Source organism: Brachyistius frenatus, unplaced genomic scaffold, assembly GCF_029030835.1.
Source record: "Brachyistius frenatus isolate BFR_SWC_R1_liver_20210118 unplaced genomic scaffold, ASM2903083v1 Contig_2, whole genome shotgun sequence".
Taxonomy (NCBI): domain Eukaryota; kingdom Metazoa; phylum Chordata; class Actinopteri; family Embiotocidae; genus Brachyistius; species Brachyistius frenatus.
The window spans coordinates 6,922,004-6,993,657 of record NW_027210601.1 but is presented as its reverse complement, the minus strand read 5'-3'; the positions used below and the strand labels follow the sequence as shown (position 1 = coordinate 6,993,657).

The following is a 71,654-nucleotide window of genomic DNA, read 5'->3' as shown; positions in this document are numbered from 1 at the left end:
ATTATGAAAAAAAAAAAAAAAAAGTCATACTATTGCAAAAAGTGACCCAAAACTAATTTTTGGGTCACTTTTTGGCCGCCACGCCACGGGCACACTGATCGACGAAAACAAATTCTTATGATAATTTTTTATTCCAAACATGTTAAGAGTGCACAGAATAAATTTCAAATCGATCCGACAAAATCTGTTGGAGTTCGTTAAAGTACAACGTGTGTGAATCACCAAAAATGGCAACTAAATTCAAAATGGCGGACTTCCTGTTGAGTTGACGTAATGCTGCAGTGTAACTTTTTTGTACACTCGGTGTGATACACGTCCACCGAATTTCATGCATGTAGGTAAATGGAGCCGCCGGGGCATCTGTTTTGGGGGGCGCTAGGGAGCCACTCGACTCGCGACTCCACCAAAATACAAAATCTTTCACCTGGAGAGACGCGTGTACCAACTTTCATGAGTTTTTGAGTATGATAAAGCCTCTAAAAATGCAGTTGTTTACGGAGAATAATAATAATCGCTCGAATAACAATGGGGCTTTCGGTGCTCGGGCCCTAATAAACCTAAATGAATAACTGGTAATGTACTTTTTTAACTGAGTACAGTGTGCACGATATCACGATGGCGTAGGGGCTGACATCCCATCATAATACTACAGCCATAAAAGTAAGCCAATACAATGGTGGCATCGTTGCTGACCAGTCATTAATGCTGCCACACCATAAAAACATCATTCAGTGTTCAGTTATTACACAGTTACATCCTGGAGAGAATTACCAGCCGTCTCCTGTTCCTATGTAATCATGAGATGAGTTGAATGAGCAGCTCAGCGGACATTTGTAATGTCAGCGATGATGGCAGCGGATAAGAAAAGGTCAAATCCTCAAAGGTGGGCGATTTCCTGCCATTTATTCCGTAGTTATGAAGGACGGCTGTCTTTGGAGTCGATATCTGAGCATCGGTCAAACACTCGTCCGTTGTGTGTTTCCTCCAGAACTCCATGAAGGTGATGTTCAAGTGCCTCTGGAAGAATTGTGGCAAAGTGCTGAGTACCGCTGCTGGCATTCAGAGACACATCCGCACCATTCACCTGGGGTAAGACACCAGCGCGCACACACACACACACACACACACACACACACACACACACACACACACACACCACAGTCGTTCTGCTCAGGGTGTGTGTGTGTGTGTGTGTGTGTGTGTGAGGGAGAGGAGGTGTGAAGGGAAAATGAGTGAGGCGGGGAACGATAATACTGGATGGATCGCACATTTATATTGACATTTAAGTGGAGACCGACATTAATGTTGGGGGGCGGTGGGGCCACGTGTGATCTGCAATTACAGGAAATCTTCTCTTCATTTTTTTTGTCCGCGTCTCCCCTCTGTCCGTCATCTCTCGCCGTCCGTGTCCTCTGCTCTGTGCTTCACCAGGCGCAACTGTGACTCGGACTGCAGCGACGGCGAGGAGGACTTCTACTACACGGAGATCAAGCTCAACACGGACTCGGTGGCCGACGGGCTGAGCAGCCTGTCCCCCGTCTCGCCCGCCGTCCACTCTCCCCCGCCTCCTCCGCCCCCCGCCCCGCTCCCGTGTCTCAACCAGCGGCCGGACTCCAGCAGACCCCCGCAGCCCTCCGACACCAAGGAGCCCCCCGCCGGCGGCATCACCCCGCTGAGCCGCTCCGCGCCCAGCGCTCTCTACCTCATCCACACGGACCACGCCTATCAGGTGAGTGTGCACCTGTGTGTACACACACACACACACACACACACACACACACACACACACACACACACACACGCGCGCTCACATTGTTTCTCACACACTACTATCAAGGTCCTCGTTGTGTTGATGATGCCTCGCTGTGTTTGTAAACAAATGAATGATGTCACAGCGACTTGTGGTCCCTCACTCCCGTTAGCAGCTGTGCTGACAGTTGTCTTTTATCAACACACACAGCTGCTTTGAATTATTAATTGTAGGTGAAGGAAAAATGACACAGTTCATCTACTTTCACAACATTTTTTAACAATATTTTATGAGAATTACTATTATTAATCATTACTTTACTATTAATATTAATGAGTGCATCTGACATTAATGTGGAGCCACATTTTATTAGCAACATACAGTATGTATTAATGTTGAATTGAAGAGACTGACTTGTTTCTTGTTTAGATAAAATGTGTTTGTAAAACACTATCCTGTTGCAAAGAGCAGTTTTTCTTTCTCGCTTCACCTGAAATAGATAACGAGGCAGTTTATTTGAAACAGAATTTACAATGAAAAAAATAGAGGAGTCAAAGAGAGCCCGACAGTGCAGCAGTTAAAAACACACAAAACGGCAAGGCTCGGGGAATTGAGAAAGATTCATAGAACTGCTAATATCAACTAACACCAGAACACAAAGTTGTTCCGCATACTTGGATAGAAGCAGGAAAAAAAAAAAAAAAAGATTGACCTTTGACCTCTGCCTTCAGGCCACGGCTCCGGTGTCCATCCCGTCCAGCAGCAGTAACTCGGCCAGCTCCGCCTCCACCAGCTTCACTCCCACCAACAGCTCCAGTTTCAGCATCTCCTGGCAGTCGCCGCCCGTCACCTTCACCGGGAGCACGGTGAGGCAACGCAGAGATCCCGGCATTTATTCACACACATCCCTCCTGGCTGGTTTCAATGACCAGACGCCTGTCCGTCTGTCCGTCTTCTCCAGGTGTCTCCCAGTAAAAGCCAGGGATTCGGTGAACAGCGTTCGCAGACCATCGCCGTGCTTTCGTCCCCCCCCAGGGCCACCACTGCCCTCAGGTACTGCACCTCACTGCTGCTGTCCGCGTCGCATCTCACATGTGCGTGTTGGCTTTCATGAAAGTCAGCGTCACCTCCTGTGGTGAAAGATGAAAAATGGAAAGCGTATTCTCACTAATGAGCTTAATGGTTGTTAATTAAGAGCAAGTCCTGATTAGTCGCCTCGGTTCAGCCTCTGATTTGCCTGATCCACTTCAATAAGGAGCCACGTGTGGTCTGTGCGTCGTCTCCCACATTAGGACACGAATGATCATTTTAGGAGCTGAAGTGATCTGTGAAGATGATGATCCATGAAGTGTTGTTGTTGTTGTTCTTGTCTGAAAATGATGCTTTAGCTTCAATCAGAAAAGGTTTTGTTCCTGTGGAGAAAAAAAAAAAACGAAGGCTGCGCTTGAGTGAATCGATTCAATATTTTGAGAAATATACTTGTTTACTTTTGTGAAGGAGTTCAGAATGATTTCTGTCGCTCTCATGTCTGTACAATACATAAACAACTACAGCCAGCGGCGAGTTCAGCATAATGACGGGGGATAAAGGGGGGGGAGGAAGCTTTGTTCAGAGGTATTGATCTGTTCATGTAGAAGAATTTCCCCAGATACGGAGCCGCTCCTCCAAACCAGGAATCTGCAGCGAGCAGCCTGCGGACCACATACGGACCTTTTCAAGTTTTCTATGGCCTACGAGAGGCTGCCTGCAAATCAGGCTGAACCCCAGACATATAAGGATGTAAGCAAGGAGGAGTTCTCGTCTTAAGTCGTAGATGATCTATGTCGGTAACCTGGCGGGTCACAGAGAAACTCACGTTAGCTAAGCTAACAACAAGCTTCAAAATGCCACTTGAAGCGGAAGACACATCGAGTTGATTGTCAAAAATTGTCAAATCCAGAACGAATGAAAAGGATTTTTTTTTTTTTTTTTTCATTTGCTCTACCGACAAGTTTCTTCAATGCCGGCGCTCTTCATATTGTTAATCGTCAAACTGGATCATAATTGCCATCTTAACCATCTGCCCCGTTGTTCTCCCGTCTCTCGTCTCCAGTCGGAAGGTGCGCGGCGAGGGGAAGAAGTGCCGCAAGGTGTACGGGATGGAGAACCGCGACATGTGGTGCACCGCCTGCCGCTGGAAAAAGGCCTGTCAGAGATTCACTGACTGATCGCACCCGCCGCTGCAACGACCCGCCACTCCCAACAGGCGCTGCAGCTTTTTCGCCAGAGGGAAAAGGGGAGGAGGGTTGAGGGGGAGGGGGACGTCATTTTGCATGCATTTGGTTTTCTTCAGCTCAAAATCGCAACTGTCCGTCAAGCTCTCTCTTCCCCCCCAACAACCCCTCTCCCCCACCACCACCACCACCACCACCACCACCCCTCCGTCCACCACTGAAGTTGCCGTCCAGGATTCCCAGTACTGCCTCGCCATTCCCTTCATTTCCCTGTTTTTGGGAAACCCTAGTGCAGCTAACCTGTGTAAGAAAAAAGAAAATTGATCTAAAGATTTCTGCAGTTTTTTTTTGTTTTTTTTTTTAAGTTGGGTTCAGTGTTGCATCTTTCTATGTTTTGTACAGTTCTGGTTTTTAAAAGGAAAGTCTAGTGAAAGAAAGGGTCCAGAAAAACAGGCCAAAAGCTTTTTTTTGTGTGTGGTTTCGTCAAAAGATTAAAAAGAAATCTTCACTTTTTTTTTTTTTTTTTTTTTTTTAATCCAAACGAAGAATTTGTTTCAGCCTCTTTGCTGAAGTGTTTGAAGAACGTTATGAAACAGCACGGAGGCAAAGCTCGCAGCTTTTCTTCTTCCTTCGACATTCATTTATTTTATTTCTGGACCTTTCGAGGAGATTTTCTTTTTAATCACCAGCATCAGAGCCTCTCCTGGTCCCTCACCGCACCTTGACAGCTCTGAGGGAATGTAGGGCCAAGCCAGGAAGGGCTGGAGGAAGTGAAACACCAAGGTGAATGATCGTTGCAAAAAAAAAAAAAAAAATGACAAAAACAAAAAAAGATAAAATGTATTGTCAGGGAAAGCAGATGGACCATAGCAGTGATTTAACACACAGAAACACAATCAAAGCAGATTATGTCACTTTTTTTTTTTTTTTTATCCGGCGGATTCATTTCCTTAGTTTTTATCAGGGATTTGTTTCTAAAGAAAGCAAAAACCAGCAGCTTCAACTTTTGGTTTTACTGTATGCAGCACTCTCTCAGCAGCTTCACTCTTTTATTACACCTGACAACTTTGCAACCAAAAACTCCTCCTATCTTCTCCATGTTTTTGGTTTTTGTTAAGGTGCCATGTTTAAGTGTTGTTAATGTAGGGTTGTTGTTTTTTTTTTCCTCTCTTTTTTTTGGAGGTTGGGGGGGTGAAACCAAGTGTGTTGAAAGACCTTCCTGACAGCACTGGAAGCGTGAAGTCAGCAGCATGCGACGCCATAAACAGATTACCATCACCGCATACAGAGAGACAAATGCCCTCCTCCTCCATCAACTTTTACACCTTCCCATTGGGAACAGAATAACTGTGTGTTTACGGACGCCACAAAGGCGCATCTTAATGATTTATTAACCAAAGGAGGAGGACTGAAAACTAAAAGTGAGGCACTTGCACTGTATGTGTGTAACGGAGCACTTGGTACATTTTTGCTTAGTTTTAGAAAGTTGAAAATGTTACTATCTTCCACAATTTCCTCTCCATTTTCAACTTAACTCGTTACTGTTGGAAGTAACTGAAATATATATATATAAATATATATAAATATTTGTCCACCCAGATGTAGCTTCTCCCTCTTTTTGAATCATTCTTTGCACCATATGTTTTGGGGAGAAGATTGTGAGCACTTAATTAGGTCATTCCTTTGTTGTTTAATGTGCACTGCACTATTCATTCACTCAGCAACATGCAAGCGAAGCTTTTGTAAGAGTCCTTTTGATCTGCATGCAACCTTGTTACTGATGAGCTGAGGAGAGGTTAAAGGTCCCATATTTGACACTTTTCCGCTGTTCAATTTTCAGTCCTGATATCTATGAGAAGATATTTCGGTGGTTTTCAAAACCAAAAACCACCTCGATGCAATTTTATATCTGCTTTGTAAAGCTGTTCTCTGGAGCTCTACAAAGAACAGGCTGTTTTGTGTCTCTTTAAGACACGTTGATATTAGTGGCCCTCTTTGATCAGAGTGACTTACACCCAAACCAAACCGCAGGTTCTTCAGTCTGGTAGCTTGCTGTCTCCAGAACTGAATGACTGCTCAGTGTTTTCCTCCAGATTAAAGGTTGGACTAGTGGGTTGGGCTAAGGGGCGGACATGAGTGTGAGTTTGTGACATCACAAACTCATGGAAGTCCAAACAGCTCATTCCTGAATACGGGCTGTGTATTTCTCATGGCACTGAGCATTTTGACACTTTCACAGTATTTTTATATAACCTACACCTTCTTAGTGATCAAAAAAAGCAACGGAAATCTGAATTTCTACAATATGGGGTCTTTAAAGAGTGTCAATGATGAAAATTTTGCGGTTACCCGATTTTTTCATTTGACTATGTTCATTTGAATTTCAGCCAGCTTGTTGGCTTAAAGGTAGAAAACAAAATGACAAGTTCAAATAGTTTACAAATGTGGTCTTTCTTTTCACCCGGGGAGTCCTGATTACAAAGTTCTGAAACTGTTGTCTAAGTTCAGACAAACTTGTCATTTTGTTACTGCATTTACTTTGAATCATGTGAACTCTGTTTGAATAGAAACTGAAGTCTTTGTTGGAATTTTTGTCACACACACACACACACACACACACACACACACACACACACACACACACACACACACACACACAGAGTATCATTCTACACAAGAATTCTTTAAAACCAACACCAGCTGATAAACTCACAAACTCGCCCGTGTCAACATACCGTACTTCCGCACATGAAAAGCGTAGCTCTGTTCTGTTTCTTTTAACTGTTTCTTTTATTTTGAACATGGGGATAAGCCTTAAAGTCACTCTTTGAAAAAGATCTTTGTGCTTCTTCTGTCCTTACAGTGATGTTTGAGTAAGAAATATTTAGATGATCTCCAAACTGATTTGCCATTGTACTCTGAACATATTGTGTTCAAGAAAAGGCAAATCTATCTACGTAAAGTAAAGACATTTAAATTCAAAGCAAAAAAAGATGTTAATTTAGCTGTTTTATTCTTTCTTTCTTTCTTTCATATATATATCTATATATATATAGATATATATATACATGAATATATATACTGTTTATGAATTTTGTTTTCATGTTCTGCTGAAGGAGGAAAGCTTGTTATGCAGTGTTCAGTGGGTGTGACCCGCGTGCCTCCGCCCGGAGCTCCTTCACGTCACGCTGCCGGCGCTGCTGAGAGGGGAGGGAGGGGGGAAAGGAGGGAGGGGGGGGGAGGAGGAGACCACCACAGTTGATTAAAACCTTTATATTATTTCCAATTCTCCTCTCCCCGTGTCACTCGGGCTCGCTCGCAATTAGTTTGATTGACGTCTCATGTGCGCTCGGCGGCTCTCGAGTGTAAACGTGAAGGAGCCCCCAGGGCGAAGCGTGCGGGCTGCTGCTGAAGCGTGGTTCCCACCCCTACCTCCCTCTCCACCCCCCCACCCCCAAAGCAGCACTATCGTCTCCTCGTGGAGTTACGCACCTTTTTTTTTTTTTTTTATCAAAAATGGCCCATGGCGGGTTTTTTTTCAGGTTGTGTGCCGGTCGAGTCCCCTCCGAGGCAAACAAACGCTCTCTGGGCTTCAAGGTTGTTGTGGTCGCCGTGGGCCCCAGCGGCTCCATTTGGCTCACGTTTGTGTGTTCGCGTTGTTGTCGGCCCGTCCTCCATCACTGCGGTGCTTTCATGTTTTTGCGAGGACCGTTCTCCTCCACCGGTGTTCGGAAAAAAAATCTGGCAGCCAATCCAGGAACAAGTCCCTGCAGTAGTCCAGATCATCCAGAGGTGCTGACACGACTGTATAATCGAACCGGCAGCATTTCCAGGCAGCTAATTTTACCAGAAGTTCTCTCTGGATGTTTATTCTAGTGTTGTGTCGATCGAACGAAAAGATTTGTCCAAAATGAGCTAACGTCACACCCTCATTTAGGGTTTCATCCAAATGACCTCAGCAGGTCTCAAACCTGTCCATCTCCTCGTAGATCAGTGAGGAACTGAGGGATTTGTTTGTGGACTGCGGCCCGGCCTGCGTCGTTTTACTGAGAACATCTCGGTCCCGTTCACCGACGGTGGACCCGGCCTGTCTTTGCATCCCGCACACTCTGGTGCTGAGGCCTGAGCGGCCCGGTCAGGGGAGAGAAATGGAGGTGCTATATTTACCCGTGCTGTTTCTCCCATGTGTCCTCTGGTCATATTAACTCCTTTTTGTACACATTGTCATGCTGTAGAACATGAAAATAAAAAAACACCCTGCCTCAAGTCTACCAAGTGTCCGGACACAAGTCAGTGAACGTGCCCCCCCCCCCTGAAACCGTCGTCTGCTTCATTGTCATGTTTGATGACTTTTATTTTGGTGACTTGTACTGATTACTGCTTCCTTCCTGCCGATCAGCTCTTTCGAATCAAACAAAACGCTTGAAATTGATACCTGCAGAATATTAAATCAGTTCAGTGTTCAGGGCAAATTTTGATGTACGATCGTGGAAGTATTTTCTGTCCACCCCAAACAACAAAAATATGTTGTACTTGAATTTGGAAATGACTAGTCTCAATTCAAGATCCATTTAACCTGCTCGTCCTGGAGCTGTCGAGGAGCATCGACTCCGTCTTCATCAGTAGATTGTGTTACCAGTCATCACTGAACTGTTGATGTTTAAACTGAGTACACTTATTCTGCTTAAGTGTTGGCATCAAAGTATACTTAAAGTGCTAAAAGTAAAACTACTGGTGGAGAATATGTCATTTAAAAATAATGTAGGCCTGCATTATTGGATCATGTTTACTGATTCATTCATATTTATCTCTAATGTTGTTGCCGGTAAACGCAGGACTAATAATACGACGTTACGTGCAGCCCGGACCGGTTTCACGCCGAATACTGTAATACACCTATCAGTCCACCAGAGGGAGACCATGTCAGTGTCACGTTTTGCTTCACCTCGGCGTGAAAAGAACACGCACGTATCAGCCCGGTCGAAGAAGGAGGTCATGTGACAAAAGCGACACAAGTAGACCAGGTTTGGAGTTCCTGAGAAACCAACGCGGACTTTTCCAAACCCAAAATTTTGTTTTCTTAAACCTAACCGCGTGGTTTTTCACGCCGAAGCGAGACAAAACGTCCCACAGTGTGCTGTAGTTGACTGACGAGTGTATTACAGGCTTCGGTGTGATACCTGGTGGCACAGCCAAGTGGTGTAATCTTTAATATTTAAGTGTGTTAATTATCTAAATATGCAAAGTGACTGAATTGACAGATAAATGTCAAATGAATGTCACGGAGCAGAAATTTAAAAAAAAGATGGATACAGTCAAAACGAGACTTCAGCAGAGCACTTGATTAAATGTATTCTCCACCGCTGCTGATGAAGACCGTGTAACAGAGTCGAAAGCTCTAAGGGCAGTGAGTAAAATGACAGTGAGTCGTGTTGTTGGTTGTTTTTTTCCTTATTGCCACCAAGTATTTAAATAGTTTGAAATTTTGTTTATCAAACATGACAAGAGATTTATTTACAGGTGACACAAATGCATCTGTAGATTAGTTTCTACACAAAATTTGGCACAAAGGACGGAAAAAGTCATTTTAGCCGATGTCTGCGTGTGTAGGAGGTCTGAGAGCTTCAATATTTACCCCGCGCACGTCGTCGAGATGTTCGGCATGATTGACTTTCCTTTGGGCAAAACTGGTGCTCGTCTTTTGGCGTCCCAAATTGACATCCTAATGATGCCAAACGTGCCATATGGCAGCATCCTCCTGATCTGATCATCTAACTTATTCATATTAAACTGATCTGGGTGGAGGAGGAGGGTGGTGGTGGTGGTGTGTGCAGCTAAACAGGAGCTCAGAGCCACCAACATGTGTTCGCACAGCAGAATTAAAACTGTAGCATCAAAGGCCCACAATAGGCGTTCTCGTTGCTCTGGGGATTGTGATATGAATACTTATGAGGACTGTTTTTTTTTTTTTTTGCTTATTTTTTTTATTTTCAGATGATCCGGCTTTTGTTCTCTGGTGTGTTAATGCCGCCGCTGCCTATTAAAGAGCTGAGCGTTCAGCAGAGATTTATACGCCGAGTAAAACAACAGAGCATTATTCTGCTTGTGTGTCATATAAAAATCAACCGGTGTGAGTTACGTCGTCGCCGTAGTTACTGAGCACCGATGGCTTTAACAGCAGTTCATGTGTTGACAGTTTTATAAGGATCCCTGGTTTAGGTACCTGATCCTCAGTGAGATCAATATTTCATACATGACAAGACTTGTTTTGTGACAAGAGGCTGACAATTCGTACACCTTATATCATCCACGTATAGGTCCGTATGTGCTACAATGTATACCGGCTGCAGTACAGTATATCTAAGCTACAGTATCAGTGTGTATCCGTGTGTTGGTGTGACGTCTCCAAATTTTAATACTCTCAAACTTCCTGCTTGTCTCCCCATTTCTTTTCATCCTGTCAGCAGGTTCAAGTGACGGGTTGTGCCTTTGGCCCCCCCCCTCGGCTCCGTGGCTCATGATTAGCCGGCCGCCCGCTTGTAGCGGGGCTGTTATCCGGTCTGCGTTTCCCTCCACGCGGACTCCTCCTGTGCTGACAGCAGGTGGCGCTCTGTGCGGTCACGCGTCGTGTGAAAATAGCTGGAAAAAAAAAATAAATAAAAAGACTGTCGAGTTCACCCGAGACGCCGCGGCGTTGCCTTGCGTGACCCCCTCGGTGGAAATCGAGCTTTCAGAGTGCCCGCATCCCGGCAGCCGTGTGGCCGGTTTCCGTGGCTACCGTGCTGAGTGGCGGGTTTATGCGTCTTTGCTCCCGTGGGCGTGCCGGTGCAGCGGCGGGGGCGGTGTTGCGGTCAATTAAAAGAGGAGGGGCGCTCCCTCGGTCCTTTACTCTGTCAGGAATGTGAATTAGGAGGAGGGTGGAGCAGCTTCTGCAAACACGGGCAGTTTCAGAGGGGTTTTTTGTTGTTGTTGTTTTTTTCTCTCTCTCTCTCTCTCTCTCTCTCTCTCTCTCTCTCTCTCTCTCTCTCTCTCTCTCTCTCTCGAGCATTAAAGACGGAAAGTCCTTTTTCTGTGTTTCCAGAATCTACTTCGTCCTCATTATCTTTCGAGGATAATATGAATGTGCCTTGATGAGCGTAGAGTTTCCGGAGCGAACGTTGAGCGTGGAAACTCTGGAGGTGTGTCGCTGTGATATGCGGACGACGATGGAATGTCTCTGGTGCTGGCGAGTCTGAGTTCTGCTTTCTGTATCTGTAATTCAAAAGATTTGCGATACAAAGAAAACGTCCCGTGAGTTGCGTTCAGAGGCCCCTTTTGCCCCCCCCCCCCCCTCTCTTGGTTCCAGGAAGATGTTGCGAGATCTAAGAGTGTCTTTTTCTAACTCTTTGCTGTAACTTGTAAACTTTATTTATTTATTTTTTTGATCCAACCTTATGATGATAACTGGTGTTTCGGTGTGTTTTCTTGTCCGATATCTGTCCTTCTCTTCGTTTCCCCCCCAAACACAGCTCCTCTCTCCCCCTTTGTGCAAGGGCTTGTAGATAAATGTATGTCGATGTGAAGAATCGCTGTTGTGGTGCCATTTAGAGATGTTTTGGGAAATCAAGGAAGCCTCGTTCGGCAAACGGCGTGTGAAACCGGCGGTGAGATGATCCATTTTTAGCGTGGAGCTGCTAAGTGGTTTCCACAGAAACTTGGAAAAAGCGTCACTCGCGCTCCGCGTGAAGGTGGGTGAATATTCATGTGTTTGTGACGGGCGGGTGGAAGAAAAAGCCGCTTTCCGATAGCCTCGATTCTATTACTGGATTTTGAAATCGCTCCGAATATTTATCGACGGAACATTCGATAGAGAGTCCGGTCACTATTTCAGGGGATCCGTGCCCCGGCTCCTTCAGCTTTTAAACTTCAATATGCAACAGAGAGCGCCGACTCGCCCTCTCTTCAAACTGGACCATCTCACCGGCTGTTTCGCATGATTACAATCATGTAGACCTCAAGAACTCAATGACTGTCGCACTGGATTTTTACACTCTTTTTTCAAAACGGTATAAATACATACTGCTCCGGTCTAACTGTATTTTTAATACTGCATGTGCATGCAAATAAGGAAATTATGGAATAGATGACTTTATATAAATGTGCTCTATTTGTGCGGGCGTGGAGAGCGGTCGGTGTTGTGTTTTTTTAAGGTGTTTTTTTTTTTTTTTTACAAAACTTAAGAGATTGATATAAGAGAAGAAATCCCTTTCTCTTGTTTTTAAATCAAGTGGTCTGAAAGTACCTGTGGTTTCCCTGCTGGCACACACCAATTTGTCACAGTCTGAGCGCGGGCCGCGGTTCTTGTGTGCATTAACAGCAGGTCCTGGGAGAGGCTGGTAGAAGACGGATCACTGGAGGGAGGCTGAGCACTAAAGCCTGCGTCTCAGAGTTGAGTGTTGCAGTGCCAGCTGGACGTTATGAGGTCTTCTTCGTCCCTCCTCCTCCTCCTCCTCGGCATCCACCACCCCTTCCGACAGCTCTCCCCCGAAAACACTCGGGAGAGCTTTAAATGGATGATGCTTTCCATCTGTGTGTGTGATCGGAGGAGGCCAAAAACCTCACGCGGTACTCGTCAACCTTTTTAAGAAACGTGTACGCACTGCTCACACACACCACATGCAACGCGACGCTGTTGACTTCAACCGGCTTCAGAGAAGCAACCCGCGAAGCCGCGGTGATTATTCATAACAACATTTCCCTAAATCGTTGAGCAGCTCTGGAGGGTTTGAAAGACGCGGCGGCGGCGGCGGCGGCGGCTGCTCTCCGCCCTGACGTGGTCGCCGCAGTATGTCGCGTTTTTATATCCTTCTGAAGCCTCTAACTGTAAATGTTTGATACGTGTTTCCAGACTGTAAACTAAACCGTAGATGCAACACGTTCTCCTTCTCCGGATCTGTTCAGCGCTTCGGGTGTTAACCACCTTATCTGACATTAACAGGGAGGATGGTTGGGGGGGGGGAGTTTGTCATTTCTGCGCTCGAGGGGCTCACGATGTCGTTTCAATGAACAGAGTCGGTTTCAGCTTCGGGTTCGGTGTCAAAGTGTTGAGGAAACTTGGATCTTTACACTTAATTGATTTACATGTTTTCACATGTAAATCTGCAGACCGGTGAATCTCTGTAGTTTTTTTTTTTTTTTTTTTTCCATCAGTTGAGCTAAAAAGCAGATGTTGTCCGGCGCCATGTTTTACACCTTACGCAGGCCAAGCAAAACCATCTGCGCTGCGCCCCTTTAAATTTGTCTCCTCCGATCAGCGTCGCTGACTTTCCCACAGCGCTGATCCTGGAACGGCAGCCCCACGCGCGGGAGCGTCGCATTTCGCCGAGGCTTGAGGAATCATTCCCAAAAACCACCGGAGCGAGCACCTCCGATATCTCAAACACGTGTCAGCTCTAACGGGAACACTTCTGCCTCCCGCAGCTTCTCCTTACAATTCTGCTGCTTTTATATTAACGTGGTGAAAATAAGTCTGGGGAAGTGTTTAAAGATACGAGTGTGGGTCCCGAAGGCCTGCTTCCTCTGGGTCACCGGGAGTAAAAAAAAAAATAATTAAAAATGGTTTCGTGATCCTGGTGTCTCATGGCGGAGGGATGATGATGATGATGATGTTAAGCACTTTGCACTGAAAAAAGATGAAGATGGGATTCAGCTGATTTAGTCAAATTAGGTCAGACAGTAACTGCAACATCTCAATGAGTCTGCATGATATATCAAGCGGGATTTATTAATCTAGAATACGCAACTAAACATCCAAGTTGTTGGCTGTTTTATTTTTAATGGATACCTTTTGGGTAGGACTTCTCCCGCTGCACAACCCTGGGCGCTTCACGTGCACACACACACACACACACACACGCACACACAGATCAGGAGTGAAAGAGGTGTGAAAGCCAACGGCGTTAGATCATGCCATCGGGGCAATATGTGCCCTCGCTGCTCAACATATGTCCCCGAGGCTTCAGGTGCCGTCCCGTGAGGACGTGAAGCGCTCGCTGACGGAGGCTGCTCATGTCTCACCAGGCCGCTGGTCCAAAAGCTCTGCTGTTAGCATCAGTGTGTGTGCGCGTGTGTGCGTGCGTGTGTGTGTGCGTGCGCGTGAGATGATGGAGTGTGTTTCCAATGACCGCCCGAGGTATGTCCCATCTGTTCAATGTGTAGCATTTACACCTCCTCCTGTTTGTCTGTGTGTTTGTGTTGAACACAAAAGCTCACTGCGAGTGTGTGTGTGTGCGTGCGCGCGTGTGTTTACCCCTCTACTCCCTACAAAGCCTGATCAAGCCGTTCCCGTGGCCATAAATGCACATTTCGATGTGCGAGCTGTCATGCCTCATGCGTTATCAACGAGCCCATTGACGTGGCACAATAAACGTCCCGCTGCTGCTTTTCACACATGCCAAACGCCTGTGATCCATCCTCACGAACACCGGCATCTGCAGGGCACCGCCCTCCATTCAGATGACCGAAATTAAATCTTAACTGAGGCGGATTTCACGTTTTATGAGGCTAAAACACAAGGTCGCGCCGCGTGTGCTTCGAGCATGGGGACATTTCGCATGACGCAGGGGCGTCGGTCCGGGCCGAGAGGAGGGCGCGTTCGGGCAGCAGGCGGAGTTGCAGCAGGGGAATCAAGGCCTGAGTGAGTGAAGCTGCGCAGAGGATGTGTTGTTGTTGTGTTTTTTTTTTTGCCGTGTTAGCGCTCGTACAGGGAGCACATGCGTGTCCAAGGCATTGAATAATTGATGAGGACGATGAGAAAGCGGCACATGTGCACGGGCTCCATCTGTGACCATCAGCTGATGAGAATCGCTGCTGTCCGTGACACCGGTAGCTTCTCTTTACTGTGAGGGCGCAGGAGGTTCAAAGAGTGGGAGGGGGGCTGGGGGGGGGAAGAGAGAGAGACACACGTGGATTCAGTTTTAGACCAGCAACACGGCCAAACCTGAAAACCTGAGACAGAGGAGGGTTTTCAGCGGGCGCAGCAGCAGAACCTGGCTTCGATGAAGCCAAAACCATTTCAAGGGGAAAATCGATTATACGTTTGCACCGCAACAGAAAGGTCTCTCTGTTTTTCACCTGTCAAGAGAGGGAAGAAGAAACCAGAACTGATCCCGGAGAAATGCACTTGTTGCGTGATCCTTCTTCTGTCTTCGCAGCAGAAGGAGACGGATAAAAAAAAAAAAAAAAAACCTGTCTGTTGCAGAGTTGAAACTTTTAACTGTTCAAAACTTTGGAAAACATGATTATTCAGATTCTTGCAAAGAGTTAGACGAGAAGAGTTGTACCCGGTATCAATCTCCTCATCCGACTCTCTGCAAGAAAGGTATTGAGTATTTCCCAAAATATCAGTCTTTATGGTTTCTGAGTTGTTGTCTTTTTTTGCCTGCTGGACCTTATATACACACACACACACACACACACACACACACACACACACACACACACACACACACACACACACACACACACACACACACACACACACACACACACACACACACACAACAAGCCATGTTTGAACTGAATGTTCTCGTTCTGCACATTTAAAACGGACTGCTTCTTCACACCACACACACAAACAGTAGTCGGTGTCACACTGAGCCTCGACGGGATTCTTTACCAACACAAACCACAACACAAAGCACCTGCAATATTTACCTGTCCTATCACACAATGTATACTCTCTATTGCACCAATGATGTTTTCTTATGCTCTTTTCCATGATATTATCAGATGAATTCTATCAATATATGAGGATGTTTTCTCAGATGAGAAGGATCAATGCACACTGACTGTTAACTCCTGTACCATTTGTTTTTCTTTTCTTTTCTTATCTGATCTCTGTGTAGAAACTGCCATCGTTCTTGTTGTAAATGGTGTTTTACTGACAAATTGCGTTCTGGTGCTGTTGTTGTTTGACTCGGTGTACAGTTTCGACCTCCTCCAGAGTGATCTGTGGGACTACAAGCAGGCACCTGGTCAGAACTGAATAAAGATTTTTTTTTTGGCAGCTGTTTGTTAGCTGCTGTCAGTGTGTCTTTTCTCATCTTTGCTGAGTCAAAGGTGGATATTAAACTTTGTACAGCGCTACATTTACTTGACGGCTATAGTCCAGCTATTATCTTACAGTGTTGACCACTGCACCATCATGTCACCTGTCAGTCAAAGGACAACGCATCACCAACAGCTGTCTGATAATATATAATGTATAAGAATAGAGGTCCTACTTATGCACACACTGATAATATACTTATATTTTTATATTGCTGCTTTTAACCGAGTATAAAATACAGATACCTTCCCCACTACTGCTTCCTCCCACTTCTGTGATGACGTCCAAAGTAGCGACAATACTTTATTAGCGATTACCTGATAGGGGAAAACAGCCTGAAAGCAAACAACAATAATCTAATAAATTTAAAAAAAAATCTTACCCCGATATTAGTGGAATTACTGTAGAACACGCTCAGTGATGGTGGGGAAATACTTCTAATAGATTACTTTTCATCCTTTACTGTGAACATGATACAGCTGTGTCTACATTACTAATACAGACCTTTCACTTTAAATCATACATAAACCATAATATTACAATGCACTCTATATTTGGAGTCTGGCTTTGCCACTACTTAAACACGTTGTTGTGATTGTGCAAGATATAAACAGTGTTTTAATGTATTTTTGATGACATAGATTGACATAATGAGCAACATTTGTTTAAACAAAAACAAAAAAACCCAGCTTAACAGTTGGTTTGGAGACAGAAGAAACAGCCTCGTTAACTAGATTTAAATACAGACTGGTGCACGCGAACACGAGAGATCTCATTTTCCCCAAAACTGGTTCATATTCAGCCAAAGACCGTATTTATGTAGGACCCTCCGTTGATTACACTGGGAAGCCGATTAAGAGCATCTGGGGACTCTTGTCTCCTCAGACTCCTCCTGGATCTGAGCTCGTTGAGCTCCACTAAATATAACAGCCACCAGTCCTGACTATCAGTCAGTTGAGCAGCAGCAGTCAGCCTTGGCTCCAGGCGGTCTGGTCTGGATTGAGAAAAATAAAGCACATCAGGTGGAGATTCTGTTCTTGGCTGCCCTCTTGTGCTCAAATGACGTACTGCAGCTGAATGAAGTCAACGTCTTCATCCAGTTTCGGTTTTAATCACAGGTTTACATTCATTAGTGTTCTTTGGTATTCCTTCTCACGCATTTTTTTGTTGTTGTTGTCATTATCTGACTTTAGATACACTCCCACGTTAAAAGTGACTTATCTTGTCACGTCGACTCGCGAATGACACACTGGTATGTTGCACCTGAGAAACTCCCCACTCCTCCCACATTAAGCCGGCACTCCCGTCACGTTACTTCAAAAGTGTTTCAATTTTTGAAATACGTTTCTTATCTCCACGATTTTATTAAAGAGTAGATAGGTTGTGTGGTGCTGAATATATATGACTTCAATTTCAATCCTGAGATAAGAGGCTCCTCTCGGTGACGTGGCTGGGAAGCAGCGTTTCACGTGGACATGAGACAGTGTACTAACGTTAAAGATAAGCATGAAACCAGATCTTTTAAGACCAGAAATGCTGCCGATCCACAGTCTGCACTGTTGCATCACTCAACAGTTGTGACCGTGGAGAGCGGACTCACTGTCATGTTTAAGCTGGTCGTCCACCAGCAGGGGACGACTTGCACCGCGTTTGGTCCTGAACGCAGCAGACGTGAAGTGGGTCCTTTAGTTTCGGTTCAGTTTGAGTATGAGGAAACTTTTGGCCGTGGTCGGACGAACTCTGTTTGCCCTCCAGGTTTTTATTTAATCTCCCATCAGTAGCTCTGTGCAGATAAATCAATTCTAGACCCGCTCGGTGGGAGTCATTTTCTTAGCAGTTTAATATATTTCCATCAGTATGAAGCAGCATGAGCTTGGAAAGCAAACTCAAAACTATGGTCCTCATTGAAGATGTAACGCTGACCTTACTTCCGTCATACCATTTGGCATTTAGAAAAAGGGGTTTGGTTGTTGTGAATGCAGCACTTTCAGGAAATACTGTATATAATCCTGCAGTTTGCCAAGACTCTACCAAAATAAGATGATTTTCATCATTATGTGCAACTTTCCCCAAACTTTTCCAAAAAAAAAAAGGAGTAAAAAGAAATGACACATTAAAGGCAAAACTGGGCTTCTTTATTACATTATTATCCTGTGACTGAAATACCCTCTTGCCTTTTCTTTTGTATTACACGTTGTATGGGGAGGCTAGGTGTTACCTCGCTCGCAGAAACAATGGACAAGTGTTTAAATATTGACTCTGGCTCTGGAGACACGTTTATTTCACTCCCACCTTGGGTCAAGGCTGAACCTTGACGCTGTGTTTGCTCTGTTCCGCTGATCTTGGCTGTTTCCCTGTGACCATCGAAGCGTAGAGATCATTTTCTAACAGGCGCTTCACAAAAAAACAAAAAAAAAAGAGGTGGGAGATTGGTTTTTATTCTGAAATGTGTTTGAAGTCAGGGGTTGTATTCATGGCACACTATGATTAAACCCACTGTACTGTTGAACCTATGTGACACAAAAAGGCATACATTCATTCTGTGAACAGTGTTAGACTTTATGACCACGTGGTGTCCTAAAATGAACATGATGAGGAAAACAGAAATCAGATTGGCCCCCAAAAGGTAACCTGCAGTAAACCGAGAACAGCCCCAAAAAGGAGGCAGAACAAGTGCTTATAATAACAACTCTGTGACATAATGTATGGCCATGCAGAAGCTATAAGCTGACAACTGCCTGGTTCCTAAATGTTTTGGTATCTGTGCATTATTATTATTATTATTATTATTTTTTTTACACTCAAATAAACATCAAAGTTCAAAATTTGTTGAAGAAAAACGGAACTGGAGAATGTTTGGCATCCGAGCTTTCCTGGTTAGACAAAGGCAAGAGAGATAAAGGAGTGCAGGGGGGGGGGGGAAGGAAAGAGACACAGCAGGGAGGATTTCTCCCACAGTGAGGCCCGAACAGACTCCGAAATATACGGCCTTGCACAAGACCACATGGCTGCGCCCGTCCCGTGCTTTCACTTTCCACGCCGGTTAACAAGTGAGCGCACGTGTCAGGAGAACCGACCAGACAATTAGATCACAAGGAAGCCTGGGGGAAGTCATTTGTTTCCAATAAAGGGAGACTGGCGCACAAGAGTTTAGGGGGGGGCGAGTGCTGAAGGTCCGCGGGGGTTAGAGGGTCAAGTGAGGAGGGGTGTGTGGGGGTGTCGGGAGGGAGTGTGTGGGGGGGGGGGGAGTTCGGGGGCCGGTCTCAGTCCATCGGCTCCTCGTGGAGGGGCGAGCCCTCTGACTCGGCGGCGGGAGGATCTTCGCGTTCCTCGTCCACAGGGTCACTGGTGGACGGGGTCATCTTAGTCTGAAGCGGAGAGGAGGAAGGCTAGTTTTATTATTTACCCCTGTAACCCACGTTTACGAAGGGACGCAGACGCGTGTGTGAAAAACAATCTTCAAATCTAAATCCAGGTTCACTGAGCAGCTTTATACACCAGTGAAACTGAAAATGCGTCAATGAAATGTTAAAAAAAAAATCATTTTGTCAATAAAAACTAAGAACAATTTAGCTCGTAATCAAATCAATTTAAAAGAGTGACGCAAGGTGATTAAATAAATCTTCAATCGTGCTGTTACAAATTAAAAGTTGAATTAAAAAAAGTAAACACGTATTAGCTCGCATATGTTAATTCTATATAAGTTTGTAGTCTAAAAATTACACCTTTGAAGTAAGTGACATGAAGATACAGGAGATATTCAATGTGGCGTTGTGATCACTGCTTGTGGCCCACAGTAGTTGATCTTCATCAAACCGTACATACTGTATGACCCTTTTTCCTCTGCTGCTACCGGCTCGACTATACTTCTTTTTTTTTTTTTTTTGGTTTCCCATTGGGTAAAAGTAGTAGGGAGTGCCCGGTTCCTGGTACTATTTTGGTTCCAGGTGAGCTGAGCCGATCCTAAAAGGTGACGCGACACTTCTGGACCACTGATTGGTCAGAGACAATTGTCACAATTGTGCGCGACACAGAACATTGTGCACTAACCTGCTAGTGGAAAAAGAGTTCATAACCTCTCTCTAAATGTTGATTTAAAAGCAACTGAAGGGTGAACTGTGAACTCTCTGTCGCCTCTGGGAATATTATGAGAACAAACAGGTTCTACTGATTGAAAGGCTGACGTGTACAATTCAGCCCACGTGAGCAGGTCAACAGACTTCACTTGAGTTACTGAAGGGTGAAGTCGGAGTGCAACACACAAAACACACGGGAAGGGAATGTCCTGCCGGGAATTAACGGAGGGTGTCTGCGTCGTCGTCGTCGTCGTCGTCGTACATTCAGGGCCGCAGACACATCGGTATGAACTATCCACTGCTTCGTCTACGCGCCTCAGAGGGTTGGCGGTCGTTACCTTCAGTGTCTCTACTTTGTCCTCAAATGACTTGAAAGTTGGTGCGTTCCTGTGAGAGGGGAAACAGCATTAAAAAAAAAGAAAAGAAACGGGTGACAAGATGCCAGAAAGACCGACGCGGACTGAACTTATCTGACTACGTCAAACGATGACACAGGTTTTGGAAAACAGACGTGCAGACGACGCGTCTTTTCTTTAAAGCGAAAACCGAAGCTGGTACGTAAAGCAAAACCTTTCGAGTCATGTTATCGGACACCCGATACAGACAATACAGGAATTTTCTGAAGTGACCCCGTCCTGCTCCGTTCCACGGGAAAGGTGCCGAGAGGCGTAGTTTTTCATGAGAACGAAATGGAGCAAATTCAGAAAGAAAAGGAGCCCGTTAGACGTGGATGTTTTCTAGTTCTCTCGGTCCTCGGTGACAGTAAATGATCACAACGTAAACAAGAAAGTCTGAATAAACCGGTTGATCCGCAGATTCCAAGAAAATAACTGTTCGTTGCAGCACGCTAATCACATCCAACCGCATCCCTGGCCTTGTCGAACCGCCTCAGCTGTTGCACAACCGAGCACAGAGTCTGGTTCCGAGCGAGCGCAGAGAGAGTCGTGTGCTGCTACGCTTGAAACCAGAAATGTGTTCAAGAAAGAACTTCTTTCAACTCGCAGAACGTGGATGTTTTATCTCAGGAGGTTGGGGGGGGTGGGTTCACCTCCATATGTTTCGACAAGATTTTCTTGCCACGTCCCTGCAGCGGCCCCGGATAAGGGCGGTCATTAAAGCTGCAGCCTCTCTGATAGACCGACATCTGTCGCGTTTAAGTTGACATCCGGGTGCCCCTTACCTCATGGCGGGCATGCTAGCCGAGTGTTGTAATGACTGCGTGCTGTCCCGACAGCGTGATGGGAGAAGAAAAGAGGGGGGGGGGGGGAGGGGGAGGGAGGGGGGTGTTAGTGCTCATAGCGTAGCGTACAGTTTGACACAGAAAAAGAACAAGATAACGACACGAGGAAAGAGACGAGGGCTCACGTATGCAAGCACAGCAGCACGGTACGAACCCTCATTTCTCCCGGGAAGTGCATAAATCCTATAAATCCCGCGTCATCCCGTTAAGATCGATCGTATTGACACGGAGGCCCTGTGCTAATCCTGCGTATAGTGGCCGAATATCTTGACATCAAAACAGACGTGCACAAAAAAAACGACCACGTACAAACACACACACACACACACACACACACACACACACACACACACACACACACACACACACACACACCCTTCCTCCCAACCCTCCGACCCCTGTCAGGTCACTCTCTACCCCCCCCCCCCCCCCAAAAAAAAAAAACCGCCTCTGAGTTTAGGCTCATCTTTGAGGCTGCATTTCTCAGCACACTGCGGCTTTGAAGGGGCTAATAATCTTGTTTGCAGCTCAGTAATCCAGAGAGAGGAAGGATGACAAGGGGGAAGACAAGATTAGGACTTGAGAGGGGGAGGGGGGCGGGAGGGGAGGGGAGGGGGATGGGGGGGGGGTGTCAACGACTAGATAGATCTCCACCGGAACAATCTGTTGTTGTTGTTTTGTTTTGTTTTTAAACCGTGTTTAATCAGGAAATATTAACAAGAAAAGTGTCGATGCCTCTGGCACGCTGACAGCGGCATTGGGGGACATCTTGTACGGAATATCAACACATTAGATCCACGGATACTGTAATTTATCCCTTTTGTAAAATTTTTTAAATTGTACGGGTTGTAAAATGGGTTAATAATTGAGGTACCCAATGACTTGACAGACGTGCAGCTGTGCACACAGACACACATTATTACCATGAAGTTTGTATACATGCATGCCTCTGATTTCAGTTTATTCGGCAAAATTTGAAAATGAACATGCGTGAAAATATAAAAGCTGTATTCATGCAAGATGAAACAGACGGTAGGGAAGAAATATTTAGGAGATGAAGAGACCACGGCAGCCACGCATTCAGACACATTTGGCAGAACAGCAAAAAGAAAGTCATGATCTTTGAATAGGAATTAAAAGTTCCTCAATACAGTTCAGACGTTTTTGGCAGTCTTACCCAAACATTTTAGAAATAGACCGCAACCTGTGAAAGCCAAGTGCCGATGTAAGTTACTGGCATTTGTGGTGAATGCAAATGCAAACCTGCCACTATCCCGAAGCGTGTAATACACCTGCCCCGTCCTCCGGAGGACGGCGTGTCAGTGTCACGGTTTTGCCTCAACTAGGCGTGGAAAAAAAAACGTGTGGTTAGGTTTAGGAAAATAAAAACGACGTTTAGGGCGAGGAAAAGATTGTTTGAAGAGGGAAAGTGTGGTGTTTTATTTATCCAACCACACCGACCTTCCTCCCCCGGTGGACTTCAGTTCTTTTGCGCCTCATCAAATGACCTCAGTCACAGGACCTTTGCCACGTGGTCCGAGTCATGTGACATGCGTCTAATTTTCACATCCAGACACACTGACTCGGTCCTCTAGTAGACTGAAGGGTGTATTACACATCTTGGTCTGATACTGAGCTGCTAAATGTACATTAAAATAATTGTTTGTTGGCTCTGTGGACCACAATTTATCATGCTATATCAAATTTGTTCAATAACGACAAAAAGAATGTGGACAGAATAGCCACATTATAGATTTAAAGGAGGTATGAAAGTCACTGCTCCAAATAAGGTACGTCAACCTGTAGGTTTCGTGGTGGATGGTGGGTGGATTTTGAACCGAAAGAGGCTAGCTGTTTCCTGTTGTTTCCAGCCTATATGTAAGCTAACTGTCTCATAATTCATATTTTAAATATGCAACCCTCTCTTGTGACTCTCAGAAAAACGCAAAAGTCTGTGTTTCCCAAAGTTTGGAACTAGTTTTTAACTTAAAAGTAGAGCATCCGAATCCTGTTCAAATATGTCTAAGCCGTTAGTAAATCAAAGAATTGTCGTCTCCAGTTGAAAATCTTACGAGCACATTTTTCTGTATTTCTTGTAAGAGGATGGGTAGAGACTGTGGGCATGAGATAAAAAGCCCAGGCCTCCTAAACACAACTTCAAGGTCCCAAGGAACACGGGTTTTTTTTTTTTTAAGGATGCATTTCATCAGGCTGCTCTACTAGAGCGGACACACAGTGAAACAATGTGCTTTTTCAAAGGTTTCACAAAACATCAATTCGCTTTCTAATCTTCTGGATGTGTGGTCACGCCGGTGTCTCCCTTCTGACTCACCTGACATCCTCCAGCTTCCGGCTGATGGCTGAGCCCATATTGGAGAAAGCTGCTGTGGCCTTCAGACTCGCCTGAGACAGAGTTTCAGATGTCCTCCGGTAGCTGAAGCAGACAAAAGGGAGACGCAGAGAGTGAGGGAGGAGTGGCGGGCAGCAGGAAAGAGAGGATATGAGATATGTGATGAAAAGAGACCGAAGGATCAAAGAAGGGAACAGAGGCATCAAGGTCAGAACTAAACGTCAAGTGTCTTTTTCATTTAAAAAAAAAAAAAAAAAAAGCCAGAAAGCATCAGAATGCTGCTCATTTCCTGTAATATAAAACCCATCAAACAATTTCAGACATCTTTTTTTTCCTCTTTCAGCAGGGACGGGAACCTTCTCAACAGAGCTCGCAGCTCAGACACGTTTTCAGTGCATTCGGTTGGAGAAAAAGTACGAAACTCTGACGCGCACGTTGAAGAATTAATAAAGATGTTCGTCACGAAGCTTCTTTTTAAAAGGATAAGATGCTACAAAAACGTTGTCGGGCCAAACATGTGCGAACTGTGGCGGGCGAGTACTTACGCAATGGAGGTGGTGACCTCCTGCCAGGTTTTGGTGATGTTCTGTTTCAGCTCATTGAGAGCTGTGACGCCGAGCTTCCTCTTAATGTCCGCCAGCTGCTTCTCCTTGGCGGCCAGCACCTGGGACAGAGTCTGGATCTCATCTTCAACCTGAGCACGTACACACACACACGCACGCACGCACACACACACACACACACACACACACACACACACACACACACACACACACACACACACACACACACACACACACAGTTACAAAGTTGCATATTTGATATATTAAAGTCTGGTGACATTCAATATTTTTCTTCTTATGAAAAGGCCAAAACCAAATATTGGTGAACCACATGGTTGCGCTGGGATACGCTTATTAACAATTTCTTTGGTGTCAATCCCACAAACGCTGCTGTCCTGTTGTCATAAATACCAAGTAGCACAATAAATCTGAGACCAACTGCAGTCCGTGACGAATGCCATATTTTTTTTTCCTTTCAGTGTTATTTGCTTCAAATACATCGTTTTAAATCAAACTATATATTCATGTCATTTTAGAGGTTAGAAAGTCGTGACGGGTGACCGGAGACATTGCAGGTCTTGTCATTTCATGGGAACTGTTAACAACTAGAAACATACAGACTAACAGCTGTTTTACATTTGAAAAACTCTGCCAAGTTTTGTTTCCATGTCAACGCGAACACAGCAAAAGAGCTGCTTAAAATATCAACTGGCATAGGAATTAAAAACTGAAAGTAAAACACGCAACATCTGTAACAACGCAAGTCTACTCTATGTGTGAACATAGTCTGGCTTTATTTAAAAAAAGGAAAGATGCTTCAAACATAATCAGCACCTATATGAAGTAGAGCAAGGCAGGAAAACGGTCATCTAAGTGGAATATTACATTTTCTATATCCCCTTCATCCTGAAAAAGCGGCAGCCTATGAAGTGGAATATACACACAACATATCTGTCCTCACCACTCTCCACTATCTGCAAGGACAGCAGTCTTTCATACAGCCAGTCACGTCCAACACCTTGATGTCACTGCCTGAACCTCAACCTCTTTCCTGATCCCTCCTGACCTTGTCCAGCTCCTCCTGCAGCTCCTGACGCTCTTCCTCGGTGATGGCGGGTGGCGGCGGGGGAGAGGGCCCCACAGACGTCACCGCATCTTCTCCCACCTCCGGGGCCGAGTCCAGACGCTCCTGGGAACCTGGGAGGTAAAAGAAGGAAAGGAAACACAAATGCATCATGACGCGTCATACATTTCTTCTGAGGGACGTCTCTCTAAAGACACGCAGCTGACCACGTTGTCCGTGCGGCGTCGGTGAACAGGTGGCGTGAGAGAGCCGCTGGGCGCTCTTGAATTACAGGCTGCAAACCACGAGGGGGAAGCTTTTCACGATGAGACACGCACGCTTTCATTCTTACTGTCCAGATGAACACAACGACCTCTCGCGCGCACACACACACACACACACACACACACACACACACACACACACACACACACACACACACACACACACACACACACACACACACACACACACACACACACACACACACACACTCCTGTTTCCCCTTCCACACATACGCTTCTCTTTGATGTCGTCTCTGACAGAGCTGCGCCCGGCCGGAGCAGCAGCGCATCAATAATACAAAGAACTTTCTAGATAGAGACATCCAGGGCTCTGCCAGTGTGAGTGAACACGACGGGGGTGTGGAGGAGGGCTGGGAGGGGGGTGGGGTGGGTTTGTTTGGATCTGTGAGTCAAAAGGACAACAGTAGATGAGGATGTTCTGGGCAAGAAATGAGCTGGAATAGAGAGACACAAATCTGTCTCTGAGGTCATTTTTCTTTGCTCCTGGTCCCTCCAATTATTTCAAAGGAAGTAAAACTACAAAGACAAAACTAGGGCAGTATTAAAAAAAAAAGAGGAAACCCAAGAGCTGAACAAAACAGCGTGAGGGGAAGAAGGCACAAAAGGAACCGCTGGGAGAATCAACCTCCCGTATTTAGTGTTTACCGAGCTGTTATGTTCACGTTATGAAAGGAGGCAGAACTTTGGTTATTTAACTTTTGAACCGACTGCCGTCGTGCTACTCGTAAGATCATTTGTCTCGGCTCTGTATATCCCAGAATCTAAATAACATTGTTTAATCAGCTTCGTATCCATAGACTGAACAAAACATATAGTGCGGCATTTGGTCGGCCATCGCTTGGGATCATTATTCAGAAAAACAAAACGGCGTGCAAATGCGGCTGTGGAACCAGCCAGCAGCCAATAAACAAAGGTTAGTGGCTCAAAAAAAAAACTAAAAACTAAAAACTGAGGTTACCTGGCAACCTAGGGAGACACTACCATCAAGCCAAAAAAAAAAAAAAGAAAGAAAAAGACTGTTGACAGAGAAGACGCGACACATTATAATTTCGAGAGCTTTCGGAGGTCCAGGTGGGCGGATTCTGCTGCAACAGAGCCATGCTAGCCGTTTCAAGTGCTTATGCTAAGCTAAACTAGCCATCTGCTGCCTGTGTTTCTGAAAATGTTCCTTACATGACACATTCAGATTAGGGAATGATTAGTACAATTGCTACTGCGTTGCCACAGGTACGCATCTTTCGCAGCACACAACTTGCAATCATACATTAAGTAACATTGTGGTTGTGATGGTCAGTATAATAACCAGACCCCACAGACTATTAATCTCCCTCCACAGTCCCTCATGACTGATTGCACCGAAGACGTTCTTTGCAGAGTGTTATTTTACATATTTCGCATTAGAGGATGTTTTAACACGTAATCCCACTAAAAGTAACGCCACCGCAAATCCATTTTCAAAACCAGCTTCCCCCTCCCACCTCGTCCCAGACCCCGAGCGCCCTTTTGTCTCCGTCAACTCTCACCCCGATATTTGAAACAACGGGCGGACGAATGCTTCACATGACAGAGAAACCGGAAAAAAAAAAAAAAATCACAAACATCTAGCAATACGTACTCCCACAAAGACGGTGGGATTTCCCCACAATTGTCTGGAGAGCTGTTAGTGAAATCATGTTCCTCGGCCTTCCAATCACATATTATTACCATAAGCAGAGAGCCGGCCTGCGCCATTGCTTATTTACATTTAATTAACATCGGGGGAATAAGAAGAGCTGATTGGACATCTCTCAAGTGTAAATATTTACATATCAAAACACACTAAAGAGCGAAAAGTGGAAATCAGTGACAAGACATTTTGCTGTGGAAACAGAAGCGGGAGTTCGAGTGATTAAGTGACAAGACATGCAGAGGAAATTCTCTTTTCCCCTCATCTCTCTCGTGTCTCTTATTTGCCGTCTCTCCCTGTTTCAGTTGTTCAGTTGTGACACAGCAGCGCCACACACGCACACGCGCACGCACGCACACACACACACACACACACACACACACACACACACACATATGCACCTGTTTAAAAAAATACAGTATTGTGTAATAGACACTACTTCCTCTCATAATAGCTGTACTTATGTCACTAATATGACAGGTCTTCTTCCATATCGGTACCATATGCCGCTCAGGAATTACATTTCTTCAAACACCTCGTCAGAGTTTTCCGTTATATCGAGTTTTTAAAAAAAAAAATACATTTCCTGCAGGCGGCCGTGCAAGATTTCTGTGTCTAAGTCTGGAGGCGGCTCTGCGTGATCGACTGTACGTACGCCTGGGAGGTGTGTTTCCATCAGTACCTGTGCAGAAAGCAAGAGACAAAAAAATGTAAAAAAAAAATAAATAATAATCACAACAGGAGTGGGAGCAATAGAGAAGTCTGCGTGTGAGTGGATGCAGAAGTTTAACTTGACACACCAGACGGCGTACCTTCCCACCTCCCACCATCCGGCCCAGGCCCTCTAGTTGAGCTCATTTCCTCTTACCAAGTTCTGCCCCGCGACCAACCACTTCCGTGTCGTATAACAACTCATTAAAAGAGCCGGGCTACAAACTGCAGTGTGCCTGAGCACATTGTAAAAGACCTACCGGATTACTTATGTCACTTTTGAGATTGAATCATCTCTTCTTCTACGAAAACAAATCAAAGGCTCAGCGGGGATTTTGTTAAAGTCCACTGAAATAATGTTGCCTAATTATTTGATGAGTGCGTTAGTGTGCAGGTCGTCCTTGTCATTAGGACGACGCCACGCAAAGGAATCTGGAAATGATTTGCTTGGTTTTGAAGCTGATCTAAGTTCTATCACGCACTCATACAGTGGAAATGTAAAATGACAAATCTGAACCAGTGAAGTGATAAAACTACAAATGAACATGTCCATGATCTGATGTTCGGCATTTTACCTCAAATCTACACCATAAAGACGGGATTTTTTTTTTTTTTGGTACAGCTCGCTCCTATTAAGACCACAAAGCACTCAACACAAACACAAAGGGACACCAGATTTGATAGGAGGATATTTACGCCTCTCAACAATCCAAACTCTTCTGATGATAATAAGGTAAAGCTGATCTGCTGCGCTAGACTTTCCGAAAGCTTATGGTAATAAATTCAATCATTATATGCTATGTCTCTGAAGCTACTGTATTTGTTATTTAACAGATCAGAGATTGATGTAAAGACGGTCGAAAGCAACATGAAGCGTTTCAAGAAGCTAAATCAAATTAAAGCATTATACCACAGAAATTAGGAGGTCAATTGTTTCTACAAAATGAATATTGAAAGACAACATTATCCATTTTGACACACAATTTTCTAGGTGGACTCTAAAAGATAGCAAAACTCGAACACGAGCTGGAACCTGCCTGATGAAAGCAAGATAGATCAAAGTAATTCGGGAAAAATGCAAAATGCACAGTTCTGTGTAATAGAATAATCATGACAACAACTACAACTAAAAGAACTAAAGTAAATAGAATTATTATGGTCAGAAAGTCTGAAAACTAAATTCAACTAAAATAAAAGTTGGCAAAGGGCTGCAGTCACAGCACCACCACCAATTATCACTTGTTTCCTCCCCCTTCCAGTTTCTGTTCCCCCAAATTCTTCCCGCTCAATGAACCAAACCCACGTTTTGTCTTTGTGTCCAAGCGCGCACACACACACACACACACACACACACACACACACACACACACACACACACACACACACACACACACACACACACACACACACACACACACACACACACACACACACACACACACAAAAACACAAACACAAACACACAAACACGCACACTCGGCCTTTCCCTTTCCTCCCGGTGTTTACCTCTGGTTTTGACAGCTGGCGAGCTGGGCGATGTGTCGCTGTAGGCTGGGGAGAGGTAGAGGTAGCTGGCGTTGACTCCTTGTTCAAAGTCAAACGGAGAGTGGTATTCCTCCAGCGGCTCCATGTTCTCAGTCAGCAGTGTGTTGTGTGTCAGAGCGACTACCACCTCCTCGCCACCTAAGCAAAACCGACCAAGTGCTGATTGCCTGCATGTGATCCGGCCGCGTGCTGGCCGTCTGCGTCTCCTTGTTTACAGCCCTGTGGACTCTATTAGTGTGCGTGATGGACAGACGCACTTAATGTCCGAGTGTGCGCATGTACAGAGGAGGAGGTTTGATAAAGGCCTTCAGCTAGTCAGAAGGTCAGTGAGTTCCTCATTCTCCATTTCGGCGGCGGGCCAGGGCGTTATTACCCCTCTGCTCCTTTCTTGCTGTTAATAAGTTACCTGTCCTCTCAAGCAGCTGTTGCCGTCGGCGCGCACACTTTGCACACACACACACACACACACTTCTTCGCCATTGTAATCTCAAAGGTCAATACTCAGTCCACCCTTTAAACATCCGTTTGCGCAATCAGCGCCGTTTTCAAATGCCAGCAACTGCTAGCCAATCTAGTGCAGCAGTGATATTGCATGACACTCCGGTTTCAATAATCTCAGGTCTCTCCGTCAATTCCCTTCCTCCCTCATTTTCCGTCATCCAGCCTGTCATCCAAGGAGGAAATATGAGAGGTCCCATTTGTGATGGCAGTTCACGTGATTAGTGTGTGTGTGTGTGTGTGTGTGCGTGCGCGCGCGCGTGCGTGCGCATGCGTGGAAGGGGGGTGGAGGGGATGCGCATTAGATGAAAAGCATAATCTGCAGTGTCCCAGATTACAGCGCTAATCCAGGGTGGCCGGTCCAGTTTGAAGCAGCATTAAGTGGTAGTCAGAAGGAGAAGAGAGGGTGCCGGAGGCTACGCAGCGTTTTTGTGTGTGTACCTGAGGGAAAGTGCTTTGTGTGGTAAAGAGAACAAGTGTGCACGAACCATCGTGCGTGATCATCGCCAGTATAAACATCACTGTTGGGTCATTGACACTTTTTTTTACTGAACCACGAGCTTCCCGTAGTGTAAAAGCGTCATCACACAAAAACATACGGCCTTCTCAAATTCTCAAAGGAGTCTTTACGTCGCGTTGTACTACGTGCTTAGGAGAGTAGCATGGCGGGGATTGGAGCCGCACACAGAGAGGAACTATGCAAGGATAACTCAACCCAACTGGTATTTAGTAGTAGCGATATAGAAGTCTGAAAAAAGGTAGTAGCGCTATAAATTTAAAAGGAAAGACGTGTTAATAAGCACATCAGAACAGAAATGTAAGGCATCGAGTTCCCTCGAGCCGTCCACAGCCGTCCCTCTTCTGTTGTAAGGAGCTCCACGAGCATGTTTGCGTGATCTTCTCCAGGAAATACCGTCCATTAAGAGAGAAGTGCAGCCACTCTGCTGGAAGCACTGAAGCACTGGGGAGGGGGGGGGGGGGGGGGCTCCATTGCACAACTCTCCTATTCAGGAAGGACGGCGCAGCAGTGAGACGCTTACAGTCTCTCTTCGTGTCGACGTGCTCACACGCCCTACGACAGTTCCACCGCAATGGCGGTGAATCCTTCCCCGTGTCTTTTCTCTCTTCTTCTCCAAGATGTCAGGTATTTTTTTTAATTCGTGATTGTTCAGAGTGACTTCCACCTTGGTCGACATTATTGTTATACGAAGGTAAACGGACAAGCACGAATCCTTTCCGTCCTACTCCATCTACACGACTCCCCCGTCACAGCGAGAGTATAAAAAGTATATAAAGTATTTTTTTTTTTTTTTTTTTTAGACCAGACTGAGACACAGGGGTGAAATGTTTATTAAGGGTAAGATAAATCCGAATAGTGTTCCAACATCTTTAGTTAAGACTCCCGACAAGATTAGCTCAACCTTACTTCCACCCTGCAGCCCTCCTGACCAGCGGAGCCCCTGACTCATGAGGCGCTGGGTTCATGTGACACCGGTTAAAAAAGAAAATGACCAGAATGCTTGAACTGGATAAATTATGAAATATAATGAAATCAAACTAACAAAACAGCCAATTTGACCGCACAATTTCAGCATGTTCTTTTATTCATCACTATTTGATTTATAAACCAAAGAAGATAAAAAAAAAAACACCACAAAAAAACCCAAGCCATAACACCCGTCATCTACACAGACTGTACCCAGGAACAAACAGTCATTTTAAAGTGCTTAATGAAGTACAGCATGAGCTCAGTTACCTCACTATTCGAGGCACAGCCTGTCACATGATTAGCCTAAAACAAGAATCATGAGACATGGGTGACTGCGGCGGCTTCGGCCGGGCCCACAAAGTTGCCATGAGATGTGCATCATGGGAAAACAGTAAGAAAAGTGTGGAGTGGCTACACCGCAGATGGAGCCCAGATAGTGGAAACGTGTATCCTATCTGTGCTCTTCGCTTGCGCTGCTGTGGACAAACATCTAGATAAAAACTGTTGAAAGGAATGGTTTGACATTCAGAAACGTTGTCCTCTTGTCAGGAGTCAGATAAGATAATTGGTGGCTACCTGCTTTAAGCCTGTAGTTAAATACAAAGCTACCGCAAGCAGAGGGTTGGCTTGTAGACCGTATGACTGGAAACAGCAGCCGAGCCCTTTCCACAACAAATTCGGCCTGCTTGCCACCACGAGAGCGCCCCCGATCAACACTTTCAATTCGGCTCAAAAACTGAACTGGGGAAAATTAACCAACGTGGTTTTACAGAACAAAATGTCTGATTATTTCTTGGCCTGCACTAAACTGGCTAGCTGCATACATAAGAGTGGCATTGATCTCCTCGTCTCGAGCTCACAAAGAAAGCAAAGGAAATGCTGAACTGTGCCTTCAGGTTAGCACAGGGGTGTCAAACTCATTTTAGTTAAGGGCCACATACTGCCCACTTTGATCTCAAGTGGGCCAGACCAGTAAAATCATAGCATAATAACGCATACATAACGACAATATTTCTCTATGTTTAAATCATTGGTGAAGGTTTTTTGGATGATAAACCCTATTTTAAGGTCTTTCTACAATAAACTAGAAACATAAAGACCAAAAACTCAGACATCAGCCCACTGTTTATCTGTCTGGGCTCTCCTCTGCAGATTCCCTAGCAGCGAGCGCTTCTTCCTCCGGAGCAGACGTCGCATTTACGCTGTTTTTGAAGCAATTACTGGATCGATTAAAAAAAAAAAAATTACAAAACGTTTGTACTCATATACCTCCATATTCTCATAGAAATGCAATTTACGTCTTTCTGTAATTTTCACACTTCGCAAAGTCATCCGGCGGGCCGAGCTGGACCCCCTGGCGGGCCGGATCCGGCCCGCGGGCCGTATGTTTGACACCCCTGGGTTAGCATACTGAATTGGGGTCTTTCTTCAAACATATAGTCTGACATACAATATGAAGACTTGTGCCAAATTTATTTACGCCTTAGTAATAAGTGTTCCCCTCATACTATGTACACGATGCCACAGCCGTTACGTCACGGCTGAGTCGGCATGGTTGTAATCCCACTCGCTATGAAAGTGATGCAGTGGAAGCTCGTGCTGTAAAGGCATTTTGCAGACACGTGTCCTTCATCTCCAGATCTGATTCTATTTGGCCAATAAATACAGCTGATGCTGTAACAGCAAAGTAGTGCTGTATATTATGCAAGTTAATATAGAAAAACAGAACATATTATTCTCTCCAGTTATAACTCGGTAGGCCGTGCTTTGCTTCACTCACATCTCTGTCGAGCTCATGTTCAAGTCCCACCGGATATGATTACTTCATGAAATTAAATAGTAAATTAGAGGGGGTTTTTTTGTTGTTGTTTTTTTTTTACCAGATTGTGTTATAAAACTGGAACCTTGAAAACTGGAACAACTGAGCTGAGAGGGCATATAGCAGCTATCTGAAAAATAGGGAAGTGATGAAAAACTATCCAGTCATGTGACATAACAATGGGGAGATGAAGAAAATGAGGCCAGTAATTCCAGTCTCCCTGGAATCCGTGCAGGCCTCAGTGTTCGGCGTAGTAATTGTAGATCTCCTTTCTTACAAGCCATATCATCTTAGGGAAAAAAAATATGATATAATTTATAAAAAATAACTCAATTGCTTATTAAATCTGGGGGTATTTAGTATTGATAATGCATACACCCGCTGTGCTCCATTTGGCAGTGAAACCTGAGGTATCTCTCAGCAGTGTCATGTTGGAAGATACTGTGTGTGATGCCACAGCTACCAGACAGGTGAGAGCGCTGCTTGGCCAAATCTCACAGGTTAACGAAAAATTCTCTGAAAGCTGAAGAATTAAATGGCCTCGGAGGACTGTTTTCAGTCCAGTTTTCTAAGACTTGAAAAACTATACTTTAGTGCAACATCAAACAATTTACGCAAACATTAAATAGGCGGTACTGCATAGTTAATTGCCTGAACTTGTCCTGTCATAGAAGCTGTGATTTCCTGAAGTCTCTGCCAATGTAACACTGCGAAGCCAGTGAACTTGAGCAAAGAGTCCCGGTTTTAAAGGCTGTAAGATTCAGACCCTCATTTGTAAAATATTATGTTTTAATCAGATACAAGATATTGCTAACTTTCCTCAAGGTAAGCCCACAGAATAATGTTTTGAACTAAGCAGCAGGGGTTCCCTTTCATCTTCAAGATGAAATGTGCAATTCTGCTGACTCGAGTGTTTGAAGCTGCAGGTTTTTCAGAAAGACTAAAGATTCTGAGCAGCGTCTGCTTTCATTTAAGTAATGGCTTACATCAAACCCTTCAAGACCTCGTTTTAAAAAACACCCATGACTGCAAACAGATGCATTTGTAAAAAGACTCTCGGTAAACCAACATCTGGTTCTCCATCAGTGCAACATCCAGACGAGAGCGAGACGGTTACAAAACTCCAGTTTGACATTTGCTGGCAAACCAAATCAACAAATCATGACAAACCTTTAAGCATGCAAATACAGAGCTGTTGCTATCCTTTACAGTACAATAGGGAACTAATTTATAGAGAGCAGAAAGATCTGATCTACTATAATATTTTTTAAGAAACTTTACAATGTGCAGCAAATCTCAGCTGTGATTGTTACCAAATATTTAGCTATTTAATAACCTTGATAAATAAGGTCTTAAATAACAGGGCTGGATGATAAATCTATATTTTCATTCACCCTCTCTTACTTTGTCAGCATTGCGACGATACTGTCATATCAACATATCTTTCATTTTATGAAGGTAATTTCATGAAAAAAAATTAAATCATGAAAAAAAAAGAAGTGTTTTCATAAAAACATATTTTGAAAGTCTGACTTTGTTTTACTAAATGTTGGCTCAAACAAATCAGCTGTACATTACTGGGGGGGGGGGGATGTTGTTTGAGAGACTTCCTCTGACAGTTGAAAGCAGCTACTTCTGTCTCATAGAAATCTAATAAAGCAGAAATGCTGGCCACTGCTCCCAATCAATCTCATTAGTCGAGTGAGTTGAAAAACAAGATCGACTGGTAAGCCTGACTGTATCCTTTTTTGAACTCCTGATTTCAACCAAAACCATAAACTTCCATCGAAGGCGCAGAAAATCTTCAGAACAGGTAACATCCAAACGACGATCAAAAACAAGATTCGTATAATCCTACAGGCACTGATGGAAATTCTATTTAACTGCAGGGAAAAGGAGGCACAAAGAGAGAGAAGTTTGTTATCAACAAGGTCATCTCTAAACCCAGACACACAATCAGAGGAGGACAGAGTCCTTTGAGAAGCTCCAGTCAGAGCACTCAATATGCAGTGACCTTCCTCCCTCTGAAACCGCTTCACCGGGCCTCCCTTTCATCTTGTTATTTGCAATGTTTACCTGAAATAATAACTAAAGATTGTGAAAGCACACACAAACACTGAGTGAAATAAATTTATGAAACCAAAAAGGATTTTAAAAGGGTTCAATGGGCCTTTTTTACTCGTAAACATTGGTGCCTGAGCCGACTGAAATCCAACAGGTGACAGTGACAAGGGGAACGCTTACGGGAGGATGCCGGTTACAGACGGTTGCAGGATACAGCCGCCATAGAAGGCTGACGATGAAATCAACTTTGCTGTTTGTTGCCATGACTGTTGGATTATAAAGAAAGTTAACACAACAGTGGCCCATGATGATAAAATGATGATTTAAAATGATGTATTGACAGATAGGAGGGATGAACACTACTTCTGTTGACTGAAGAAGCAAAGAAACACACCTCAACGCTGCAGTAAAGTTACAGTTTAGTGAAGCTTGTAGAGTTTCCCTTTTGTCTGATGATTTCATTTGTTTTGCCTTTTTGTTAATTCCCTATTTATTATATAATCATCACTTACTGGTTCTTACTTGTGGACAAGATAGTCATACTTAGATTTTGATTAATAGTAATCTGTAATACAACTAAGCATGTCCTCAACAGAAGTTTGGCATTCACAGTTTCTCTAACATTTTTTTCAAGGCCATGGAGTTCAACTACAGAAAGACAAGATATGCCTGAACTGCACATGCATCAGCTGCACACACAATATATATATATAAAAGAAAGTAATGCAGGAGAGTAATACCTTAATAGTATCATGCAAAGCACAGGAAACCATCAGTCTGAAGAAAAGTAGCCACTCACAAACAGTGAATAAAGACAATTTAACTACTGTCAGGACACCTACCTGTCAACCAAATGAAACTAGCTTCAGGGCAACTGTATTGCAAAATGTTTCTGCTGGCGTGTCCAGCTCCAGCACATACACAGGGACAAAGAGACTGGCAGGTTTGTCTGACTGATATAGACCTCATTTAGTCCGATACGAAGAAGCACAAATTATCAACCAGCAACAGGTTACATTTGCCGATCCAGTGTCATTTTACAAACTATTTTGAGTTTTCCTTCTTCCATAATATAAAAAAATAACATCCAGACATCAGGAAATTACATTTGTGAAACCAGGCGGGTGAAGACTGCTTTTGCCAGAAGGTAAATTAGTTCAAATATTCTTTACCTTGCATCCCCTTAAGGTGAACAAATAAAACGCTGCCACTTTCTTCTTTTCACAAGAACTACATGTTTTGTAATGTGCAAATACAACTATGTCTTTGATAAACTGAGTCCTACAGTCAATCTATTTGTTGCTAATGTCCAATTGTCTTGTATTTCAGCAAAGGCACATGCAGTGGCATTGGAAGGAGCTGGTCAGGTACAGTGGTGTAGAGGTATGGGAGAGCTGATGGTTTGTTAGTATGAGTGGAAATGTCCAGGTAGATGCTGGAGTAGAGAAGATGCAGAAATGGCAGGTGGGATAACATTTTCAGCGTACCTGTGGTTAACACACTGAACTGTACATGACGGCCTCACCAACACTACCACTTTGATTTCTTGGTAGGGTGCTACTCTCAAATAAAACTCGTCGCATTCGTTCTTCAGTGCAAAACGAATCAGAAAAATTACCAGAGAACTGTCCAGCCAATTACACATTTAGAAAAACGTCTAATTACGTCCGTATCGTAGCGCATTATTTCTTCTACCTTTTACGGCCAGAAAAAAAATTCTTTCCCACTTAAAAAAAAAAAGACAAGAAACATGAATCACAACGTGATCACAACTCGTTTATGTTTCTACTAAGTAGCTCATAGGTTGGTGACACGCTGGAACAATTGCTGTGTAATACTGGACTTCCGTGTTACATTTGTAAACGTTCACACTTTCCTGTATTGACGTAACCGAAAGATTCATTTTCTTCCAAAAGCCCAGGCGTTATTATCTCGGTCACAAAATTGACTTTACTCACTTTCTTCGACTTTGAAAAGTAGCATATGTTCTCAACAGACTCATTTCAGTCGCGGCGTAAAAGTAAGCAAGCTTGCTAACTTTAATGTGAGGCAAAGTAGTTTCAAAACAGCAGTTATGCCCACTGGCGCACTGATACGCTTAAAGTAAAAAAAAACAATTACCTTTCTCCGCATCCTCCATTGTACGGCCGATCGTTGTTTCTGGGTGTTTTATGTCCAGAGTCTGCAGGTTGTTCACTCGGCTGCTGCAGATCTTCCTGTTCTCTCTCGTGTTGCCAGGCAGCGGCTCGCCGCGCGGGGTGGGGCTCTCGGTGACGTCATCACGCAGCAGTGTAAACAGAAGCAAGCACGTGCATGAAGTTTCACACTATCAACAATGCACTGCTGCGCGACAGTGACACGTCGCTGTTTGGCTTAGTTTTACAGCACAAGACGAACGTAAACATGCATATCATGTCTGTTATTTAGTATGAAACACTTCACACTGAATTCAACTTTTACACATGTAAACTCAACGCAAGTTAAGTGATGAGGACCGCTTTTCTTAATAACTAATTGAGTTCTTATTAAGATAGCCCGAGTCTCATTTAACACACAACATATAGAAAAGTGTGCAAACCTTGCTGCACTATATACAAAAGATACAGTAACACTGAAAAATAATATTTGAAATCCAGTTGTTGTTGTTTTTTATTATTATTACAAAATGACTCAAATCGATTAGTCGATTATCAAAAATAATTGGGCAATCATTTTCTGCTGAATAACTAATCAATTAAGTGTTGTAGCTCGAGATTCTATATTATTGAATCTAATTTCATGCTTGCTATCCAAATCTGTTTTTGTTTTTTGACTGTTGTCAGTAGCATACAAGTAAAATTAGTGACTATTTGTATTTGGCTGAACATATTTATGTTTCGAAAAATGTCTGTCCGAATTTTAAAAAAAAAAAACTGAAGTTCATAGGCAATATCTAAGGAACTTCACACTGAACTGGACTATCAGCTTTATTCCTACATTTACAATCTCAAGATTTATTTAAAGAATTAAATAAGTAAAATGTAGAATTCAGAGACTAAGCCTTGAATGGCTTACTCACTTATTTCATGCCTGGTATGGCATACTCTGCAGGGAATTCAATTTGTCATATTACATATTTGTAATATCCAATTGATAGGTGATGCTTGTATGAGCTGGGTAAATAAACAGACACGCTGATTGTGCACAACATGGGCTACCTTATCACCCCTTTGGGAATTTACCCATTACAGTGGGATATACGATCCCACACCCTATTGTAATCAAAACCGGGGTTAAATCCCACTCTTGTTCACACGCTGTGTGCAAAGCCCTTAATTAGACAGCACTGAAACTATACACTCAACTATGTCGGGCTTCACACAGCAAACGCACACACACAGTGACAGGGACGCTCACATGAGAGAGTGCCACCTGCTGGGCTTCGTTTTGATGACAAGGAAGAGAAACAGACTCGAGAAACAGGAATTGTTAGAATAGTTTACTCTAGGCTACAGCAAAACGCTGGCTTCAGGAAAAATGACAGTTTCACATCCAAAGCCATCACATAACTTTATCAAAGTAACACGGTCACACAATTCTCTGAGGCTACAACTCTAACTATATTTAGTTTTGAACACGCGCAACAAATGCAAACGTACTACAAACTATGATGTCATGCGGATATGCACTTTGTAAGAAGCTCATATGCTTTAAACAAAGATAATGTTTTGTTATTGAACAATAATTTTAATATTAAATTAAAGGAATAGTTATAGTAAACTTTTTTTAAAATTTTGATTAAGTATCACAATTAACGTACTTATATGTACATAAAAACTTCACTTTTTCATATTATAGGAAAATATTAATCTTGTACCCTATATTTTATATATTTGTCTAATTCAAATATTGTATGCAATAAATATATATTGTATAATCAAATAAAAATGAACTTGTACCATGGACATGGGCTGCTACAGTGTTCCTACAAGAATTCCTATATTGAAATGGCATAAGAATAATACAGCCCCCCCCCCCCCCCCGCTTAGCTGAAGGGCTCAAAGTGGGGCATACGAGTCAGCGTTCATGAGCTGAGAATACATGGAAAACCAAAAGATGAAAAGCATGCGGAAAATGGGTGCAGCCTTCAAACACAAAAGACCCCTTGCTGATCCACAAGCACCCCCATCTTCCTTTAAAAGCCGCCCCCTCCCGCTCCAACCCCCCCGTTCTCTGGTCGAGGTGCATTGTGGGGAGGAAAGTCGTTGCCATTCGACCTCTGCGGGGCCTGCGCGGACGCAGCGAGAACCCTGAAATTCATTATGCGTTTAAAACCTTTATTTATTTCCGCATAACCTACATACTCTCACCGGGAGGGCCAAAGCGGAGAAAAGAAACGACGACGGGGCCATCTCTTTCGGAAAACACATCGTTTACAAATACAATATTTTTTTGTTTGTTTGCCGGAGGTGGATACTGTTGAGAAAGTGAAGATTCTAATATATATTAAGAAAAAAATGTCCGGTGAGAGAAACCGCAGGTCGTTGGCTTTCCGAGGAGGTGGATTAGCTGGGTTAACGGGCTCCAGCGGTCTCGGTGGGGGGAACTGTAACAGCTGGGAGGCCCCGGCCTGTCAAGACCGACATTTTAACGGGAACAGGCCGGATCAAGAGGAGGACAGGGATCTGGGGGCGAAAGGACCGTCGCAGAAGAGAGCGGAGGGCGCCGGGTCTGTCAGCGACAGCACGGAACCCGAGGCGGAGGAGGAAGAGGACCCGGAAGGGGGCAGCCTGGAACCCGGGGACGGCGACGATCGCGTCGGCTCGGTGCGAGCGGAGGACGGGTCCGAGGAGAGGGGGAGCAGCGGCGGCAGCAGCAGCAGCAGCGGCGGCGGCGGCGGCAGCAGCCTGCCGGTGGCGGCGGCGGCGGACGGTCCGAACAACGCCGACGGACAGAAGTGCGAAAACGGCTCGAGGGGAGGAGGAGGAGGAGGAGGAGAGACGGGCTCCAGGAGGTCCGGGGTCGAGATGAGACCGCAGACGCTGCTTCAAAAACACTCGCCGTTTCACGCTTCGTGGTTGCGAGAATTTCCATGGCTCAAATTTTGCCAGGAGACGGGACTCATGTCCTGCTCTTGGTGTCACAACATTGCCACTAAAAACAGCGACGAGCTTGTGAAAGGCAGCCGCAACTACAAGCGGGCCTTGCTGTCGAGACATCACCTGTCCTCCCTGCACGGCAGGAACGACCCCACCAAACAGGTAACGTTAGCTCGGTCCGGGTTTTATTTAAAATGTTTTACTTAACTACGTAACGTTTAAATATATCCTCCACACTTTGTCAGGACATATATTAGGTTGTTTGTTTGTTTGTTTGTTTGTTGTTGTTGTTGTTTGTTGCTCGTAATGGCAGTTTCTCCCACTTCTAAAACAACTTAAAGCGAAAATAGGCTCTTACTTCTTAAGCTTCACACGATCCCTTCTCCTGGCTAATTAGTTAGCATCAGCCCTGCTAACCCGAGCTAACGACTAGCCTAGCTTTTTTTTTTTTTTTTTTTTTTTTTTTTTTTTTAGCCGCGCCGTGTAGCCGGAGGTAGGTGGCCAGCGGCGGCAGCGGAAAGCCCCTTGTGAGGCGAGGGAGTTCCTGAAAACTGAACAACTCGCCAGTGTGGGTTAGTTGAAGCCTACATTTGTACTTTTTTTTTTTTTTTTATTTTATTTTCCCCACTGGTCACGTTACACAGACAACTAAACCTGCTCCAGTTTGACACCTGCTAGTTTCCTCAATGAAGTATATCAGTATATCGTGTAGATCTCGTTTTAAACCGGCTTTTTATTTTTTAATTTTTTTAAAGGCAATTAACAAATAATGACGTTTTATTTGATGCACGCTGTACAGCAGACCCCCTTTTTTTTTTTTTTTTTTGTCGCATCAGCAAGTAGTCTTGATTGCTAGCTCGATAGAGGTCACGCAATGGCAAGGGCTCGACCCCCCCGGTAGCCTTTGGGGAACCGCACCCCTAACCCCCCCCCCCGGCCCGACCCTCCCCCGCCTCTCATGCAGTTGTGCTGCCCGGGAGTCCTCCGTGACCTCTGGCGCATTTCTTCGTCCTCCCTTGAAGAGGGCTAAATTAGAGGCATCGTGCGAGAATGACCCCCCAAAATCCATAGATGGTGTCACTTGCGAGGGCTGGACGAGAGGAGGGGAAGTAAATCATGTCGCCCTGAGGCTGACAGCTTGGCTTGTCCACAGGGGGGGGACCACCTTTTTGAACAGGTTTGAATGAATCAAATAGATGTCAGGTAAGCAGAATGACACCGGCATCACCTGAACCTGTCATCTGTATTTCTGTGTTGATTGGCTCTGGTGTCAGCCATACCTTGTAAATAATGACTCGCCCTGTATTCAAAAGACAGTATTTTCACACCGATTGGAAATTGAGGGTCTTAATTTAATTGGCGTGTAACAGTATGTCGAATGTTTTTAATTCAAAACACTCAAGCTGATTTTATATTTGACTTGTGTGTTTTTTATCAATGTGCATAAGCTCTTTTTATTGGTTCATCATTTTTTTTTTTTTTTATTGCACCGTTGGCCACACCTCTACAGTACATTTTTAGTGACCTCATAAAAACAGGGAGGACAGACTTGGCAGCACATTTTGGTATCAAAGGGCAGTTCTCCCATCGGTCCTATATTGGTTAAAAAAAAAAAAAAAAAACGTACTTACTGTCCTCTGTGCATAGCCACATCCAGCCTCATCCTGACAATGGTCTGAGCTGTCAGGAGAATTAAGAGCGGGCTATTATTCGACTCTAATTTGTGAGCGAAGAGGATTTCACTACTACATTTAGTTCCTCCCTTTGTACACGCAGTCACTAATCAGAATGACTTAAAGTGATCCAATAACTTGTACACATCTCTAATTGGTAAGGAGAGCAGTAGGAGTGGATTAGGGGCTTGGTGTGGCTTTTCCCTAGCAACAAGGACCCCAGACACTGTATTGAGAGGTTATCCAGGCCACTTCCTCATAGGAGGATAGAGCTGAGCTCCCACTGCTGCATTATTAGAAGTGCTTCAAGTCTGATTTGTCTTGAATATTTTTTTTTTTTTTTTGCTGTTGGGAGAATCTGTCCTCCAGTTAATATTTTTTATCTTTTTAATAGTGCCTGTTAAAAAAAAAAAACAACAACATAAAACCGTCATCTTCATATATACAATACTGTTGAAATAATGAGCAGCAGTTTAAGCAAGGCTGCATTGTGAAGCAGTACATTAAAGAGGAATTATTGTGTTATGAGGCAGCGTTTTGTTCTGTCCACCCATTCCTGCTGTTAGTCAGGCCTCTGCTGCATTTGTTAAAGCTAACTCAATTAGTCCGAGCACACCAGGACAGCTGTGGTAAATGTGGGTATCTTGGAGAAGGGGGCTGTTGTCCTTAATTCTCTAGATGATGTCTTGTGCTCAGATTGTGATCTGTGCTCATTTGGTAAAAGGTTATGATGAGGCAAGAGTAGACCTCTGGATTTGTGACATCAGATATGAGATCACAAATGTACGACGGGCATAATTACATTTTATTTTCTCAGAAGGTTTCCCCCTTATTTTTCGATGCAAAAAAAAAGAACTACTCTTACTCCTATTTTAATGCAGAAGACGTATGCATGACGTAGGGTAGCCGAGCATGCATTAAACCCACATTGTCACAGAGTAGTCTCTTGTCATGGCTACATACAGGAACTCTTTTCTATAACTGTAGCTGCATTTACACAGAGGTACATTGTGTAATAGTCACATAAAACTGGTTTCGCTTTCAGTTCACCACAAAGCCCACCATACGATCTGGTTTTGTCTTACTACTCAAGTGCTTGCTTTCTTTACGCTTTCTTTTTTTTTTTTTTTTTTTAATTGAGCATCAATAACTAATTTAATTTCCATCTCTAATTAACACTTGTTCACCATAGCCCAGCAGGCTACGTTGGTCAGGATTAAGATCACGTAGTCTGGTCAGTTGCTGTATGTTGATCACTGACAGCCAAACAAATGTCGCACCTCCATTACTTTGTCGGTTTAAATGGGGTGTAAGATCAGCGCGTCACACTTCATTCTCAGAAAGGAAATTCAATCACAAGTACTTTTCAACCCTTCCGTGTTATTTAAGACACTCATTATTAGAGCGTCTCCCCAAACCGGAAAGGGGACCCACCCATTGCGCCCTGGTGCCTTGCAGATAGATGGGATGTTTATTGGGTGCCACAGGTCAGGGGAATGGGTGGGGTGGAGCCAGAGGGAGAATTCTTCTGGTTGAATCTGTCAGTGACTCCCTCCCCTTGGCTTTTTAGCATTGTTAGGAGGCAGGGAGACACTCAGTGCAGCCCTCCCACACCTTGGGCCAAATGCACACTGCGGTATTGTTCTAGCATCTGGGGACAGACGGGTAGGATGAGGAGTTGGGGGGCGGGGGGGAACGACACAGATACAGTACATGTAGGGATTTAGGGAAAGCCTGGTGGAGATGGCCTCAGGGAAGGGCTGGTCATGGGACTGGATTGATGGTGGGTACGGGGGGGGGGGGTACGAGTGGGGGGACGCGTACGAGTGGGGGGACGCGTATGCATAAAAGGTAAACAAAAACTGGCTCCAGTGGGTCATTATGTTGCATGGGGACGGTGTTGTAACACATGATCTGTTAGAGGCGTGTCTGAAGGTTTTGTTATGGATCTGCTGGCCTTGGGGCTTTGTGGTTTGTTTGGGTTTGTGGTTTATTTTGTTGAAGCACTCTTTTTTTCTCCAAGTTGCAGCATATCTTGTCTGCGTAGTCAGCACAGCAATAAGATAGAATTTATTGCCATCTTGGTTTGTTTAATCCACCTGTAAATCAACTGTTACTGGCTTCTTCACTGTAGATTTTCAAGCATTAATGTTTGAAGGAGATCAAAGGATTCTTCTTCCACAGCACCCTCTTGGATTTTGCAATCTCTTTCTTCTGCCTTTCATACTTCCACCCCGAACCAATATCTGGCTCAAATAAAAAGCTAGCCACGTCATGACTGGGGAGCGGGAGCAGGGGGTGGGGTGGGTAGATATTGTCCCCACATTCTCTCTTGGCGCAGGCTGGTTTTGCCTCCAGCATCTGCTGTGCAGAGCTGATCTGCTGGTTCTCTAAGCTCCCAGCTCACACGTGGCACATCTGGAGAAAGGATGATGCTGCTGCTGATGAGGCCAGTATGGCGCAACTTATCCAGTACCAGGCTGTCCTAGCCTGACTCCCAAAAAGGTGCACGCATGCAAGCCATGCAAGCTGTCAAGTTTTAGCGTGGATAAAAGCTATGGGGAGTCATGGCGTTTGGGGGTCGGGGGATGGTTTCATGGTTAAAATGATTAAAAAAAATGGGTCTCCAATTTCCCACATCCTCAAACAACTCTTGTTTATTTATGGCATCTCTGACATTGGTTTAATTTTCAGATATTGTTTTTATTTTTCTTTATTTATTTTTTTTTAAAGGTGCATTTGAAGGTATTTTTGTCTCATGATTCTAAAGAGCAAGTTGAAAGCTTGTTCGGTCTAAACTTCTCTAAAGACGAGAGCAGTAGACGATAACGAGGCAGCAGAAATTGTGCGAGCACTGACCATCTAGAAAAGCATATCCGACTCCTCTTTCTGCGATAGCTCTCTTGCCATTCACCACACCAATATATTCCACCGTAGTACTCAACATGATGACCGTGTCCCTCCAGAGGCTTTGATGTGTATATCATGGAAATCATTTTTCTCCCTCTCCTCATCCTCTTAGCCTCACCCGCATGCACCATGGCTCCTTTCTGTGCTTGCGAGTGGGAGCTGCTGTGTAATAAGAGAGTGAGTGCAGAGGCTTTTCACAAAGGCCCACAGTGAGTGGACAATAAGCCTCGGGGAGAACACGGGCTATTGTGAAGGCTAAAATGGGGTGACCCAACTCCTTCTTTATTGCGTTTTGCTTTCTGTGCCCCTCTACTCCACATTTTCTCCTCCGCCCTTTTTCTCAATGCTCAAAGGTTTGGCCCTCTCTCTTTCGCTTCACGCTATTCTTCTTCTTCTTTGACTGACTTGTGTGTTATCAGCCTGTGCACCGAGCAGTTCTCATCTTCTTTTCATGTTATTTCTATCATCTCTGTATTTACGTTTTGTTTTTTTCTCTCTGTCAGAACTCTACTCGTCTCCTCGCATTTTCTGTCTTTGCGCACGCTATTTTTTTTTTTTTTTTAAAGTGTGTCCAGCTTCCTTCCACCTCTCCCTCTTTCTGCCTCTCATTTTATTCTATCCCATCTCTCTCCATCCCCACTCCCCACCCCCCCCTTCCAGCTGTGGCAGAGGATGTTAAGCCCCCCTATACTGTCCTGTGTGCCCGGGCTGCTCTGGACAAGAGCTGCAGTGTGGAGGGAGTAGGGGTGGTGGGTGGGTGGGTGGGGGCTGGGTGGGGACCTCCAGAGAAATGGATTTAATCTGAATTACTCGAGCTGAAACCCCAGCTGTGTGCATGTGTAGGCAGCTTGGTCTCTGTGTATTCGTGTGCGTGTGCGTGCGGGTACGCGTGCGGCAGAGATGGTGGTGGGTGGGGGCAAAAAAAAAATGCAGGGCTCGAGCAATGTGAATTACTCTGGATTAGGACATCTGCTGTGCAATTCTAAAATGAGCCAGAGATGTATGCCCTGCTTGGGCGTATTACGTGGAAAAACTATAATACTGTTTTATACATATTCTGACTGTACTTAAATTTCTGGCTTTGATTGGCCCGTGTATTTTGTCTGTGAACATGCCTGCTTTACCTCAGTTTAGTCTATGTGGGTCTCGTGTGATGCCATGCTTTTGGTAAGCATACTCATGCGCGTGTACTCCCTTCTCTTCTGCTCCGTACCAGGCTGGCACTTTTTCCTCCCACTCCCACGCCCCCTCCCCCACAATATGCGTGTAACATGCTGAATCTCGCAAATCTACTTTTTTAGAGTCTTTCTTTTGGAGGTGATAACCAAAGACAAATTGGAGAGAATATTTATTAATCATGAAAAATGGACCTCCACCTCTTTTGACTGGTCTTCAAAAAAAATAAATAATAATAATTCTAGTATTATAGGGAATGAGGTCTTGAAATACTGTATGCTCCTGGCAAAATGACAAAACCAGTTCTTTACTGTTACCTTAAAGAAAATAAAAGCCACCAAGATGTTTTAAACACGTAAAAAATAGCCATGGAGGACGATGGATTCTGAAAGATCGTGGCCTTAAACCAGAATTATAATCCATGTCGCACATAGGTAAGATGGCCCTTGGGCACCTCGGCTCCATGTACATTTCTCTTCTACGCAGTCGTGCTTTTACATTAGTTTTTGTCTCCATTTGGACCACAAGTCCTGAAAGAAGTTAAATCAATCAGGGATTGGAATCACCAGAGTTACCCCACGATACGATATTGTCATGTTACAGTATTATTGATTTTAAACATTTTCTGACATGCTGAGTATTCAAATAACATATATTGCCGTTTATCACCTTTTCTCAACTGCATATTATGTCTCCAAAGGAAAAAGTTGTGAACATCGTTTTTATCGAACAAAATAAAGTATGAGCATCTCCTGCGTCTCTGCGTTGATGCTTAATGTTTATCTTTGAAGAAGCAACAATCCGTCATTCATCTAATGGTGGGTTGTTGCTTATTTGTCTACGTCTAAAATAATGATTAATGATCTTTAGCGTTTATGTTTTTTGTTTGGTATTCATATATTTTTTTGTGTTGCTGTGGATATCTGAACAAATGCCTGTACAAAGAGGCATTGTGTTAAGGTTTATGCATGAAACTTCAAATGGGTTGTTTTTTGGAGTAACTGGTATCACTGTTGTTTTACACATTTGATTATTTTAAAATGTGCATCGTTCTATCACCACAACCTCACGCCCTCATCGAAGAGTTTTGAATGCATCAAGTTTGGACAAGTTCCCCGGTGCTATCAAAAGGCATCTGGAAAATGTAGGATTTAAAAAAAAAAAAAGGAATATAAATAGTTGAGCTCCCTTTTGGGAGAGTGTATATCACCTTTCTGTGTTTATTTGCATGTCATCCTGTATATGGTTGCATTTTTCTCTGTTTGTGTGTGTGTGTGTGTGTGTGTGTTAAGAGTTATGCAGCTGAACATTGAATGAGGAAACAAAATGACTATAGGGCTCTATAATACTGCCCAGCCTTAAAATAATATGCCTTTCATTACCTCATTCCCACCTCCTCTTTTAACAGAAGCCTGTCAAACCTGTTTCGCCCAACGGGCAGGTGCAACCGTATCACACCAGCAGCCCAGAGGGTGTATATGTGTGTTTTTGTAAAGACAGAATTACAGGAAGGGAAAACATATTTGTGCATAATTGCATTTGAGCTTGCTTTTGCAAATTACTTGTGTGAGCACACACTTTTGCTCATTTTTTTTTTTTTTTTTTCTTTCTTTCTTTCTTTCTTTCTTTCTTTCTTTCTTTCTTTCTTTCTTTCTTTCTTTCTTTCTTTCTCTCTTTCATCTAAAAGGAGATGGTGAGGCCCTCAGACAACACCAGCCCCTCCACTAACTGCTCAGAGGAAGACTACCGCAACAAGCCCCATGAGAACTCCTACTGTTACCAGCTTCTCCAGGAGTTGGACAAGCAACGCAAAAGTGGCATCCTCTGCGACGTCAACATAGTTGTCTCCGGCCAGGTGTTCCGCGCGCACAAGAACATCCTGGTTGCAGGCAGCCGCTACTTCAAAACCCTCTACTGTCTGACCAAGAGCGAGGCCCAGGACCAGGCCACGGTCACGCACCTGGATGTTGCTGCTGTGCAGGGCTTCTCGGTTATCCTCGACTTTCTCTACTCTGGGAATCTGCTGCTCACAAGCCAAAATGCCATTGAGGTGATGTCTGTTGCTAGTTATCTCCAGATGACCGAGGTTGTACAGTCGTGTAGGGCTTTTATAAAGAATGCCCTGAATATCAGCATCAAGCAAGAGGCTCCGGATTCAGTGGTTGTGGACTACAACAAGAGGCAGATGGTAGCCAAAGAGGGACACAGAGGGCTGGACCGAAAGCAGAGCAACTTCTGGGCCACGAGCATCCTGTCGAAGCTTTCGATCAAGGCCAGCACCAACCAAGGAAAGGAAGCAACGGAGGAAGATGAGGAAACCGGCAGGGTGAAGGAGGAGACCAGTGACATCGAGGTGACAGTGGGTGGGGGTGAGGGCTGTGCCCTGGTGACCCCCGGAGCCTCTTGGACCCACCACAATGACAACTCGTCGGATTCGGCAGAGACCAATGAAACCCGGGTGGCGAGTGGCCAGACGCAGGTCTTCGTCTGGAACGAGCCAGCCACAGGTGGCACTGCTGCAGCGCCCGCTGCCATGAAGCGAGAGGCGACGGATGCTGCAGCTGGAAGTGGACGGAGGAAAAAGCAGACCACCACACGGCGTTTTGTCTACAACTTTCCACCAGAACCCGAAGAGGGATTCGATGAGGGGATGTTCATCCAGCCTTCGGCCTCCTTCCCCAGAGAGGACTTCTCCTCCCTCTCCGAAAATGCAGGTAAGATACACATTTGCACTTTTTACACACCTCGCACACCCTCGACTCGCAGTCCTTCGCCTTTTTTTTTGTTTTTTATTTTTTTTAATGGCGATTATAAATAACTCAAATGACTCATTCTTGTTAGTCGTACTCACTGGAAGAGAAAGACGGATGGTTCTTTTTATGGGCGAAGATGTACATGCAGGATCTTTGCAACCTATGATCAAGACGTCAATGTAACTTCGTCATTCAGTTAAATCTGCGTTGCATGTTTAAATAGCTTCCAGTTTATAAAGCTTCATAACGGCCACGATCAATCAAGAATATTTTTAAGAGGTTGTCATAGTAACTTTTTATGATGACCAATCCTGCCAAACATTCTCCTTTTGGAAAGGAGACTCTGAAGGAATCACCAGAAATGTGGCGGTATAAATAATCAGCCAGCCCTTTTGGTGGGCCCTTCGACTACAAGTTTGAATTTAGCAATAGAAGTTCATGTTAGGACTTTGTCCACCCCTCCATCCTCATCCAGCTTCTGAGATTTATTGTGGAGTAAATCTTCAAACTCTGTCTAAAACTACAGAAACAATAACCAGTTATGTCAGACAGCATTACAAACTAGTTAGCTGCTTCTCTGCCTCATTTGTCATCGACTCTGCCATCGCCATCAGTTTAAAATCTAAGTTTTTAATTTAATGCCACACTCAGTTTCAACACTTGAAGCTGATTGGGCCTGGACAAATTAATTGATTTTCTGATTGATCACGCTCTTTATTTGAATGATCCATAACCAATTTATAAAATCCTGAGATCAATGTATGCACTTGCACCTTCTTTAATTAATGGTGTTGAAATAGGTTACTAATGGTAACCTTGTTGTAAGTGGCTCAGTTTGTTCTGCATAATGTATAAAATGTCTACTTTGTGTTAAGCGAGTTGTTACAACTTGCATAAACAATTATTTTACAATGTCGGCATTGAGTCATGGAGTTCCTGTAAGCGGTGAACAGTTGCGTCTACCGTGACTCTTGATAGTTGCTCAATCGGATTATTTCATAGCTAATGTAGAGCTTGGAGCTACGAGAGCTGAACTGACCGCACACTTCTCGGTGCTCCGTATTTGGCATGTTTTCTCTGGTCATTAAATACGAGTTTGTGGAAGTCTAATGCTAGCGAGACACGATAACGTGCAGAAAGAAGAAATTGAAGTTTCCAGGGTAAATTCTGAGAAGTGCCTCATGCAACCTTGCTATTTATGTGATGGAAGTGAACCACAAAGAATCGAACTGAATCTAAACAAATTGATCCCGGACTTTGTGAATCGAAATCAAAACGGGAGCTCAGTTCTGACATCTAGCTCTAAAAATAAATAATGCCCACAAAAGCAGTAACCAATTTCCTACCTGTATACCCCCAAATTTCACATTTGATATTTTTGGAACTATACTGAAACGAAATCCCGTGGGTTTGAACAATTATTGACGACAGTCAATCGATGTGCGAGGGGAGGAGTCCGTGAACGGGATAAAGCCGTCAGGTCACCCTGCTTCACTTCTGGGGACAGCATTGCGTCGTTTAAATGAATGAGCTGTCACTTTTATTGTGGCCTATCCAATCGGGTCAAATATACGATCGCCGGATGGTCGATGGCTGCCAACAGTGGGTAACACCGGCGTGAACACTATTTTGTCTGATGAAATTAAATGGAAAAAAAAAAAAAAATGGATTTACCGCCTTTGTAACACCTCGCTGTTGCACATCAAAGCCAAGATATTTGCTTTTCAAGCTTTTAACCTGCTGTGCATAGCTAACAAGTGAGTCAGTCTTAGGCGTGATCTCCACTAATCACTGCAGAGCAGGAGCCTTCAGAAGTTAATGCTCACCTGGAGAGATGAGAGGTGTGTGTGAAAACTGTGTTGTCATGTCGCTGCACGAGACTCTGTCTCAAGAAAAAAAAGATGTTGGAAAATATCTAATTGTCTTCATTTACATCTGTCGCAGTTGAATGATTTAGACAAGTGTATTGTGTTTTATAGTAAAAGTTATGAAAATGTCTTTTTTTTTCTTTTTTTTTTTTTTTTTTTTTAAAAGAGAGTTACAGATCATTTATTTGTACGATTTAAAAATGTGTAATTTTCCATTTCCTGCAGTTGCCTTTAACCCACTGCTTTACACTGGCAAAAAAAAAACCTTGAATCCCTTTGACCTTTTTTTAATTTTTTTTTTTTTTATAGCAGCTTTCATGCATTCAATAAGTTTTCTATTCCTCCTTTTCCAATTTGATAAAAAACTGTTCTGTCCTTTCCATCTTTTCTCTTTCTGTTGACACTTTGCTACCTTCCCCTCTCTATCTCTTAATCTATCCATTGCTCCAGCCATCCTATCCTGTCCACATACACATGTAGTGCTCTTGGTAATCTCTTCTCTTAGCTCCAGCATCCTCCTTCTGTTGGTCCCATTAAGCTCGGCACTCCATGTAACCATAATGATATCGCATATTAAGTGGAGTGGTATGGACGGGGGGGAGGGGGAGAGTGAGAGGCACAAAGTGTGTGTAGAAATAGAGATGGAACTACATTTTGTGCGTGTTTGTGTGGGGCCGAGACCGAGAAGCCCTCCCTGATGCAGGATAATGAAGGAAGCAGGGGAAACATTTCTTCTCCCAGCACTCCCTAAATGCGCTCGAATGCTCTTAGTGCCTCCCAACTCCTCGCAGAGCTCTTTTTAATGTGTGCATGCCGTGATCCGCGGTGTTTTAATAGCACACTTGCAGACAAACTCTGTCCTTAAGTAAGTGTTTCTGTAGGCCGAGTCCGCAGCCATCTTTGTTGTTTAGCTCCATGTCTCTATTTAATGTACTTTTGCAGATGAAGATATGGCTAAGACTTTGAGTGGGCTGTTAGTCAACGTAAAAGGCTTCAAGGCAGCTGTTTACTCCTTAATTCTGTTTTTGTGTCCAACTGCTCCATTTGCTTCATATGCCGGATTATGTTCACGCAGTGGTTACAGTTTGGATACAGATTGTGAATATGAATCTCTCGATGGCCTTGAAAAGATTTGGCTGTTTAGACAGGCTCACCAGAAACCGCCACATCCCAGTCTTTACAGTCAGTGAATGTCTGTAACGAATGGACGCTCCATTGTCAAACATCTGAGAGCAGTGGCGTACAGAGAATTTAAGGCTGAAATGTGCAACAAATCATCCTGGTGCTGTTTGATGTTGGGGTGAGAGCGGGGCCTCTTTTTGTTTTGTTTTTGTAAGCCATAAGAAATTACCAAGTGGCCTAATAATATCATGTCAAGTCAGTTTTATTTCGACATGCATCAAAGAAATTAAACGCGATCACCAAAATGACACCTGAAGGTGTAAATGAGCTATTATCAATACTATAAAAAATATATATATATAATGCAATAAAAATGTAAAATTAGGCCTCGTGGGAATGTTGCACACGGGAAGTTGCATTCAATTCTGTGGGTAGATTATCAGCGATGTCATACTTGTACATAGAGTTTTTCAGTTCCAGTTGTAAGTGTTTTCTCGGTTCCTTTGCCTTTTTGCTGACATCTCCGTCCAAAAAAGAACAGGGGACACGGGCAGAGACGGCAAAGTAGAGTCACATGTAAATTATATCTGCTGGGACAAATGTGAGCTTGTCATTTGTTGACAGTAATGCGGTGTGTAGTCGCACATTTCTCCACTCTCTGTGGAAGATTACTCGCCTTCCCTCCCGTTCTATCAAATATCAAAATTCTTTTCTATTAGTACCATTGTGAGTGAGATAATGATTCATCAGATGTTGGAGCCAGCCCTTTGTACACTGGGGTTCTGCTGAATTAAGATGAAATGTTACAGAAACATGTGGCCACCTTTTTGGTTGCAGACTTGCTGTATCCGGGAATGATCTAAAGATAGATCATCCAAAAGCATATTAATGCCATTTTTCACCCCAGTGGTCCAGTAGCATTTATGGACAGAAAGTTTATTTATTTTTGTATTAGCGTGTGACAGTGTTTCCCACAGTCTCGTTCTACTATCTTGCATTGATTAGCCTTTTGCTGCGTACAGTGCTCGTTTGTAGTGACTCGCTCCGGATCCGTGTCACACGCCCTCTTAAATGTTAGTTACACTTTACTGAAATTTTGCTTTAAGCCGCAAAAAAATGAGACTGCATACCGTCATGATGGAAAAACTACACGGCCCTCTTGCATTAGTTTGCTTTCTTTTTTTTTTTTTCTTTTTTTTTTTTCTTTTTGAGCCTGTGAATAGTCATCCAGCAATATTAACTGTCCCAGTTTCTCACAGTGATGTCACACTTTTGGCTTTCATTTTGCTTTAGTTTGATCTGTGCAGTCATGCTCCATGGATGGAAACATAGTAGCCCAAATGGTGGCCTTCACTTTGCTATTTTGTTTTCCATCCCCTTCAAAATATCTACTTGTTTTAAAAGTATTACATTTTTTTTTTTTTTTTGTTCCTTTTCTTGTTTTAAAGAAGTTCTTCAAAAAAAAAGTAAATGTTTCGGCCTGCAAACGACAATTATTTTTTACTGTAGATTATTTAGTTGAATTTTATTCTTGCTCTAGCCTTTTTAAAATGGAGAAAAATGTCTGCTGCAATTTTATAGACCTCTCTTTGTGTCTCTGTTTTGTCTGAGAAGTAGTCCAAACACTCCAAAACTTCAGTTTACGACGAGCAGTAGTCGGTTCTTGGTAATGACATAAACTGACAGTGGTGGCAGCAGCAGCAGCTAGTGTTGGAGGGAGACCGCTTTACAGAGTCACGGGTGTGCTCATGTTCAGGAAAACGAGAGCAGTTGAAAGTGAGCGTGGTTTTAAGGATACAAGTACTTTGCCGTCGCCGTCTGCTCGTACTACATTGAGCTCGCAGCCAGCCGACACTCGTGGCCAGTAAATTCTTGGGTCTTCTCCAAACAAGACTGTTGGGATTGTTTAAAGGGTGGCTGCTGCACAGGCACACAGAGCGGGTGACATGCATTTACACACACGCTAGTCTCTGTTGAAGCGCACACAAACACACCCACACCCACAAAAGCCCCCCCCCCCCCCCCCAAAAAAAAAAATCCCTGAGAGGTGCAAAGCCGCCAGTCCCTTCCCTCCCTAATCCACTCTAATGCACTGGGGCTGTCCTCACTATTCCAAATATTGACCCAGAGAGAATGCAGGCGCGCGCGCACACACACACACACACACACACACACACACACACACACACACACACACACACACACACACACACACACACACACACACAGGGGCGTATCTTTAATGGGTTCGCAGCGCTGATGCTGTAGGAACCGGACACACACGCAGGTGCTCGCACAAGTGCAAACAAAAGCTGAGTGTAAGACGAGCTCGTGTGAGGACTCGACTCTGTCATTCTCGAATTAACCCCCTCGCTGCTGGAGCCCGAGTCAGCTTGTTGCTCTGGCTCGGAGAACACACTGCTTTACATACAGTAGGGGCCTGTGTGTGTGTGTGTGTGTGTGTGTGTGTGTGTGTGTGTGTGTGTGTGTGTGTGTGTGTGTGTGTGTGTGTGTGTGTGTGTGTGTGTGTGTGTGTGTGTGTGTGTGTGTGTGTGTGTGTGTGTGTGTGTGTGGTTCACTGAAACGTCCATTGTTTCATGTGGGGGCTGTTAGTGGTGTAAACAAGACATTGTGTGTGTGTGTGTGTGTGTGTGTGTGTGTGTGTGTGTGTGTGTGTGTGTGTGTGTGCACACCTCCCCCTCCTTCCCCCCGCCCCCTCAGGCTCTCAACCACCTCTCATCTCTCTTTCTCCCTCTTGCTCCTCTTGTCCCCTCCCCCTTTCCCAGAGCTGGCCAATCAGATCCAGTATAGCATCATCCAAGACTTACAGCAAGGAGAGTCCTGGGAGAATGGTAAGATGCCACACTCTCTCGACTGCAGCTAAATTACCAGTGTAGGCCAATTTAGTCCATCTTGAAATCTTTTGGAAATATGCATCTTTTCAAAGCAGGGTGGGCGGGTCCATTTAACATGCCTCCCTTAGTAGGTGAGCAGACAAACACCCTGGTTCCATTTAGGAAATGATGTTCAACCAGTTTTTAAGGGTGTGGTTGACCCTGCATGTGACCTTTTGTGAGGTCCAGGAATTTCCCAACAACTGATGTCCAGGCACTTTCTCTGGGGGTAAACTTCCAGTGGTTGCGAGTTGCAGCAGAGCAAAAGCCGCGGGAAGTTTTAGCAAGTTAGTCCACTCGCGTATCAAAAGCGCGACTGTCTCAAATTCTTTTCCTCTGCAAAAGTGGACAACAAAGCCCGGACTTTGTCGTTGATCCATCAGTCTGAAATCTCGTAGGTTGCAAAACAATACCCTACTTCTACGAGCGTTTCATGCAGAAAGTTCAAAAGTGTCAGTATGCATACTAAAAAATATGAGTTCGCTATTGGTGGACACTTTTTCCCACGATGCATTGCACAAAGGCAATTGACGAGCTGCTCACAGTCAGAATAACTAACAGTGGTTGACGGTAGAACAGATTTGTGAACATAACTGAAAATGAAGTATTAAATCTTTGGGAAAGCATGTAGCATTGTCCTGTTGGTATAACATGTAAAAAGTGTGTTAAATTAGTGTTAATGCAAAAAAAAAAATATATATATATATTTTAAGGCGATTAGTACTGCGTGTATACGCCATACTTTGTACAATAAGTATGCGGTATGAAATATTTCAGCCGCTTTTCCCTTTAAATTGAAAGACATTAAAACACAACCGAACTTAATCATACATAAACTGAACTGAAAAAAATGGGAGAAGAGACGTGACATTTTTCTTATTGGATATTTACACCCGTCTTGATTTTGAGTTTTGATCCATGTCCAGACTGCAGATGCCAGCGGCTTGTGGACAAAAGTTTCAAGATTACAGCTTATAGCGCTCAGATGAATGATAATGTAATCACCTCAAATGAAATTAGTTCCTTAAAGCTCCTTTTGGAATATGGATAGGTGGATGGACGGAGGGAAGGACCATTAAGTACATATTATATATGGTACAGCATCTTTTTATTAGTTTAACCAAATGATGCACTACATGCACGCGGGAGTTGAGGCATCGCCTGAAAACACATTGGCACAGAAGAAAAGGAGGCTTTAGTTGCATTCGTTGTCAGGCCAGCAGTTTTACATATAAAAAAATAAATAAAAAATCTCCCTTTTCAAAGAAATATAGATGAAGTCGATTCTTCTCTGGTCATGGCAGTTTCGTCTGCTGTGTATTTTTGATGGCAGATAGTGAAAATGTAAGTCTTTTAATTAACAGCTTGTTGCACTTTCACAAGGTGATTCTCTGCTCTGCTCAACACATCTCCATGCACACCCACGCAGGGAATATGCAGGTGACCTGTTTCTCATCAACCCTCCCTCCCCCTCGCTCCTTCCCCCTAGCAACCTACCTTGACGACGCCTCTGTTGTGCGCTCCCTGGCTCAAACAAAAGGATCGGCCCTGTTACCCCGCTCCGTCGGCAGAGAAGACTGGCACTGTGTTTGGAGCCTTTTTAAAATCAATACATTGCTTATTTATTTGTGAGCCCAGCTGTCCTCACCGGCATGTTAGCATAAACATCGCAAGAAGGACAATGTAGAAAATGTGGGTTGCCATGTCATCTGGATTTCTTTCTTTTACACCCTGAAAAACACACGTGATGATACCGTAAGCTCTTGTCCCTGAGTATTATAATGGTCAATATTTGGGGAAATTGAAGCTAAATGGTTCTAACTAATAATCAACATAAGCAGTTCATAAAATTGCTTTGGAATCACAATATTTTTTAATTAACATTCGGGTGTAATGTAGTTTGTTACAGTTGGTATGAATTTAATGACACATTAAGTTAGTGCTTATGCCGCAGCATCATTTGAATGGCAGTAGAAGATATTCCAGTTATAATACTTTGGTGTCGTCTTCAAATTTCTCCCCCCCCCCTAACAAGCTGCCATAAAATGTCCACCTAGACAGATCCACGTTGCTGCTTTACATTCACTGCTCGTACGGATCGTTCTTTGCCGCGGTGAGCCCTCCAACATCATTAAGTTGAGCTGAAGACGAGCACCTGTTACCTAGCAACAGTCACAGAGAAGGACTGTGAAGTTACATTACATCACATTTTATCCAAAGCGACTTACAACACACCGCTGGCACGCCATTTTAGGGTTCAGCGTCTTGCTCAAGGACACTTAGGCATGTGGACAGGAGGAGCTGGGGATCGAACCACCAACCTTCCGATTAGTGTGCAACCCACTCTGCCGACTGAGCTACAGCCTCCCTGTTAACATGTTAAGTTAACGTGGCTGCGACTGTAATCATTTGATAAACTTGTGTAGCTTTGACAAAATGGTCTGATGCATCTACGTTCGTGGTTTGTATTCTCTGTAATGGTAACTGCATCCCAACTCTTGTGATTTGATGGACAGGATATTGGTCCCCGACACACCCTGCTCTCTCATCAGCAGATCTATAGACGGAAATGTAGCTTTTACGATAATTGTCTTGTTCCATCTCAACGTTATTGGCTTAAAGTTGCATTCAGCGCAGCCAAATTAAAATGTCACTTAAAGTTTCATGTTTGAGAAGAATCTTGCCTCTCGTTGACCTTTCCGTGTGTGCTTGTTTGTGTGTGTGTGTGTGTGTGTTTATTTTGTTGTGTTTTTTTTGTTTACCCAGGCGAGTCGTCACACCTAGCCCTCAATAAGCTTAAGTGCCCCCACTGTAACTACATCGCCAAGCACCGGCGCACGCTCAAGAGGCACCTGATCATCCACTCGGGTGTGCGCTCCTTCAGCTGTGACATCTGTGGCAAGCTGTTCACCCGCCGCGAGCACGTAAAGAGACATTCCCTGGTGAGTCCCCATATGCACAGGATCCGCTCTCCTCTTTCGCCGCCGCGTGATGTGCATGCTCCAACTTCTGCCAAACACTCCCAACGTCCTGGCCACCCTCACATCGTTGCGCTCCACCTTATGTTGTGCGTCCGGCAGCTTTTTTTTTGCTCGAGGGAAGTGAGAAAAGTAGAGTTTTTTTTTTTTTTTTTTTTTTTTTTTTTTTTTTTTTTTTTGGCTGCGATATCTCTTTTCTAACGTTGGGGGTATTGGGTCACTCACAAAGCGGTGCAAAACAAATGGATTTGTAAGACTGTCTCGCATTACACATGTTAAAGAAGTAAGAATTCATTGTCCTGGCAGCACATCTTGAAAGAACAACTGGGCATTGGCAGATTAAATGTTAACGTGATCGAAAGTTTGTGCTGTATTCAGTTTATGATTATTACATTGAGTTCACATCTAAATTCCCTGTTGAGGAAATGGAAAAAAAAAAAAATAATAATCTTATCAGTTTAACCTTTTATTGAACCAGGTAAGCTGGCCAAGAGGGCTGCAAATTTACACAGGAAGTGCACATCAATTACTTACTTACAATAAAACAACGAAACAAAACATTACAGGTGGTACGGGAGCAATAATGCCTCACAGAAAAGGTTTGAATGTACATCGGAAATGTATGGCAAAACAAATGATGCTTTCTAGTCCATTTTGTTGTAAAAACTACTGTTAGCGTTTGTTTAAAACTGGTTTAAGAGATGAGAGGCCAGATTGAGTTTTGCCTTCAAGTCATTCCAAGACCAAAGGCTGCAATAATATAGACTCCCTTTTCCAGTCTGTGCACAGATGACGCCTGTACGCCGAGCTCACTGTTGGATCGGACGTCGTAGGTATTTTGTGCAAATACACATTTGCAGCAAACGTAAATGGGTAATCTGCCTAGAATAGCTTTACACATTAATATATATATATATACCAGTGCTGCAGCCTGCGCATAGCAAGCGTAAACTGTTTGACCAGAGCGTACAATGTGCAGTAATGATTCCTGTCGCCTGAGTCTGAAATATATCTCAAAGCAGCAGGATGAAGTGGGTCAAATAAAGCCCAAGTAGAGTGCAAAGTAAGTCTGGAAATGGTTAACAAAAAAAACAAAAAAAAGTAACTGTACTCTAGTGCTACATAACGGAATAATTTATTATTGAGGTTAATATACTTATTGGCTTTCTTGCTGAGACTTTAAACATTGACGCCACCGTTATGTCTGCACAGTAAATTTGGCGCTACTGCTAGCGGCTTGTTCGCTTTGCTGAGCGTAATGACGGGAAACGATGGAAAACGGCTCACACGGATCTCTCTAAACTTTTTTTTAAAATGTGTGCATCGGCAGCTCTGAACTCACCAACGGGTTATATTTTGTTGTTTTCATTCTGTGACAATGTACATGGGGCCGACTGGTTTCTCACCAGTAATTACACCAGTAATTCCCTACAGTCCTTCTTTCATTAGGAGGTCGCCAGGCAACCGGCAGAGACGCCCAGAAGTTACTATATCTGCCACGTTATCCTCGCGTAAAACCACTTTGTCGTTTTCGTCGGGGTTTAACAAATGGCATTATAATAATGAAATGAATGTCGAACTTTTCCTTAATAGCCATGTTGACGAATAACCAGTGGATCCAAACTTCCAAATGGAAAATAACCGAAATCAAATCTCGACCCTCTCCTTCTCGCTTCATGTCCCTCTCTTTTAGGTGCACAAGAAGGACAAAAAATACAAGTGCATGGTGTGCAAGAAGATCTTCATGCTCGCTGCCAGCGTTGGTATCCGTCACGGCTCGCGGCGCTACGGTGTGTGCGCGGACTGCGCTGACTCGCACCAGGCCACTCAGGAGGGCCTGGAGGGGCTGGAGTTTCCACGCGACGAAGACTTTGACGGTGAAGAAGGGGAGGACGTGGAGGGGGAGGAACCTACCGACAACGACCAATCAAATTGGGGTGAGGGCAACGCTGGTGCTGCCCCAGAAGAGGACTAAGAATTTTTAACAAGCTTGAGAAACAAAGTCAAAAAAAAAAAAAAAAAAAGTTGATGTTTAATATATATGTATACGAAAAACTAGCTGGTAAACAATCAACTCCAAAGTGCTATCAAACCTCGAGGTTACTTAATTGTGCAAGTATATGACAAAGATGGATTTTTTTTTTAAATTTTTTTTTTTAACAAAAGCTTTGTTAGAGTGGGAACTCCCAAGATGTACAGATTTTATTATTATTCAAATGTGTCCAACTCTGGGCCCAGCGCCCGCAAGAGAACGATCCTAACGACAAATAATATGATGAATCAGGTTTTTGGTGATGTATTTTTATTTCATTTTTTTTGGGGAGGGGGGTGGGGGGGGCTTGGGCAGGGTGATGTAGTTTTTGAGTTGAGGTAGGCCAATCATCTAAACAAAGAAATGTTAATTATTTAATTTATGAAGAGAGGTTATTATGGTCTTATCAAAATGCTATAATTTGTATTTCTGTTTTGTCTGTGAGCAGAGGCACAGTAAAGGCTGCTGCTGTCTGCTCAATCTGAAAGTATATTTGCTTGGTGCTTGTAGAAGTACACGGAAGAAGAGCATCGTTTTCCCCGGGAAGATTTTGACTTGCTCTGTAGATCTCGTTTAGACGCGCTAAATATTATATATTTCTTTTCTTTTCTTTTTCTTTCCCTGCAAAAATCTTGGAACCAAAAAAATCTGTTTTGTGACTCTAATGTATCACAGCCATATTTATGTTTAATTTAAGAGGGCTGTGATATTGTGCCAAACAGACCGCACACCAAGATTTAGCAGGAAACAAAAACTACTGAATATGCTTAAAAAAAAAATAATAAAAAAATAAAAAGACAACAATGGGTTTGTTGTTAAGCGGGGGAAAAAAGATGAATTATATATATGAAAAAAAAAAATTAAAAATGAAAGTACAAGGGGAAATGTTATTGCTAGCTTTATACAAATCACGGCGTCACAGTAACACTTTATTATTAAACAAAAAGCATTTGACTTTCACTTAAAGCTTGAATTTTGCCAAATGATGAAACGTTTGGTGCTGTAATGCTTGTTGCAGAATACTGGACCTACAGGCTATATATGATGTTTATAATCATAAAGCTTAAACTGACTCAGTTATGCATATGTAATCAGCTTAAACTATAGAACACTGTTGTGCTACGGCGACTATCAGGTATGCTTTGCCATTGTTATTAAGCTTTTTATTTTATTTAATGCACACACACACACACACACACACACACACACACACACACACACACACACACACACACACACACACACACACACACACACACTCACTCACTCTCTTTTTTGTAGAACTACCGGCAGTACTTTGACATTTTGAGGACCTAAGTGGACATCAATACCTGTATGCTTTTGTTTATATTTGGTACTGAGGTTTAAAATACAGTGTGTATATATATATATATATATATATATATATATATATATATATATTTTGAATCACTTGAACGTTGGTTGTGAGGGGCATAGAAGCGTGCAGAAATCATGGTGTGTGATGTTTTAAGTCTAAGAGAACTCCATTTTTCGTATGTAAAAGGTATACAGAAATGTCACCAGTTTAATTTGATAAACATTTGTTTTTGTTTGTTTTAGGTCTGCCAGGTAGAAAACACTTTGTTCCACAAAAAGTGAAGCTCTATGGCGCCCTCATAGACATGCACTTACTTTTGCGTTCATGAAAAGAGTTTTCTTTTTGTTTCTGTGTTTCCCCAAAAGCGGGTCTGAATGGAACTAAAAACTGTTGTCTTTCTTCCAATGCGCAACTTTTTTTTATTAGACGTTTTGTTTTTGTTATTTAATATTATATATTGACTCCAAAATGCAATCAAGACTGTTAATTTCTATTTGTCCAACCAAAATTGTTGTTTTTAATTATTGTTGAAATATAATGTATGAGAAAAGCCAGGTGAATACTTGCTTAGTGTAGAAAATCCTTGCTCGTGTCTGTAATTGTTGAGATTTTTTTTTAAATGTTTTTATGCTACAGAATCATTCACTTTACTCTAGAAACATATTTTGTTTAATTTTGTCCTTTCCACAGATGTTTCCTTTCTCCTTTGTTATTTCATTAAGCACATATTTTCTAAAGAAACACCGATTGTTTGCGGGTTAAAACCTTGGAACAGCAGTATCTGTTCATATGCAGTGGAATATACAGTATGTACTGAAAGTGCTAATGATACAGAAGATATGTCACATCCCTTTACGCTCAGTGGAAGAAGATATATTTTAATTCATAGAGATATTCATCCTCTTCGTGTCACTTTTACCTTCAAATCACTGTGCGAGGGGGTTATATTATGGATATATATATATATATATGTGTATATATATATATATATAGATATGTTGAGAATGAGATAAATATATATATATATATGTGTGTATATATATATGAAGAATATATTATTTAACTAGTGGATTTAATTAATGGAACACATTGACAGTCAGCTGCAAACCTCCTGCCGTGGTGGTTTATTTCCGTAAACTTTAACCATCCGCTTTCTATCTTTCTCTCTATCTCTATCTCTCTCTATCTCTGTTCACGCTGTGTGCTTGTTCATCACACCAACCTGTTGTCTTGTTTGTTCTTTTGATACTATTTACCATCCTACTGATTTTACTGTAATGAATGAAACTCAAAAACTATGATGTATCATTTTAGATTTTATGCTGTATTTGTTATATGGACAAAAAAAAAAAAAACACACAAAAAAAAACACGAAAAACAAAAGCAAAAACACTACAGATGTAAAGCAGAGGTTTTTTTTCCCCAGCTGTATTTTTTTACGCTGTTGCAAAAGGTTGTATTTTTCAATTTCTCTCGAACTTTAACAGTGATGCAAAACTCGGGCCGCGCCTCAGTGCCCTCCGAACACAAAGCAAAATTCAGGTTACTCTTTTTACGTTTTTATCAAAAGGTTTTTCGAAGATGGAACTACATTCTCCTTTTTTCTGTCTGAATTGTACTACTGTTCCTCTCTATACTACATTTTAAGAATAAAACTTTGATATTGCTTTACCCTTTTTGTCCACTTATTGACCGGCAATGAGATCTGATGTCAGGATTAACCTATTTCATCCATCCATCCATTATCTATACCTGCTTTATCATCATCATCATCATCATTTAAACACCCAGAATACTTTTCAAAACCATAGAAAAGAGATGCACCTCAGACTGTAAGCCAGTTTCAGTTTATGATCAAGTTACCTTAAGAAAAACACAACTGTCGTGTACACTACGAGTTGTGGGTTTACCAAACTAGTACCAGTGGGTATCCTCTCCCAAAAGCAGGCTTGACTTATTATTACTATGATAGAGGGACAACAAATGGATCATACAAGAGGAAAATGAACCAGACTGTCTATTTAGACAGAGGGAGACAGAGATGAAAAAGACAGGGATAATAGAGACAACGTGCTTCCTGTGAGGACGTCGCAGCAGAAACATAACAGTGTTGCATGTCAACACATTTTTATATGTTCTAAAAACAAATATGTTAGGTAAATAAAATGATGTGCCAATTGTTCTCCAATTTGTGTTATTTTGACACGATATTTAATTGATTTGGCCATCTAGTACACTGAGCATTTTCCAGTCTTGTTTTTTTTTTTTTTTTTGACCGGCCCATAAAACAGGTACATCGGCTCGACCAATCACGTGTTTAGACCCCGCCCCCTTTTGACTGTCATTAATCAGTGCGTCAAAACAACGAAAACGTGCAAGACCAAACTCAAGCGGACCGCGGTGAAATTGCTGGCGTCAAACAAAAATGATGTTTCATCCAAAAAAAAAAAAACACCACATGTTTGCTGCAGGATCCGGATAAGAAGAAAACTGAGGCTGAGCGTGGAGGAAGTGTAGAAAACATGCAGTTAATAACGGGTTAGTGAGAAACGTTGGTAGCATCAGGCTAAGCTGCTGTGAAAAATAAAACTGAGCAAAAAAAAAATGCAACTAGTATAAAAAAATTTTTTTAAAAACCTGCTGGTTTTAGCAACGGTGTTTTGATAACAATCTTAATAAAACAAATATCCCAAAACTTGGCTCACACACAATTTGGCTCGTTTGCTACTTTAATGAAGGCGGGTGTCGTTTGCCAGCTAGTTATGACGTCAACGTTACGCCGCTCAGTCGCTTGTTTAAAACTGCATATTGGTTAAGACCGACTAGTAAACATTTGTGAGCAAGTTTCCCCCTGTGAGCTAAAACAACTTTCAATGTAACTTTACTTTTTTTGGAAGAACGTCATTATTTTTGTAAGCCACCATTAATCAACATTAACAGTGAGCTGGTGCTGTTTGTTGTTTTGTTCCTTTATTTATCAGGCTATTGTGCTCAACTGTGGGAAGTAGAAATGAAAGTGTGTCTGAGACAGCTTCTTCTTTTTTTTTTTGTGGCTTTACAGTTTCTGGAATGTTTGTTTTTCATCAGTGATCATCTGGTTGATCTTTACTCGGGCTTGCTGCCACTCTCACAGTCACAGGATGCCCTCACTTGATGTTGAAGGATAAGCATCCAAGATTTTCACAGGGATCTCTTTGACTCGGTGAGTTCACCATTGATTCGTTGCTACTTTATCATGAAGACACTAGTCATCTGATTAATTATTTATCATGTCTGCTTTCTGTCCCTCTATCTCTCACCCACACAGGATGCCATCGCTTGTTTTAGGATTCATTGCAGGGCAGAGTACAATTTTGCGATGTCACTTCTTGAAGGTATTTATCATGTTTTCTTTCTCTTTCCTTGATTCCCTCTTCCTCATGACACGTCTTCTAGTGTTTTGGCATGGTTACATATTCAGAGAATAATCACTATGTGTTGATCGATTGTTTCGGGCCCATCTGAGATAAAATGGCAGGCTGATTTAAAAAAAAAAAAAAAATTCTTGTCTTAGTGTGTTCGTGCCCTTAAGTTAAATGTTCTGAGTGAAATGCTTTTTGCCGGACATGTGAAGTTTTGTGCTGCACAAAATTCAGTAATGTTTCAGAAAAGGTGCAATTAAAACTAATAAGAGTGTCCACGAACTGTTTAAATTACAAACCAACGGCGTGGAACTGACATAGGTCAGACCAACACACCTGTGATTAAGGCATGAGAACAGGTGACTAACAGCAGACAGTCAGGGTAACTTATTCCTGAGGAGATGATATTTTCAGACTGGTACGGATCCTTGCTCCGCTTCAGGTCAGCAATTTATTGCGTGGTTTGTCTTCTGTCAGATTTACTCACAATGCATCTTAGGAGGAAAAACAAGAAACACTGGAGGCAAATTGTCCTCTTATCTGGAATTATCCAACATCAGTTAATCATGCATGACCTGATTTTACTGCCACAGTCCTGCCCAGAAATGTTCTGGACTCTGTTATCAAAAGCTGGACAGACTAATAGCTTCAGAGGATTTACACCTTGAACTCACCCTGAGAGCTGAAGTGCTGCCACCTGCTGGTGGGACCCGGTTCACATCCATGTTTGCAGACACCAGGTGGCAGCACTTGACTTTACATTTTCTCCTTCAGTTAAAAAGTCAAACCCTCCTCCTGCACTGTTCCAGTTATTCAGTGTAACTGCTGATGGAGCAATTGATTGACGCATAGATGAAATATGGGGTTGTGGCTTTTCATCAGTAGTTAGCCTGGTGACTGTGCTTTTCCTTGAGGTGATGCAATAATTCCCTTGCCCGTTTTGGGGGAAAAAAATAACGTGCCATCAAGATTTTTATTTAATGTGTTTTAAATGTCGGAATTCTTCAAATGAAATGAGTAATTTGACCCCTTCCTAAATTTAGTTGAAAGTTCTTTGGCTGATGAATGAGTACAGATAAAATCCCTTTATAAAGCTTGCTTAAGTGGCAAAAGCTAAAGCTCGTCTTTGTTTTTCTCTTTTATCGTTGTATCCAGACCTGAGGAACATTAGTGCTTCTCAGGTCGTGGTGTAAACTCATTTATTCCATAAAATCTATGGGGTTAGGGTAAAAGCGTTTGATGGTACAGTTTTCCGTTACAACTTATCTAACGTTATCTAACGGGCTGAATGCAGTAAATTCCACCAATTTGAAACTTAGGATGAAAACAGACTGAAACAAATGCAAAGAATGCATTAAAAGTGATGATGTGAGTTTGTTGCATTTTCTGTGGTACATACTGGACTGAAAGTTTATCGCAGTGTGTTTATGCCCTCGTGGGCATGAGCGCTGGTGTATGTATGAGTGTATATATATATATATACACACACACACACACACAAGTCATCAAACATTGGCATTGTAGGCAAACACACACTGCCCTATTCTTTTTTTTTTTTCTGCATGTGCGTGTTCATGTGCATGTGAGTGTGTGCCTCCTTCCCATTCACAGGCCCTTTTGTGTGGGTGTCTGTCAGCAGTGTTGTCTGCAGGCAGGCCCCTATTGTGTTCAACCACTGCTCCTTATTGACACAGGGCCCCTGGCGCTTCATGTTCCCATGGCCCTCCAGCCACGGCGGGCGGAAGGCTGAAACCGGAGCCCCGGACCTGGGCAGAGTTTGTTTGCACTCCCCTTTCCCTCCCCTGGTGCTCCTGGAGCTTGTGTCCAGGGACGGGGCTAAACGGATGGCGGCATAGTGCAAGTGTGTGTGCGAGTGCTTTGTAGTAAGCGGATGTTTAGAGTGTTGTGAACTAGGCTGGACATTAAAATAAAGAAAAAAGAATGGTAATCATACGGTCACGGCTGCAGGGGAACTCCATTGCCACCCATTGTGTGGGTATGAAACGTGCACGTGTGCATGGTTTTGACCATGGCGATGTATCAGTCCTTTGCTGGTCCTCCGGAATGCCTTGATGCTGCACAGCAAGCCACTCAAAATCAAAGGGAGAGCAAACATTAATGGAATAGATAATTCCCTGATCACCATTATCTCCTCTGTGACCTGCTGTGACCTCGCTCTGGTGTTGAGACAAATCTGGCTCCCATGCGGAAAGTGTTCCCAGCAGGACAGCTTAATACTGTGCTGCACATGGCCCGGCATTTACACTGCTGCTTTAGAACCGACTTGGATATGATACTGTAAGGTTTGGTGGCGCATTTGAACCGCTGCCACGGCCAACCAAACTTTTTACATTTCTGACTTTTTGTCTTGTCATTCCCACTTCTCTAAAGATTAGTTTGCATTTGTCTCGCGTGTTGACAAATATAGGATCCAGTACTTTTGAAGCTTGACCCAAACCAGAACCAAAAATCAGGATATCTCAGCCGCTACGGCACCAGTTGGTATCGTTCCTTTTCTCATCAGCCTCTTGCAATTCTCCAAACCTTTCAAAAGGAAATGCTGAAGTACCACTTCAAATATTCAGTATTTAAACTGCTGGATATTTAAGTTTTTTTTTTTTTTTTTTAACTGTTGTGAGTTTAATTTTCCATAAACATTAAGCGTATCAAAGATTTTTTTTTTCAAAAGAACCATATTAAAAGTTATAAAGATAAAGCATTTATTCAATCCTTCACAGTGGATGGATTTTTTTTTTTCCATAGTGTCCTGGCAGGGTTTATAAAGAATCTCAAGGCTGGCCAAAATTATGACTTTTTCTCCCCCTCCTTCTTTTCCAACATGATATATGTTGCTTTAAAAGTAAAAGCATTTCATTTCTTGGGAGCAAAAGTAAAAGTGCAGCCAACCTTTGCTCTTCTACAGTTTGTTGAAATGCATTCAGATGAAATGGTCAGTTTTTCATATGGAAGAAGTGAGAAGAAAAAAAAAAAAAAAAAAAAAAGACCACTCAGAAAGGACTCATTTACTCATTAAAATGTCAGAACACTTCAGGAAGGAGTGGCTGAGCGTGAGGGGTATGATGGGAAACATCGGTTGATGAAATAAAACGTGTGTTTGTGGGGGTGGAAAGCCTCCATCCAACCTTCCATCCGGCTGTGTGCACAATAGAGCTTGGAGCTCGGGGCCGCAGAGTGCGTGTGTTTATGGCAGGAGGAGGCACACACACACACTGCTGGACTGGCGGGCTTTGCTGTGTGAACCTGGCAGGGGCGCACAAATAAACACACACACGCACACACAAACACAAGGATAGGCATTACCATGTGAAAACGAAAGGGCAATTAAGATGTGGAGAGTTTACTGGCTCGTGGTGTTGTGGCCTCTCTCCTGTCCTTTTCTTTTCAGCCTATAGCTTTATTTAGGGCCACCATCTCCCAGTCAAGGCCAACACTATACACACACACACACACACACACACACACACACACACACACACACACACACACACACACACACACACACACACACGCACACACGATAACACACCGTGTAGGGTATGTTTGTGCCGGATCTAAACCTACCACCTCAGGCTTCCCTTTCTTGTCTATCCACAAGTGGCAGAAATGTGTGTTTGTGTTTTTAATCCGTTATGGTTACAGATGAGGATGTCTATTTGTGATTACGTCTGTTAATCCAGCCACACACACACACACTCTGCCGTGTCATGTTCATACTTGCTTTCTCTTTGCCGGATGACATAGTTTTTCTTTGATGTCATATTTGTGTGTGTGTGTTTTCCTGAGGGTCTGCCTGCATCTGTTCCTGACTGTTTGTTTATAAGCATCTGTCGGTGCGTGTGTATGTGTGAGAATGTGTACACATACCGTATCATCTCAGCGTGTGTCCCAGCTCGTCCACGGTGTCAAGAAGTGACAACACGTGTGTGTGTGTGTGTGTGTGTGTGTGTGTGTGTGTGTGTGTGTGTGTGTGTGTGTGTGTGTGTGTGTGTGTGTGTGTGTGTGTGTGTGTGTGTGTGTGTGTGTGTGTGTGTCTAAGAGAAGGTGCTGGTTCCCACAGCTCAGATCTAATTCAGCTGTAACTCAATCTCCGTGTGAGTGCCGCCCCTCCAGTGCTCTCCTCTCCCTCTGGAGTGTGTGTGTGTGTGTGTGTGTGTGTGTGTGTGTGTGTGTGTGTGTGTGTGTGTGTGTGTGTGTGTGTGTGTGTGTGTGTGTGTGTGTGTGTGTGTGTGTGTGTGTGTGTGTGTGTGTCGGGGAGACATTTCCCCTCTCAGACCCCATAGGATCAGTTTACTGTGTCAACGCCAGGAGCTTGACGGCAGCAGCAGCAGCAGCCGTCACACACACACACACACACACACACACACACACACACACACACACACACACACACACACACACACACACACACACACACACACACACACACACACACACACACACACACACACACACACGTAGACACACACACACACACACGTAGACACAAACTCACCCTCATATATACAACCAAGACACTCTATACCAACCATTCAGACATCTGGAAAGTTATGGGACACTGATGATGTGTGTGTGTGTGTGTGTTTGTTTGTGTATATGTGTGGGCGGTTTTTATGAGGGGATGAGCCACAACGCACGGCCTTCTAGCAAGTTAAGAGCAAAAGAACGATAAAATGGTGACATCGGAAATGCCTTGTTAGCAGAGATTCTTCATGAGTCCTGTTGTGGGCCCAGTTATGCATACATTTGCTTTTTGTTTATTGATATTTGGTACTGACTATTAAAAGATAAATTAAGATTTTTTTTTTAGAAAATATTTTTTTTTAAATTGGCAATTTTGGAATCGTCTGAATGCTCAGTGGCTTTACAGCTTTCTGTCTTAGAAAGTGAATTATGTAGAGTAATACACACCAGTAGTCTTAATCAGAAGTCATGGCTGGCTGATGCATGTATCATACAGCTCGAAATAAAGGAGTAAAAGATGAAGAAAAACAGCCTCAGGTTTAATTTGTTAATTTATTAACTCTGTCTGAGCAATGCTGACAGAAGTTCCAAATAACATCCCTTCTTAATATGCAGATCTTAATGCAGGAAATGACACATCTAAAATGTTTCTTAGACAGGATAATGAATGTAGAGCCGGTTCACTAATGATAACAGTAGTCATTCAGTTTAATTTATTGGACACATTTTTTTCTTCTTTTTTTTGGTTATCTCTTAATTATGTTCAAGCGGTGGTGTGTGAAGACGGATTTCTTGCTCAGTGTTGTTCACTGATTAAAGTTACGCTAGAATACACATTCATGTTGATTTCAGCTTTATCTGACTGCTGGAGGAAGCAAAAATTAATGAGAAATTAACTCATTCCACACCGTTTACAGCTACTAAGCATTTCTACTTTCTAGACTTGGCTTGGAAACCTATAGAAAAAAATATATACTTCAGTCAACAATAATGTGCCTTGTGGACTTGAATATTGTTGTCTCTGAATTTTTGGGACCAAAGCTGACATTGATATTGGAAAATTTGATATCTATATTTTATAATTACTACAAATAACTACAAATATAAAACACAAACAGAGCAATTTCTACATGACCGTAAGCATCTTCTGTTGCATAATGTTCTGTAAAAATAAGTTTTCATATCGGACAACACATCCGTCAATATATCTGCGATAGAAATTAAATTGGTCTGATTTATGGAAATGAATATGATTTAAACCATGACAACAGAAAAATCACTGGCTAGTTTTGTGTCTTTCAAAATTCTAATCTAGGACAACTAAAAGCGTTTAACCTTTGAACTGTAGGTAACTATAGCAACAATTTGTATGCTTTATAGTGGAATACACATGGTTAAAATAATTAAGTGATAAATGAAATGTTGCCGTACATTTTTCCTGTTGAGTCCATTATGTTTGAAGGGTCCCAGTGTAAAAAAAAAAAATTCCCCAAAGTATACTTACCTCCAATTCAAATCATTTTTTTCATATATGAACATGTTATTATCACTTAATAAATTTCAAAGCTCTTTTTGCAACCCTAAAATCTAACCCTCCCCCCCCAAAAAAACATCTAATAGTAAAACCTGCAGTCATAAGCAAACTGCAGTGATAAGATTTTGTCATGTCTGTCTTAAAATAATACTTTAGAGAGTTCTTGGTCGATTTGATTGTTCCTCCTGTGGGATCTTTGCACACGGGCATGAGAGCGATGTTTTCAATAATCTCTGAAAAATGTGACGCTATTTGTAAAAGGATGAGAGAACAGTCGATCTGAAAGGCCTCGGGCAGGTTAGCCTTGTGTATTGAGTATGTGCCCGCCCCTGCAACTCAACAACAGCTGAGAGTGAATTGAGTAAAGTTTCTTTTGGCCTGCTGCGGCTGCCGAGGAAAGAAAGTAAGGAGGGAAGGATGGGGGGGGGGGGGGTGCTGCTTCAGACAGAAAACAAATCCAAACAGATGTGAGCTCGTGACTGTGGGAGAGAGTGTGTCTGTGTTTGTGCACATTGGGAGGACGCGCGCACACGCACACAAAACAACATCATGAGGGATCAGGCAGGCCGGGAGTGTGTGTGTGTGTGTGTGTGTGTGTGTGTGTGTGTGTGTGTTGTGTGTTGTGTGTGTGCGTGCCATTGTTCATGCAAATGCTGGTGCCCCGAGAGTTTTAATGTTCAAGTGTTAATACAGTCACCGGTGTGCATTCAGCTCTTTGTTATTGTTGTATTCATGCAAGTGTGTGTGCGTATTGTGTACCGAATGAATAGCATTCGGTAGACCGGGCAGGAGGAATGCGTGTTAACTGTGTGTGCGCGTGTGCTCTCAGCCATGGGCGGTTGGGATCTTACTGTGGCTAAAGGTGTTGCTGATGTCTTGTTCATCCGTTCGCTTAAAAACGCACTCGCGCACATAAACACAAGGTTGTGTGCATTACATAAGATGATGTGCTCCTCCTTCCAAACACGACAAAA

At 43.3% G+C, this 71,654-nt stretch overlaps 3 protein-coding genes across 11 annotated transcripts in view; 2 read left to right on the top strand and 1 right to left on the bottom strand.

Moving 5' to 3' along the window:
• Window positions 1–6,755, top strand: part of znf704 (zinc finger protein 704) — a 49,288-nt gene extending 42,533 nt beyond the window's left edge. The window contains exons 5-9 of the mRNA XM_069697328.1: window positions 989–1,089; window positions 1,432–1,729; window positions 2,482–2,616; window positions 2,712–2,803; window positions 3,843–6,755. Of these exons, the coding sequence (XP_069553429.1) occupies window positions 989–1,089; window positions 1,432–1,729; window positions 2,482–2,616; window positions 2,712–2,803; window positions 3,843–3,957 (741 nt within the window). The 3' untranslated portion in view covers window positions 3,958–6,755. The remainder of the gene's footprint in view (window positions 1–988; window positions 1,090–1,431; window positions 1,730–2,481; window positions 2,617–2,711; window positions 2,804–3,842) is intronic.
• Window positions 6,756–18,164: 11,409 nt separating this feature from the next.
• tpd52 (tumor protein D52) lies at window positions 18,165–37,681 on the bottom strand. 7 transcript variants are annotated; one of them, XM_069696756.1, is made up of 7 exons: window positions 37,562–37,680; window positions 25,347–25,477; window positions 24,263–24,411; window positions 23,700–23,801; window positions 21,308–21,349; window positions 20,466–20,514; window positions 18,165–19,419 (listed from the first exon to the last, which is right to left on the bottom strand). In XM_069696756.1, exons 1-7 carry the CDS (start codon window positions 37,578–37,580, stop codon window positions 19,315–19,317), a joined length of 597 nt encoding a protein of 198 aa, XP_069552857.1. In that variant the 5' UTR covers window positions 37,581–37,680; the 3' UTR covers window positions 18,165–19,314. The 7 variants fall into 7 exon arrangements, with proteins under 7 accessions (XP_069552857.1, XP_069552866.1, XP_069552831.1 ...); XM_069696746.1 differs by having other exon boundaries at window positions 19,331–19,419; window positions 20,323–20,514; window positions 37,562–37,681; XM_069696765.1 differs by lacking the exon at window positions 21,308–21,349 and having other exon boundaries at window positions 37,562–37,679.
• Window positions 37,682–39,651: 1,970 nt separating this feature from the next.
• zbtb10 (zinc finger and BTB domain containing 10) lies at window positions 39,652–62,934 on the top strand. 3 transcript variants are annotated; one of them, XM_069697298.1, is made up of 5 exons: window positions 39,652–40,680; window positions 47,965–48,991; window positions 54,807–54,872; window positions 57,681–57,856; window positions 59,586–62,934. In XM_069697298.1, exons 1-5 carry the CDS (start codon window positions 39,937–39,939, stop codon window positions 59,865–59,867), a joined length of 2,295 nt encoding a protein of 764 aa, XP_069553399.1. In that variant the 5' UTR covers window positions 39,652–39,936; the 3' UTR covers window positions 59,868–62,934. The 3 variants fall into 3 exon arrangements, with proteins under 3 accessions (XP_069553399.1, XP_069553420.1, XP_069553410.1); XM_069697319.1 differs by lacking the exon at window positions 59,586–62,934 and adding an exon at window positions 51,349–51,386 and having other exon boundaries at window positions 57,681–57,786; XM_069697309.1 differs by lacking the exon at window positions 54,807–54,872.
• The last annotated feature ends 8,720 nt before the right edge of the window (window positions 62,935–71,654 follow it).

Excerpts from the sequence above, each read along its gene's own strand:
- tpd52 (XM_069696730.1), bottom strand. Across the intron at positions 23,802-24,262 it reads GAGGTCACCACCTCCATTGC|CTACCGGAGGACATCTGAAA; the intron begins GTAAGTACTCGC and ends TGTCTGCTTCAG. Across the intron at positions 20,515-21,307 it reads GCTAGCATGCCCGCCATGAG|GAACGCACCAACTTTCAAGT; the intron begins GTAAGGGGCACC and ends CCCCTCTCACAG.
- zbtb10 (XM_069697298.1), top strand. The coding sequence starts at position 39,937 with ATGTCCGGTGAGAGAAACCGCAGGTCGTTGGCTTTCCGAGGAGGTGGA. Across the intron at positions 48,992-54,806 it reads CTCCCTCTCCGAAAATGCAG|AGCTGGCCAATCAGATCCAG; the intron begins GTAAGATACACA and ends CCCCTTTCCCAG. Across the intron at positions 54,873-57,680 it reads AGGAGAGTCCTGGGAGAATG|GCGAGTCGTCACACCTAGCC; the intron begins GTAAGATGCCAC and ends TTGTTTACCCAG.